Raw genomic sequence first — 72,089 nt, forward strand, 5'->3', positions numbered from 1 at the left:
TTCGGAGTTCTCGAGGGATTGAGATTTCCATGGGAAGGATTTCCACGCGGACGAAGTCGCAGGTGGCCTCTAGTAGTATATATAACTAACCTAAGGGTTCCATTCCCAGCCCGTACCAATTGTTACGTTAAAAATATAATAATAATAAATGTAGTCCTGAGTATGTTTTGTACGCAACCATAGCTTAGCGACTGTAATTTATTTGTGATTGACTTCTTCCTGACTGACTTATTTTATTATCGGACAGCAATCGGGATCAATTTAAACATGTCTAGTAAAGCATAATAAGGTTCAGCTGAAAAATCACAGCTCGGATATTTTATCTACAGAATGCTTTATTTAGATCACTGATAATTTCAAGGATTTTAAATTGGGTACTATCAGTGTAGGGCGTAGTTAACTACAATTTTGTAATCTGATTACTAATTACGATTAAAAGTAGTTAACTACATGTAGTTATGATTACATGTAATCGTAACTACATGTAATTAATAAATAATTACTACAGTAATCAAACTACATTGAATAGTTGTTAATTTGATTGCTGCAATCTAGTAGTTATAATTACTGATTATTTAAGTTTTATGAACTTATATTTTGCAATTATATAAACATGTAATGTGTAAAAAGTAACATATGTTTTGGAATAGGGCTGCATAAAAAAAGCGAGAGCGTGCTATAGTGCGCTCTTGCTCTAACACACGCGACTACAACGCGATGCTCTAACTACCTACCAAACGACAAGTCGAAACACGCGCGATCGTCGTTCATGTACTTACATGAACGACTATCGCGCGTGTTTCCTTTTTTAATGACGCAAAATTATTTTAAATATGTAGTTATAAAAAGTAATCAGGTAATCGAAATTTCAACTACAATTAGTAGTTAGTAGTCAAAATTTTAACTACATTTTTCGATTTTTTTATGTAGTTTGTAGTTATGATTACTAATTACTTTATGTAGTCGTAGTTAGTAATCAGTAGTTAGATTACATTTTGCCCAATACTGGGTACTATTAAAGTTTAGCCAGAAAACTCGTAGCCACGTTAGCTCAAAACTAGGACTCTTACTAGGGTTAGAACTTATATAACTACGAATTTCTAAACTATAAATTATTAGTATCTAATTACTAGTCTCTTTAGAGAGTTAACTAGATAATAACACACAAACAAACAAACAGAGTTCGTAACACAAACGTTTGTGAACAATGCAGGGTGCTACAACGATTCGGTCCACTATTGCGATGGACTTAGAGTAGGGTTGTCACGCTTAATATAATAGTCATATAAACTTAACAATCTGCTTAAACAAAATTACAATCATTCAAAATCATATGACCAATTTGAGGTATTTAAGACGTAAAAAAATAATTAAGACGAAAATTAATTAAGATGATATTTAGTCAGCTTGCAACCCCGGACTGAGTATCCTGCGCCGAAACGTCAATTAATCCAAGTGAAACGGATTTTAGGATTAACTCTTGCGTTGTAATAAATAATAAACATTGATAGTGTTTGTGAAATTAGTAAAAGGCTAACAATTTCATCAAAAATGATTTGATTTTTAAATCAATCCATACCTTCACCGGACAAGAGACCCAATATGAAAAAGAAGCTAGACACCACGCTGGTTAATAACCTACTGTTAAGAAACCTATCAAAACTTTAAAAATTAATTAATAATAATTATCCCAATCTATTTCATTGTCCAACCCTAAATAAACGAGAGCCATTCCGCATAAGATTATTCGAGTGCAAACGGAGCGAGTTGGACAATTAACAAACAGTGGCCGTTGATTTAATGGATTAACTATTTAACCTGCCGGAATAGAACCTTTGTACTGGCTTGAACCGTGACTCTGTTTACGAATAAAACATGACCTGTTCATTGTCTGACTCAAGTTTGTACCCGGAAATGTATTTGGGTAATGAATTTCGTTGTTTTTGATAGAAAACTAGCTGTTTATGTTAGTTATTTGAGTGTTGTACGTATATGTGCTAAAAATGGGAATTCGTGAGCTAGTTTGGTCGATCCTTGATTCGATAAATGAAGACCAAAGATGCATGTGTACAGCGCGCCATTTTATTTTGTGTGCCTGACTAAAGCAAAGAACACCACGGTCAATGTAATTCGATCGAAACGTCGGGTGAACAAATAAGGTATTCTAACCTTTAATTTCAATCGCGATTAAGACCCGTTACATTATAATATTATGTGTACCTACAAGTCGCGACAGTTTAAAATCGTTAAAGCTAAGAACTATACAGAAAATGTTAAATAAAAGATTATAGGCTAGTAAATGTTATTTAAGGCTTGCTACACAAACATTAAACGAACGTGCCTACCCGACTATGTGTGTAGCAAGCCTTACACATCAGTCAACCACCGAGAATTGAAGAACTTTGGCCTGATATAACATGTACAATTTATGTTAATGGATGACGGGCTAATATTTAAGGCTTAACCCACCTTCATCCTCTCAAAGCTAAAACTGGCTTTAGAACTGCTCTTGTTAATAATTCAATATCTCAAGAATAAATCATACGAAGGCTGCCTGACCAAATAAAGCTTCAGACGTTCGGTCAATCACTTTTAAATTTCCACGAACTATTTTAAAACGCTTCACTGCTTATCCCGTCTGCATAAATACACGTATTTAAATTATGATTGAAATTCCCAAAATAATTTCCAAAACTTTCATTTAAAATAATAAAGTAAGTATGTGCTTAAATTTCGTGAAAAACACATTACCTTTTATTCATTTTATAACAGTGAAAACATTTTAAAATATTCTAAAAGTTTTTGGAATTTAAGCGGCTTTGAATATAAGTTTGAAATCAAAGTTTGCGATCACATATCAAATCCTTAGAATGGAACTGTTTAAAAACTTTAGATAGACATTGTCTGGTTTCATAGACGCTTCAAGAAGGTCAATGGCAATTTTGGGGAAATATGTTGAACTTGTCAAGGGCTCCTCTTGCTGGTACTACTTCCCACAGTGGTCTGATCGTTTCCAACATGGAACTAATTTTATATTATAACATCTACGACATGCATAAATAGTTGTTTCGGAGCTGGTTGTAATTTGTGTCATTTGTGTCTGTATGTTTTACAAATTAGTTTTGCGAGATAATACTGTATCCAGTGCAGAATTGTATTAAAAAAATATTTAAATTGGAAGAATCAATAAACAAAAATAATCTTTCAGGCATTAATTGATACCCAAGTATTAAGCCATACGTATACCAAATCACTAAAGGCCAACACTTGTTTGTCTCAAAATATTGTTTAGAATTCCAAAGAACACAGAGGTTTGTATGTATTTTGTATTTACCTGTCGACATTCTCTTATATTATGATTAATGTATTCTAGCCCAAGACCTCTAAATAAGCTTTAAACGGACCCTTAGTTGCTAATATTTAGGCCCAAAGCGACCAATTTACGATGAATATTTAAGACTCGTGAGCTATGAAAGGGACCACTGTACTGAAAACGCTTAGAATTTAAACATAACTTGTGTAGGACAATGTTTACAAAATTAAATAGCCCTTGAGACTGCGTATGCCTAAAAAAGCTCAGGTATATGTACATTGAAACCTAACTTTTGGAGAAAACTCTACCTAAATCGAAATCCTACCATGTTATAAAGAGAAACTTAGTACCAATTGTTAGGCACATATTTTAAACTCCTCAATTAATATTTTGCTTGCTTTACGAATGTAATCCAAAAATAGTAATCAGTTTCCCTGTACGGAGTCAAATAAACAACCAAACAAATTAACGACTTTGTCAGACACAATTTAAAACAACCAACAAACAGTAACGTAATATTCTGTTAGTCACTTGTTTAAAACACTAGTTGAAACTAGGCCTTAACGAGAAAGTTACGCACTAAACCCAACTCGTTAAACAAACGAACAACGCTATGTCATCCCACATTTAATAAACAGCCCACAAAACATTTAGTTTTAATTGCAATAACGAGATTACGAAGCAATGTCCGAATAGTTTCACTTTGTCTCCCCGTTACAATTGTCCCGCTGAGGGATGTAAACCCTCTCGAATAGTTCACCCATTCTTTCCCCGTTCAGGCAGAAACCACCCACCAAACTGTCTTCACCGAAAGATTTATTACCCATAACCACATTCCCAACTCTATTACCACGGGATAAAGTTGTGTTTTCAGTGTCATAAGTTTGATTTGGAATTCGCACAGGATTAGAATATTGGCTTTGATTCTGTTCCTCGATTCCGCAAGCCACTTGTAGCAGGGATTCTAGTGCTCTCTGATCTTGCATTCTTCTTTGTATTGCAGTCGCTTGGACATTCGCTACGATATCTTTGTACTTGTTCTCAAGCTTTTCTAAAGAGGCGGTGAGTTCATTTTGATTTTCATCTGTGAGTTCGCTGACCACTTGAGCCCTTTGTCTGACTAGTTGGAGTTGTACCGAACATTCTGCCAAGTGCTTCTCTCGTTGCAACAGTGCTATTTTTGCCTCGTATATCTTAGCGCACTTCACCTTTGCTTTCTCTAATTTATTGAGTCGCTTTTCTAACAACTGGTTTTTAAACTTCAAGCCTTCATTAGATGAATCTTCTGATGATTTTTCTATTAGTCTATTCAACATGGATTGTATATTCGTTTTCTGTGCTTCTATCTGGTTTTTCAGTCTTTCTATTTCTGCTTCTTTAGCTTCTAACAGCCTATTTTTCTCAAATTCTAATTGGTTTTTAGATTCTGTTATAGTAGATATCTCACTACTTGCAGATTCCTGTATCTTCTTTATAGTCTCATCATAAGTATGTTTCAGTTCCTCAAATTTAGTTTCATAAAAGCTCTTCGTTTCTTCCCTGGCATCTGTTCTGACTTTAATCAATGCCAGTTTGTGCTTAGCCTCAATTTCTTCAATCTGGTTCTTCTTTAGTTCGTTGAAATGATCTAATTGGTCTTGTAAATTGTTAATAGTCTGTATCAATGTATTCCTTGAATCTTGTATATCTTGTAGTTGATTCTTTAATGACTTTAAAGTTGCACTACTGGAGCTGCTTCGTATAAAAGGACTCGTTGAGTTGTCAACTTTTGTTACATAAACTTCGGTGAAGCCGTCAATTCCATGCGTAGATTTCGATTCTTCTTTCAAAGCTATCAGCTCTTTGTGTAAAAGCATGTTCTGCATTTTAATTTCTCTAAGTTTCTTTACGAGATTATTTGCTCGAAACTCGTAATCATCTCCTACCATTCTGTTGTCATTTTGTACAATTTCTGGGCACTGGTAGCAATACACTGTTCTCATACGAGGAGAAACTACTTCTTCTTTATTTACCAGTCTGTCACTAACGTTTGCACTCGCACTCCAGACTCTGTCATCGTCTTGGGAAAAGTAGTCTGTTTCGGAGATCGGAATTTTTTTATTATCAAATAGCACTTTTGTTTTAGGTTCTTCAGAGTCGATGACTATGTACTCGATTTCAGTTGAGGAGTCATCGCTGTTGATGTCATCGGATAAAGGTAGAAGTTTTGCAGGTGGAGTGCCGAGGAATGGTCTGTCTAATACTCCTCTGGCCAGTTGGTAACATAGGACAAATACATACTTGTTTCTTAGTACTTTTTCATTATCCTTGCAATTCGAAAGCCTCTGTATCCAGGCGTCGCAGATCCTGATCACGTCTTCGTCTACTAAATGTCCTAAATACGGTCTCAGCAGTTGCAAGTACCTCTTGAATTCCAAGTCCAAGTTAGCGACCTCATTATCATCCATTGTTGTAATTTTAGATGTGATTTTTCGAATTTTGCGTGGCCAAAAAATGTCAACGATGGAAGTTTGGCAAAGGTTTTCAATCGATGACAGTAAACATTCGTTATAAAATCCATAGAGATTGTATCGTGGATATTTTGAATAAGGATTTACTAGAATACTTTTTGGCATCGGTCTGAATTTGGCCTCATATTAAACCCAGTGTTTGACGATTAGTATGAATATTAGCTACTTTGATTTAAGGCAGATACACTTTTACGCATTTACATGTTCACATAGTTTTTTTTTAAGTACCTGAAATTATAATACCTAATGATGGTAGTTAAACATTTTTTTCTAAATCGATGTAAGGTATACAATGAACGACAAGGCTTCTTTCTATAAAGATTTTCTTCACTATCACAAATTTCAATTTCTATAAGAAGCTTACAGGCCCATGGCAGGTTTAAATAGCCATAAGCCGATGCAGGCTGGTTAAATCGCATTAAATTTTAAATGCATATCATTTGCATTCAGCCGTAAATAATAGATGAGGACTCTTTGTTGAATCATTTAACTGAATAAATGTATTCAATTAATTTAGCGTTCATTATAAGTGAATAATTTTGACACAGAATATTCCCATACAAAAGTTGAACCTTTGTTTGAAAATAGCCAGGGCTTTGTTAGTTTGATAATGACCGATTTCAGAACTTCTGAATAAGAATTGCATTATTGATGGAATAATGATAGATTTTTTCACATACTTACTGTCCCTTTACCTATCGGATATGCTGTCTGACATTGTTGTTAAGCTGAAAAGCTAACCGTAAACGTTATGTATTACCGCTGCTGAGCTTTGATTATAGTTTAATAATAGTTCCTGCGACGCCTGATGGAGAGACTGATCAGATTTTTATACAAAATTTCTACATAGCTAGCCGGTTGTCGGTAGTCGGTAGTGGCAGAGAATCGAGCTTCTGGTTATAGGTACATGTTAAAATAACCAATGATACTCCTTTAAACGGGCATGCTTACTCTCTTTTAGATCGCATACAGACAGCATGCATATTATTATCATTAATGAAATTAAAAGTATAAAAGCACAGTTGCAAACCACCCAGAGATAAAGTCATGATATTATTATACTAGTCTTAAAAATTCACCTCTCTCTACAATTTCGTAGACCAATATAATCTTAACCCGAATCGAACCTGACACTTCTTCGCATTAAGAATACGACCGTCGTCAACTCGTCCATAAAGATAGTATTACTTCAAATCTCTTTCTTCATACATCATATAAAAATAATATGAGATCTTTAAGGCCGACAGACAATTAAAAATGGACTTTATTTTCTACGCAATTGGGTGCATTTTTGTTCGTGTGTGATTATGAACATATTTTCTGATGGGAAAGGTTGTTTCAAAGCGATACGCTTTTTCTTAAGGCTCTTAAAAGTAAGGTGTATGATATTTTATATCAATAGAGAATAAATGCCTAAGTAGAACTTAGTACGACATCTCTACAATTTGCAAAGTTGCAGTCTTGTTTTGTATGGAATCCGAACTTTGGAATTCAATAAACATACATACATATATAGTACTAGCTTTTACCCGCGACTTCGTCCGCCACCTGAATTTTCCCATGGGAATGAGTCATTTTCCCGAGGTAAAAAGTAGCCTATGTCCTTTCTCGGGTATCAAAATATCTCCATATCAAATTGCATGCAAATTGGTTCAGTAGTTTAGGCGCGATTAAGTAGCAGACAGACAGACAGAGTTACTTTCGCATTTATAATATTAGTATGGATATACATACACAATATCACGCCTTTCTCCATAGGGGTAAGCAGAGACCAAAGAACGCCATTTAGTACAATCCTTTCATACTTCCCTTGCCTTATTCATATCCATACATCTTGTCATACAAAAATCCAATTTACTTAACAAAATAATGATCCTAAGGTGTGTCTTTATTGACAATCGATGTTTGAACATTCATCTCCTAATATGTCTATAGTAATTAAAATCTATCAGTGCTTCAGACAAGCTCCGTGTTTTTGTAGTACTGTAGCGGTATTTTCCAGTATTTTATCGTCGCTAGATAAATGTTTGGTCATTTCACTGATTGTCCACTTAGGTACCTAATTACTAGGCATTTAGGAAATAGGGAACCTTGAGGATCTTGACTTCTTTAATTATATGAGATTAAGTAACTGTAGTAGTTTCTGGAAATTACCCTCCGTTTTCTGTTCAAACTGATTTTGAGCTAAATAAGTATTTTTGTGTTGTCATCTGCTACAAAAAGCTCAGGTGCGTAGTATCTACTGGTCGCTGGCAGTCCTGTGTGATTAGAAGTATTAATGTAAATGAAACAAAGAAAGGTTAGTAAAGAATTAAAGATCATATTAAGTCCTTTGGTCTAGCTACCCTATTCTTTCCAAAGTATAGCAGTATCTAATTTTTATTATAATGATTGGGTGTTTGTAACTCAATCACGCCAAAACTACTGAACGAATTTCGATGAAATTGGAAGACAGATGTTGCAAATTTGTTTAAAATTCTTTCAGTTTATAGTTTTTGTCACCACGTAGGACTTTTTTACCCCAGGACTTATTTGCACAACGACTAAGTACACAACACAATTATTCAAAAAGCTTTTTGCACTGCAATCCATAATTAGCTCTCCTCGATTTAATTACTCAATCCTTATCTATCTCCTGTATAATAACCATAATGCTCATCACACAAGGCTAATCCATGAGTCTATAATCTAATTGCAGGCATAATCACATCGTATCAAAGCGAGCACTCTGTAATCACCGTGTTGGTACATTATAATGATCTAACAACTGTATTGATTGTGACAAGATAACATAAATACAACATTATGACGTCATAAATGCTGAAGCACGTGTTTAATGAGCTTATGGAATAGTGTAGTTTGTAAGTGAATTAAATCTATTATTGCTAGGCAATAGACTCTCGAAATGATAGTGTGAAGCAATGATACCACTAGGCCAGAGACCAGACTGGTTGAACGCGGGCTGAAATCACCCTTTAAGAACTGAAAACTCTGAAAAAGTGAAATATCTGAGTTTGCAAGTTGGTGATAAGTAAATATTTTAGTTTGGTTTGTTGGTTAGATTTTATACATTCACAATTTGCAAAGGTAAGAGCTTACGGTAGATCGCTTAGCTTCTACCGGAGTTTTTGACATAAGTAGTAGATAAAATTATACCGTGATTGATGTGTTTCAAAACAAATGATGTAAGTTTATTGAAAATCACTTTTTCCTATATTAGCCAAAAGCTTATAACATAGTTATATTTTACCTATTGAGACTATTGTAAACATGGCATTGACAAACATGTACGCACATAATATAATTACAATAGATGGATATGAATAATGATATGAAGATATGTCGATAACTTTAGCTCTGACTGAACATTTATTGTTTTCAATAAATTCGTCTGTTACGATACTGTTATACAATTTTCTTTATTGATTCAGATCAATATTATTATATGGGTCGTGTTCGGATTAAGTTGTAGTATTCAGGATTAAATGTTGATTGGAATAGATTAGTAGTATAAGCTTACTTATACATGTACAGTATTGCACAGCTTCTTTAACTTTGCGACAAACATTTTGCCGTGTACCCAGCAGTTTAACCTACGTGCCGGGACAGACAAACTGACAATTGATGTCTCAACGCATTGCGCTGTCGTAAAACGGCTACGAGTATGACATATATTTGAGGAATAAAATATATTGTGCGGAGGCTTCGCGGGACCACAGTAAATATAAGGTATCCAGCAGTAAGGAAACTTCGAACAAGATTCTGCTTGCTTGACCGCTCGCGTAAATAAAGCTTTTAGTAGGCGTGTGCCGGGGGTAATTCGGACATTTCTCAAGCATAGATAACACATGAGTTGAGTGTTGTTCTGGCTTGAGTCATATGACATGCCTGTTAGCCGCCAGTACAAAGAAAGTTTCAGTGCATTTTACAACTATTGCTGCAGGTGTTAAAGAACGACGGTGAGGCGCCCGTAGCCAGTTGCGCTCACCGGTCGGTAAACGATCTGTGGGTTAAGCGTCTCCGTGCTTCGGAGGGCACGTAAAAGGTCGGTCCCGGTTGTTGTCAATAAGATAACAGTCGTTAAGCCACGTCAAAGGCCTTCGGGCGGCTTGAACAACTTTGACACTAGGTTGGCCACTAACCATACGACAAGAAGAAGAAGCGCTTCAAACATTAAAATTTGTTCGGAGTTTTCTTACTGTTTGTAACTTTGTGGTGTGCTATGCGGTATGACGTTTTGATGTCACCAGGTCTGACGCAGGAACTAAATTAAGCATGAAAGTATGGAGATAGAAGGTTAGCATGTGCGTACATATAAATTGCTGGACAATAACCGTTGGAGACAATGCTTTTTGTGAAACTACTTGAATAAGGAATTGTGGTATATAAGCGTAGTTTTTGTATTCTCTCTACATGTCTACCGGAATTATATACTTACGAGCTAAGTATTAACTAAGGAAGTTTTCCTCAGTCAGTCATACCCTTGGAAATGATATGAAAAATGCACATTTTTTTTATTGATTCATATCTAAAACTACTTATTTCAGACGTCCGGACTTAAAATAGAACTATTTTAAATCAGAGTTTAAAATAGTTATATTTTAAGACTTTAAAGTACCATATTTCGAAAACTTTGAGTCATAATTTAAGTAGAGTGATACTAACATATCGGCAGTCCAAACCAAATGCCTATATCGTTTCGACAACCGTTTGTCCAACACCCTGTAAGTAAAAACCTCCATTAAAAAGCCCGTCCATTTTCCCGTAATTACAAAAAATACCCTAAAGTCACTGATATTTTTTTACAAAGGACTTCGCAAAGCCTATTACTGCGTAGCGTAGGCCCAAAGTTTTCAGTACAACGGCTAGGTACAAAGAGTCTTTGTACTGCAGAGTACAGATAGGATCAGCTTTTTGTACCCGTATTGTCTAGATATGGGATGGCACATGTCTGAAACTCTCCGAATACCAGACTTTTTGTAATCTAATTACTTGAAAATCTTACCCTTGAATATTTCGGTCTAAATGTAACAAAAGCAATGATGTAGCCAGATTAGGTACTTTAACCAAGAGTCGATGCCTGAAATCTATTGAAACTTTTACAATCTGAAAAAATACATAATAAATGTTCTCGTTATTCAGTACATTTTAAAAAAAATCTTTATAACACTTAGTGTCATAATGTAAGTACGTCGTGTATAAGTTGTATGACGGCATAGGCTAGGTTTTTTCGTAATTCTTTTTATTCCAACCCTCTGAAAGACATTTAAAAAAGCTAGCATTTAGAATAAACCTTATGAAAGACATTTAACAAAGCTTAAGCTTAGAATATCTCTATGTTTCTCTATGAATTACCTAGACAAGTTTTTTTTTTTAGAAGCTAGTCAAATACCATAATGTACTAAATATTATGCTACTAAAACCAGCTTAAAAATATATTAACGGCATTAAAACCCAATACATATACACACATAGACCGTTAACCGATAGACCCACTTCACCTGCCGAACTAGGACAGAGGGGTAGCAATGCAATAACACCGGCATTCCCGCCGACCCCCTACCATTGTAAAGGACCCGAATATTGAATCAAGCGTTCATTAAACACCTTTCGTTATCAGTGTTTGTGCAACGAGTGATGGACTTACAAATTATCGTAATAAATCTAATTACTGCAGTAGAAAATACCTTGATATTTACAAGGTCATATGGATAGGTCTATGGAATATTTTACTTTCTAGGGAGTTTTCTCTGAGTTTTCTTTTTCAATTTCTAGGGAGAAAAAAATGTAATGTAGGTCCAAATATTTGCAGTTTTTTATAAAACTTCATCGCACGTAAGATATCACTGTCAACTATCGCCAAGAACTGCAGGGTTATCCGACAACAATATCAATATAAAAATGTATTCAACGCTCCTAACCTATTTCGTAACAACTATTTTCCTCAAGTCAAAAAGACTTTTAGTAGTAAAAGTACTTTGCCCGACCGAGGAATCGAACCCGAGACGGCAGACGCCTACATTACCCATTGCACCTAAAGGACTGTAATTTATTAAACGAAATTAAATATATTTACGAAATCCAGACAGCGACGTATCAATATAATATATATTTATTTTCAACGAATCATAATTTAAATCACACAATACCGACACATTTTCTCCGAACACCCCTTCACTCTACAAGGGAGCAACAGGACATAGTTCAAACCAGTACCCACAGCCGCATCTCTTCGGGCAGCCGAGGTGTAAGTACATGTACTCCGCATGGTTATCCCAAGGACTGCACGAACACACTATCAGACGGCCTGTGAACGCTGATGGGATCAGGTTTGGACGCTCGAAGGTGCCTGGGCCTGGAAACATACGATAGTTAAAACACTGCTTTCACATTATATATCAGTTTTGTCTCAGGGGGCCTCTTACAACCAATACACTCAAAAACCTTAGTACCGTAGTAGATCCGTAGCAACTATTTGGGAGCCAAAAAAAATATTTGTTTCGTGCGGGAATTGAATCGACACAGTTAAGTAGCGCATCTTATCTTAAATACCACGACAGGTGTCATCATCATTATTATGTATCTGACAAATCCGATGATTGCAGCGATAGGTTATTGATTATAATATGTGGATATGAAAACTGTAAGAAACTACCCAAGAAATGTAGGCTAGGAGGTTGGAGGTATGGTTAATGAAGACGATACCATGACGACACACAAATATAAGTCGCTCCTACCTTTTTTGATAGCAATTATGCGGAAAGGATCGCAGTCTCCAGCGAGGTGAGCGAGTAATTCCCGCTTCTCTATGCCTGTGACGTGGTCAAGCGGGTCGTGCATCGTCGAGCGCATGTTCACACGCCGCATGAAACGTATTGGTCGTAGCCACCACATTGTACTCCCTGGAGAAAGTTATTCAATTTTTATTATTAAAAATAAATGACTGTTGACTCGTAACTGTTAATTTATTTGCAAGGGTCTTTTCCGGGAATGATGAAATAATAGGTAGGCAATAAAACATCGCGCTGTCTATGTGGGAATCGGGTACTTTGCATCCCAGTGAACTGCTTTTGCAAGCCGAAGGTGCCTTAAGGAATATTACTCGATCGAGAATCACGCCAAATAAAACCACGGCTTGATCGACTACAACTGTGTGAACTGTGGTATCAGGGAAAAAGAGATATTATTATGTACAAATAAAATTCAAGTTATTAATAGAAGAAAAGAGAGTGTTTAAGTAAGTGGGTTCTAAAAACCTTCACGGGATTAATTAAAAATATGGAAATAATTATATTGACTTTCTTACGTTAAAACTTACCACTAAAATAGTATTTTCACACGATTTAATGTTAATAAAATAATTCACTTGATTAACCTCTCCAAAATCAATTTTGCACAATTTCGTTATTGTCAATGTGGAATATTTTTTTTAAACTATCGAATGTCACATTTTTATTGGCCGTTAAGATGATAAAGGAGGTTTCAACTTTCAACAATATTTTTGGAAAATCATATTGCTTGGAAACTTAAAACAGATTTTGCTGCCTTATAAAGCTCTAATGGTTGGAAAAGTCGTAATTTTCATGAAATTTTACAACATATTCATATTCATATTATGACCTATTATTCTAGTAAATAAACCCCGAAAATATCAAGTTTAATGTAGTCTTATATAGCAGCTAGTTATTTTTTATTAACGGACAAACATTACAGAATGTACGAAGGGAACGAACAAAAGTTTCTCTTTACATTCCATTGAACAGTAACTACGACTTCATTAGTGAAAGTCATCGCAATGGTTATTGGAAAAACGCAATGGAATATGAAATCGAATGTCCATTGTTAATCAGTTCGAGGCTTTTCTGTTGAGGAAAACAAGTTTCGGGGCTTGAAAATAAATGTTTTTGCTGGTGTGGTACGCGAAAATAAAATTTTAAGGAAAATATTGGTGCATTGTTTTTCATAATTTTCGATAGCGTTAATGAATTAATTAAGAAATGTATTTTTTACATAATATATTACGTCAAGGCTCTGAAATTATGGTCAGTATAATTAAGTATTGTGTGATTTTTGGAAGAACGGTTGAATACTTTTTTAACGTTGCAACAATAAGGTGCAAGTTAATTATCAGGCACATAATGTGACATCAAATGTATAAAAACATCTGCCAAAATTCCATCTAATAAACTAATTTATACTTATTTAGGAGTGGTGATTATTATCGATCATCTTTTAAATATACGATGATGTTTTAAATCATAAATATCATGAACAATCTTGAAGCAAAAACAAATACCATTATTTTGTATGCAAATTAACATCTAACATTTTTTTTGCAATTTCGATTTGTAAATAGTATTATAATTAAGTAAATAATTCAGCTATTTAATCTTTGATGTGTTTTCAATTACTTTCGAGATCAAAGCGAGTATATAAAGGGGTAATACAAATTTACTTTGAATATTTGAAAAAAACCTTTTATTTGATATAATTAATTGAAGTAATTGATCCTCTGTACGCTTGAGAGATATGTGTAATGTGTGTGGCACAAGATATAAGCGATAGTACCATAGTACATCTATTTTTGTATATAAGGCCTCATCTGAAGCTCAGATTCAGGGCTCAAAAAAGGCTTCGCGATTGTAATTTTTGTTTGAAAATATTTATCTAATTAATACGTATAAAATATCCCTCTTATTCATAAAAATATATGAAGTTATGAAATGCTTATAAAGAGTTTTGTTTCTTTCTCTCCTTAGCGAAAGGAAAAACAGAAAACATATTATAGTAGTTGTTTGACTAAAATAGGTTTATAGTGGGTTTATGAATAAGATGGTAAGTAGCCAGGAAGATTATATGCAGTAGTAGTTTTGATATTCTCTTTGATACATTTAGCTGAACGTGTGTTAAGTGCGAATGAGGCCTAAGAGCTTCATGCTTATGTGCTATTGAAAATGTTTTACAAGATTTTATATCACTTTCTATATTTGTTTGTTTGAATCAAATCTAATACGCTAAATTATGACATTTGAAGTTGGCACGAACAAGGCAAAACTAACATCACCACCAAACACTCTTGTCAAATATTAATCTGTGATTAGAATTTTTACTAATCTGTCCATTACATTGATCAGTGCCAATGATTTATCAATTATTGAGCAAAGTTTTTTATGAATCAGACCATCTGCTCTAGCCTTTGGTCGAGAGCGGTTTGATTGATATTTACAGGCGTTGATAACAACTTTTATGTAGGTAGGTAATTATTTTCCGAGTACCTACATCATAGTCGATTCGGTTGATTGTTTAGTAGTGTAGTGAAAACATCCGCAGGAAAAAGTTTTATTTGGAATCCTTCAATCGCTAAGCAGGTATGTAATTTCCGTTATTTACTAACTTAATAACAAAATCATTTAGAGCTACAAAACATAACCAAATGTAGGGATAGGAATTTATACCACTGTAGTCTAACAACTTACGAGAGACCCTCAAGACAACATTTAGGATTTGTTTCATAGGATTTCGGATGTCTGTTTCATGCAGCTAACTTACTTTGGAAATACACAGAATTTTTAATAATAATCGAGATAATTCGTGCGGTAAAAGGCTCTTCACTAAATTGTTAGACTATTGCGTTTCATCAAACTTAGTTGTTACTTGACCGGGAGACACACAAATAAACTTCAAAACTACTCTAGAACTCATATATTTTTAACAAATTCTAGACTGCAAAGGTGAGATAGCACTCTAAACAAACCCGCAACATTCGCCACCAACAACCAACAACTATCAACAGCCGACAACACTAAAAGACAACAAAAGGCTAAGCTTAACTGAAAATGCAAATGTAACCGAACAATCTTCTGAACTAAATCCGTTCGCAAGGAACATTGCAAACATAGTTTCAACTGAGCATTATGCAGGAAAGAACGTTGCTAGCAATATTTTAGCAGGCGCTTTTTTATTTTACCGATTTCAGTTTAAAATGTTCCGGTTGGCTATTAAGATTAGAAACGTTTTTCTTGTGGTTCACTAAGTTAGAATGGTCTAAGTAATGGTTTTATGTGTTTAGTTGGATCTTTTTGCTTTCGAAATCAATGGCATTGATAAAAAAATAGGATGATATAAATTACCTTTTAAATAATAATGGTAAAACTATTTGATATCATGAATATTTGAAACAATGCCGTAAGTGAAAAAAACATAAACAATAATATTACCCCACGCTAAATTATGGAGTTTATGAAAATAGTGAAAAAACGAACTTGTTGAATTTTAAATGGTCGTCAGATTATTTGCTAAACAAATCTATTTATTCGAACGAAGGATTTTGTTACCTAGCTGCCTGAGTACCTATTGTAAAGAAGTCTCTTATTTAGCTACCTAGTTACCAACTGCTATTCACATAATTAAATTACTACTTGCAAAAAGAAATCCAACATTTTCTTTCAACAAAACTGGTTCAAAAGCTCAAAATTTCCAACAAGCCTGGATTAATGGTAGAATTAAATACAATAAGATTAATTGTATTCTCAGGTAGCTAGTTGGGCGAGTCGTCGTCGAATTGGCGACCTCCCAAATTGAAGGCCATTTGTCAACGGTACCTTTGTGCTAGACTAATTATGAACGTATCGGCGAACTGACATGGAGATTTAAGGCAAAGGTTTTACTTCTAAAAAGGTTTTTTAAATGTTGAAAATGTGCTACTTTACTTATTTTGATAAAATTATAAGCAATAGGCAATTATTACTGGGCTCTCAGCCACTTATGTTTGCTTCAAAAATCGAAAAGTGTCACATACTTTTTTTGTAAATTTTGAAACCCGGGGTTTGATTCTGAATTCACCCCTCATTACATATAACTGAAATCTTAAATATACATACCTATGTACATTGTACATTTGTGTACGCCAGGTTTGAAAGGGTTAAGTAAACAAAGGCAATTTCTGCACATACGTGTAAATTGTAATTACTGACTCACTCTACATAACATACCTACTACACAGTATTTTAACACTAGATAGTTAGTAACGTCTAAACAGAGCACCAGCGGCAATCTCGTCAATTCAAAGTGTCCACCATGTACCTACAAAATTGGTCGGAGATCATAATATAATGAAAATACGTATATTTTTATACATTAATAAACCTTTTAATAATATAATTTATCAACATAATAAAAACCGTAACCACGTATATTCAATTACGTTTTCAAATCACAAAAACCAGGATAAACCGGGAAATCTTTATTCTCCTTCCAAATTAGCAGCGGAATTATTTTCTTCTACACTACGGGTTTATTTTTTGTAAAAAAGACGAGCAAACGTACCATTTGTATGGGCCTTAACTGGAACGAATCCAAATTAGCACGGAGCCACGGCTTTCCAGCTTAAGGTATCGTTAGGCCGTACTCACAATGTACGAATGTCGACGAAAATACCTGAAGAAAAAATATTATTGCCATTTTTTTCTTAGCCCATTATTGTCCCACTGCTGGGTCTCCTCCCAATCAAGGGAGATTAGATGGAGAGAGAAAAAATATAATTAATGTAAAGAAACGTTTTCTAAAACTACAGTTGCGAATTAAAGCTGTTTTTTTATGATTAAATTCTTTACACACATTACGATGTTAAAATTGAGAATTCAATATATCTGTACCGCAAATTGTTGTTCCGAAAATGTTCTAAAAATCACATTTTTAACAAAAACTAATCGATAAGGAGCGTCAAAAGATACGTTCAGCCTTTGAAAACAGCCACAATTTCACAAGTAATATTACTATCCACTATTCATCTAGCGTATAAACCAAACCTAGTCTTAGCATACATTTCCTTAGGCATATTCAGATTGTCTTCTATTACCTTTCATTGTACAAAACGTGTACTTTCTAAACACATCATCATCAAACTCGTTCATTAATCAGTCACATTTCACTTCAGAACAAATTGTAGAGAGTAGGCTTTCTGATAAATAGACTTGCGAAATTAAGTAACTGTACCTATACAAATGAAGTAATGAAGTAAGGCGTAAGTGAGTTTTGATAAAGTACTCTCGATACTTTCATGTACGAGCTAAGTGATCGATGCTCATTTCACATACATATATTATAAATAATGCCAATGTAAAAATGAAAAAAAAAAATGTGTACAAAAATAAAACCACGTTTTGCCATTTAGTATTTCAGACCCGGGGCGAGTCTATTGTTGTAAGCCACGTTACCAAACTTCGGACGACGATTATTTGTAGACTTATACTTTAACTAGCTGACCCGCGCAACTTCGCTTGCGTCACATATGAAAGAATGGGTCATAAATTTCCCCGTTTTGTAACATTTTTTACTGGTACTCTGTGCCTACTGGTCGTAGCGTGATGATATATTCCTATAGCCTTCCACGATAAATGTGCTATTTAATACTGAAAGAATTTTCTAAATCGGACCAGTAGTTCCTGGGATTAGCGCGTTCAAATAAACAAACCGAACCCAAATCTCTGCGCGGCAATCAGATTGGATCTTATTTTTTAGAAAATCACAATATTTTAAGAAAGCGGGTACGATAAACGTTATTCTGAATCTATTCTAATAACCAAATGAATTGGCGCTTTAAAATAGGCAAACAAATAAACATTTTAGTCGCACACTATGTCGCAGCCTTACGGTCGAGTAAAATTTGTAGGCCGGCATCAAACCCGCACGCGTCGCGATCACTACCTGTTAAGTTTAATGCTCCACTACCTTCCATCTTTGTTATATTGTCCAACCACTGATGCACAAGCTTCCATCACCTTCATACGAAGACTTAAAGCTGTTAGAATAGTTGATGTAGTTTAATGTTCGAATATTATTTCATAACAAATCTCTTAATTTTTTTAGCTATCCGAAAATTTGTATCCCGGTACTAACTTTATTTAGTTGTTTGTTTTCCTCATAATCAGCTAAAATTAATTATAATTATTACACTTAGCGCTTGTCAGCCAGTTGTTACTAAATGTTAGAAGGGTCCACATCTTTTTCAATATCATACAAAAACTGACCGATAGTAAAGAACTCACAAAAAAAAGAAAAAGAGCCGAAATGCTCTTCTCCTTTTTGTTTTTTTTTTCTACCACAATTGCCATTTTTCTTCAAACCTAGCATTTGCTTAAATTTTTCAAAACCAAAAAGAATTACATTACTACAGAATTTGCTATAGCTCCAAATCGTTTAACTAGTAAACATACATATTTACCCTACAAGTGTAAAAACCTACTAAAATAATATAAAATCTACATATTTACACAAGACGTAATACAAGTACGTCATGAAGTACATAATTTACGAGTGTAATTAAACGTTACGGTCCAATCTGTCCGCCATTAACAATAATTGGTAGTACATCACGGCTCAGATTACATTTTATATCGCCTACGAAAATTAATTTTGATGATATTATACGTGTGCTTGTTTACTATTGCTTAGTATCTTATGATTAAATGTTTAATAACAATATGCCTTTACTTAATTTTGTGTAAATTTCAGCCACATAATATACTGGTTTCTCACTACTTGCCCCCGGTTTCTGAGTACATTTAGCGGTAGTGTATCTATCCAATATAAATTAAACTCAAACTTATAAAAAAACGCTATTGAATAGATAAACTACCGCTACTCAGAAACCGGGCATTAGACTGTCTCTCCGTACAAAACAATAATGCACTTAAAATAATGTTTAGAAATACAAAACAATAACTAAGACAGCGATTCAAAATTATCCACTTTAATACTAACGGTGTATGAACTTGACCTCAAATGCAACATGCTGTAATTTAACAAATAACTAAATAACTTTAAATTAAGTTCTCATGTATGGAAAATGTCTCAATCACGGTACTAGGGTGCAACACCCTACGGCTAGTGTTCCACGATATAACAATTAGGGCACCTGTGTTAAGAGTAGAGCCTTTGAAAGGGCGATTTTGGAAATAGTTTAAAGAAAGCCCTTATAATGTTCAGACATCTTAGAAACAAATTGGCAGCTTTAAGTACTACTTCAAAATTATGAAATCTATAGCTTCGATAATTATATTATCTAGTACTACACCAACGCTATACATTTAACTTTATTTTTACGTTTCGGCACTGTAGTTGCAAGATTTAACAGTAGTTGTAAGACTTAACTTTCTCAAATTAACCACAAAACAGTGTTAATTAATAACATACATTTACGTAAGAAACGAAACAAAAGTAAAGTCCTTAGACAGCTAAGACAGCCAATCATAGTGCAACTAATGCCAAAACATCAAGCTTTTTTTTTACCCGTTACTGTCCCACTGCAGGCAAGGGTCTCTTCCCAAACAAGGGGAAGGGGTTAGGCCTTGTACGTTTATGATAGATAAAATTCCCTTATAATATGAGATAAAAGAGTGTTAAGATCTCCGCTATTTTTCTAGCCCAATCTAATAGAAATTATTATTCTCTCAGCAATTTTATGTAACTGTTGTTAATGCTGCACGTTCATGGCAGCACGAATTTCAATAACGGCAGCCATCTTGAAAATTACAGGCACTACAGCCGTCGTAGGTAATCTGTTGTTTAGTTGATTGTGGAGAAATTGTACTTATCACGTTTCGTACTAGGAAGCTATTACCTTTGAGAGGTTTTGAGTTATTTTAACGGAACGGTAACGTAGAAATTCCCTGTCAAGATTAAAATACAGTTCATCTGCTGTGTGAATCAATTATTATTAATTATTGAATAGATATGGAAAAGGCCTACAAACTGTCTAAATAAAGACAATTCACTAAGCATTTTTGGGATAAATATCAAGAAGAAATTCCCGACATGGTATTCGAATCTAAGACCTCTGCGTTCATATACTACCGATCGCACCATGGAGGAATTAATACGCAAACAAACCGTAGATCTACTTTCAGGGCTCGTAATCTTAAGGTGATTATAATTAGTATTGTGAGTTTTACGTCTCTATTTTTGGCCAAGGTTTCAAGTTTGTGGTAGTAGCTATGTTCTGAAGATTATCTAAAGTAAAGCTCTAAGTAATAAGATTACATATTAATTAAACATTGCTGACATGCCTATATTTCCCACCTATTTAGAATGTATGATCTCAAATCGAACCAAATTCATATTCATGTCACGAAATAATCGTCCCTCCAAACGCAAGATGACCACCTCAACAGGAAACGGGTCAAATCCCTTAAATATTTAATTGAAAAGGTCACACCTGATTACAAGCAAATAAAATATTCATCACCACTTACGAACCTCGAAAGTTAACAAACATACAAATATTGAAGAAGGTTGCAAACCCTCAGAGCTCGAGGGAACAACTTCCGGAATGCATTCGCGTCACATTAGGGCACTTCCGGTCGGATGTCGAGCTATAAAGCCTCCACATCCGGTGGGAAATGTGTCTTGTAAAAGTAATGGAGAACATCATTTTTTGTTTGTTTTATATCGTAGATGTTATCTTTTTGATACATTTTTAGATAGAGCGAGAAACGTATTTGAATCAATACCTACACATGTCTTTAGCTGTATTTAGTTGTTAGGCACTTGGGTGAGCTCTATTCCAAGACAATCCTGTAATTATCTTAGTCGATAACCTAACTTCAAGTTTCTAATACTTAAGTCATTATAAAAGATACTGATATAAATTTTATACGGCCGACATGGAAATTGAGCTGTGAAGTTCCAAGTAAATTTTAAAAAACAACACAATGTCAATTTATGCGACCCAGGAATCAAGACTCAAGATTTAACACCAAACATGTATCAAACTATTCAGAGTTCCAGCGCAGAAAGAATAAACGTTTAAAAATCATAGAAAAACGTTGTAGAGTTTAGTTGTTTTCTTAAAGTAATATTCAAGAAACAATGATGATATTTCCTTAGTACAATATAAATATCATTACGGAGGGTGTTAGGAAGGTCAGTAGAATGTCAAGTGCGGTGTTATTTTTTATTCACGTCTCTGTATCTCGGCCAGTAGAGGGTCTATTAGAACCCTAACAATATAGTTTAGAACATTGAAGTTGGAAATTGTGGAGGTGTATAATTCCGTCAGACATAAACCTTACAAAACATTATAATTTTTTTTAGTGATGTTTAAAGTGCTGTGTTTATATTCTTCTTCATACTTAGGAACCACTACTTCTTTAATCATTAATATTTGATATATTATATTCTCTGGATATTTTTCTTATTACACTTACCTTTTTCTATCTAATAAACAAGCTAATTTGCGTGTCTTCTTGGCTTCGAAATTATTTCACCCGCAAGTACGGATCCTTTTGCAGAATTAAAAAAGCTAGATTATAGCCAGAACTGAAAATTAACAAGTCCATAATAGAAAAACCAATTTTATTTTTTTGCCTTCTCTTCTACTTTCTTATTTGCTTATAATATATTCTTTTTGATAATATCATCAGTTACACAGCCTCGATTACCATCAAATGCGAGTCATCTGACGTCATCGTAAACCAAATATCTGTATCTCGCGAACGAATTACGTTTATTACTTTGACAATTATTTCTAATTGCTTCAAGGGGGCTTCTGTCTCTCCTCACCCTCTCATAGAATTTTGATTACACTCGAAATTACTTGGTCGTAATGCCATAGAATTGTATTTTCTTTTACTTTCATAATTACGTTTTAGTTTTATCAATTAAGTAAAATCTTCGTTTAGTAAGTAGTAAAGTTTTGTTATTTTACATAGTATTTTAATATCCTGTCGCCAGTAAAGCATGTACTTACGAGAATATAACACTGTTAAACAAGATTTTTAATCCAAACTGTCGCAAATTCGCTGGTCATTCGCATAATTATTAAGAAATAATGCCTTTGACAGTTGTAAGATAAGGTGGTAACCTCAGATCTACCACAGCTTGAGGATTTCGTTCTTATAGGAACCATTTATTCATAAGTTTATGTAGTAATTGTTTCGGTTGTTACTGTATTTCGTGTCCGTATGTTTGCTGAAGTCCTTACAACGCAAGATGAATTCATGAAGCGCGAGTTGTCTAGAAAGAATTTTATTTGACTACTTATTTCCAGGAACACTTTAACAGATAATGTGCGGAAAAAAAAAACTATCATTGTAATATATTGAGATAGGAAACAGACCCCAATTAACTAGGGAATAATAAGACACTCGAAGCCTGACTAAAGATGTATTACCAGAGTATCTGACAAGAGAATTAGCGATTACAATGAGACATGATTGATGGCTTGAAGCTACACAACAAATTGCCTGCCTAATGTTCATACAACGGTATTTACAGACGTTTTGATATGTTACTAACTAAATATATTCTATCTATTATATTATATCTATTTTAGATCAAAATGTAGTTAACCTTAAGTTTGGTTATGTATTTAATTTTAAACTTAAAAAGAGATCATCATTATTTAATTAATTGGATTACTGGACATATTAGCAAACTTACATTTGACTACACTGTAAAAAGTTATGCATGGTCAAAGATCATACTTAAAAAAATTATATATGCGTCGACTTGAGAACTTTCTTCTTCTAGTTTTTCGTTAGTAAAAAAACGTATGATCTCTGAAAATTATATCTATTAATCACGGTTCATAAGATACAGTCTTAGTAATAATGTCCCGTTTTACACTTTGAATACGGAAACCTTAAAACAGGCTTCCTTAGTTACGCGAAATGCCTTCAAAAACCAAGTAAAACTTAAGGTATCTTCATACATCTCATTTATAGTACTCTATCCTCTACCACATCCATGGTCTTCCACTCCAAGGCACTAGTGACACTATGATAGCGTCGTTACCGGCGCTGACCTTTCCGCGACATTTGCACCAAACACCACGACAACGGCCTCACTCTGAGGACTGTCTGCTATGACCTCCCTGACCTTACGAGAGGTACTTACTTGTACGATGGGTGTATGTGGGACTGTTTCCTGTAGGGAGTAAAGTGGTCATTGATATAGTTAACACACTAACACTTCCACTACGCTACTATCACAGCATCGAATGGAGACTCGTAAAAAGTCTCCCTATTTCAGCTGTGATTGTTTTTAAAGAAAATGTCGACTATGTTAGATCCCAGGACATAAAGAAATTTTTTAAGAAAAAAAAAAGAGTTGTCTTTTTTATTATTCTCCATTTCATAGTCTCAATTTTATCAAAATCAACTCAACAGATCAACTGTAAATGGAAAAAGGCATATTATTCATTTTTAAATCAAACTTATAATACAATAGATTATAGGACTGCACTATAATCGCAAAATATCGGTTCCGCTTTAGCAAGAAGAGAAGACAACGAAACAAAAAATCCTCCTCGATAATAAAAAAAAATTAGGTTCTACAATTATGCGGTATTAATAAACTTTCTGAAGAAGCATCGGCCAAAACCATAAATTTAAAACCTGCCAATATTAAATAGGAAATCGGAAAAAAACCCCGTAGTTATAGAAAGACATTGTGATTCCATTCCCCGTGGATCCGAGCGACGGATATTGATGCCTCCACGATCACCATCGGTCCAATACCAATGAAATTCACAATGACGAGAATAAGACAGAAGTTTCTATAGAAATTAAAGTAAAAGATTTTACATAGATATGAGACAATTACTTCACTAACATAATGCATTGACAGCCTCCGTGCGGCAGTGGTTTAGTTAGCGCCGTGGTTAGGGTTTGATTCCCACACGGAACAATTATTTGGCTGGTCTGGTTGTACTTTGTGTCCGTTGTTTGCATGTTTGTAAAAGTCCTCGCGACACAAGAGCAATCCTTAATGCGGGAGTAAATGAAAAAAAGAATATCTAGTCTTGCTTAGCTTTGCTATATTTCAATTTCTATATTTTGTGAATTAATCTTTAGGTGATAAAAGCGTTTATATAAATCATCTGGACAGGAAACACAAATATGTAGATCACATAACACCTACTTTTCTTCTGGGAATAAACGCGACGACAAAACGGTGCACTGGCCACTTCACCAGTGACTCATAAATGCTGTGTGGTTTTTCCTTGAGAGATAGTAAATGGCAAATGAACTTACTCTTAGATAGGTGAAATTATAGCGTAGCGTAGGTATATGATACAAGAAGCAGCAAAACTAACTTATACTACTGCAAATGGTCTTCGTCGTGGCTGCAATTTCAGTAAACACACAAGTAAACAACAACACGTGGCGTGGCCTGCGGTTTCGCAACATTAATTTGCATGGAACTGGAAACGTTCTTCGATTTCGTTATAAATTAAGTTTACTTCGATTTCTTGAGAAATGAAATATTTGGTGGAATATGTTGCTCATTAAGCACTAACAAAGAATTTGAACAGGAAACGAACCCAAAACTTCATGACTTATTATGACGCAAGTCAAATTAATACAGCACTGAAATTATTAAAAGAATAATACTATTTCCAGTTTGTGTATTAATAAAAAAAATAATACACGAACTGCGCAAACTTTTAATAACAGTTCGTGTATTAAAAAAGTATCAAAACTATAGACTACCTAGGTAATAACGCTGCAGCTGCTTTCATCTGCGTTCATAACATCAGCTGGTATCGAAACGATAGCTTTCACAATATTGACTTTCACATCGAAGTGACTCATAGTACTGCCGCGTGCGCCAATGTTTGAACACTCAATAATACTGAGTTTATGCAAATGTGCTCTGCTAATGGTTATTTAACTTCACTTAATAATAATCGAATATTTGGTATGTATTTTGATATGATTTTTGTGTAAGGGAAGTTTGTATTGTTGACAAAGGTTTCAGTTACTAGGATTACTTTAGAAACAGATATAATCATGTTTTCAGTTTTACTTAAAATACAATAAAATACGTAAACGTAAATTGAACATGCTAATAGTGATATTAAGAAACCTTGCGTGCCTAAAATTTGTTTAATACATTTATGAGGTTCCAAAGTTGCAAAGTCCCTAACCCGCGCATGGTCACCGTGGTGTCTACCATGATGTCCAAAGCCTAACCCCTCCTTAGTCGGGGAGGAGACCCTTGCCCTGTATTGAGAAAGTAACTGATTAAAAATAGCATCACTAAGCTTGCTATCAAGGACAATACAAAACTACCGATTCAATCTCTTTAAAACGATACTCAATTAACATTCTGAAAAAACCAAACACAGCTTTGTATACACAGTTCTATCAATATTTCTTTAACGCAATGCCTTTAAAATGATATCATGCCTTCAATTACTTTATTGTCACATTGTATTGAAAACAATCACTATTTGAAGTTATTTATTTTGAGTACTTGAATTCAAAACACGCTTGACTCACCGATTGTACTTCAACACTGGCTTTTATTACTTTTTCTCAAAAACATTTAACTACAAACGAAAGTTTACGATATTTATGTAATTGTAAAATCATGCCTATACTTAAAACTTCTTAATATTCTATTTGTATGAAGTATTTTCTGAAAACTGCATTTGAGTGCTGACCATAATAACTTGCTTTTTCTACCGATTAAAAAACCTTATGATTTTAGGAACGGTAATGGTCCATAATATTATACTAACCAATTGTCCATCTACAAGACACAACTTAGTTTTATTTCTTTGTATTTGCAAGGAAATGATTCACCCCCGGTTTCTGAAGTACATTTAGCAATAGTTTATCTATTCAATAGCGTTTAAACTCATACATAGAAACGCAATTGAATAGATAAACTATCGTTAAATGTAGGTACGCAGAAACCGGGGGTTAGTTGAATAAACCTTACAAAAGCAAGAATAGGTACTTTGCATGCATATATGTACACATATGTTATGTACATACATTATATAATCACCCCTTCTTTCCATAGGATCTGGCAGAGACCAGAGAAACTTCATAGTTTGCATGCCTTGAAAAACCATTAAAAGAACTTTAAACATGCAAGATTTCTAGAAATTGATTTCCTTTACCTTCCTTCCTTCAAAAAAGTTGAAACGAAATTCTGAAAATCCTGATTATTTCACTGGAATGTTATTGCTACCAATGTTTAAACAATTCTAAAGAAAAGTTGTACAAGTCGCGTATAATTTCAGATCAGAATCATCTTTCTATTCAACATTGTTTCATAACAAACTACCTATTACCTCCAATAAAGTGGAGTTCCTCATATTGTGCCATTGTTTAGTCTACGTATGTGTGATCTAGTAATTGTCTCGTATCGGTGTAACACCGGCGTTCTAGAAGTGATTGCAATCATTCTATTGCCTTCCCCCTGAGGTGAAAATGAGGATATGCGTTATGTAAGTCTAGAATGATACTGATTTAGATTTGTTTTGATGAAAAGTAAATTTTCCACTGCCTTAGCAGAGTGTACGTGACAACAAATTAGGTTTTAGGCATTAACATTGACAAGAACCAGATAATAAGGTTTTTCTTATTCCTTTTTTAATTTTCTCAAAGTAAGTGTGGAGTTTGATTATATACACGGTATAAAGATAAAGTTTACCCCCTATTCCATAGGGCCAGTAATATATTCGCTGAAAAACGAGTGCCTTCATTCCCACACATCTGTATGTTGAAGACGGATATGTATTTTCTTTCAGCTTAATATACGCCAGGTAGTCCAGGTACAAAAAGTAGGAGTTCTCAATTGTGAGAAATAGCCAGTATAGAGGATCAGAAACGTCTCCATCTACTATCACTGGGTTTCATATTAAAATATTTATTTAAACTGAACTTAATTTGAATCTCCAAAGCTTTGCATTTCGACCTTGATAAACCTACCGGCTCAGTGGGCTACGGGCTAGTTTCCTATGTTTATGTATAAAATTCACATACCATTAGGTTCCAGAAGCAAGCTCCACTGTTCCAATCATTCTATTGCCTCCCCTTGTAGAGGAGATTAGGGTGATTAGGTCAAATCCATATTCCTCTATAAAACTCATAAATATTAATAAATATTTAACTCCGAGATAATTAAAAGTATTAACGAAATTCCAAAATCTTTATCAAATTTTCTAAATTTGGAATAACCCTTTGATATGTAATTAAACTAAAATTATAAAGCTGAAGAGTTTGTTTGTTTGTTTGTTTGTTGGTTTGTTTGTTTGTTTGAACGCGCTAATCTCAGGAACTACTGACCCGATTTGAAAAATTCTGTGTAGGAAAGCCTATTTATTGAGGAAGGCTATAGGCTATATATCATCACGCTACGACCAATAGGAGCGGAGTAGCAACGAGAAATGTTACAAAAACGGGGAAAATTATGACGCATTCTCTTTTATGTGACGCAAGCGAAGTTGCGCGGGTCAGCTAGTTTGAATAATAAAACTTCAAATTAGTAATTATATTATTAAAATAAATTACTGAACAGCTGCTGACGGCGAAATAACAACGAAAAAGACAAAATGTGCACTAATAAAAAGCCTAATTTACTAATTACAATTCTGAACCGTTAGTTAATTACCAAGTTATAAAAATACAGATTTCAGAAGACATTAGCAAAAAAAAAACTACGTTAATTTATTTTGCAGTTTAATGATAAAAAGTGGAGCGTTAACTTTTATTTTTATAGTTTGAGGGTCAGAATTCATTATAGCAGTTGAATTAACTGAATTTTTATGCAGAATTTCTTTTGAATTTCTGCTGGCTAGTGAGAAGTAGACCGGTAATTATTATCTATGGTAATTGTGAGAATATAAAAGTAGTTTATGGGGAACTTTATTTATTAGAACATAAAAGTTTACTGCAATTGCAGTTTATATCACTACTTAGGACTTTAGATTCATTTCCCAGGTCGAGTAAAGAATAATTATTGATATTATATTTATTAAGTATTGACGACCTCCATGGCGCAATGGTTAAGGTGATGGCTTTGCCACTACATGCGTAACGGAATAATTACTTTTGCGATCCACAAATAGTTGTTTCGGTTGTACTTTGTGTCCGTTGTTTGTAAAAAGCAATTCTTAGTAAAAAAGTTTAAGATCCCAGTCGCTGTATATCTTTATCGCTAAGTACAAGTACCTGTATAAAGCGTAAAGGCACTTGTTTAAATACGTGACCTCGTATTTAAGCCGAAAACTGTGTAAATAAACGCAAATATGTATATTTTTTCTAGACTGCAAATATTGCAAGCAGCTGCTAGTAGGTCTGTATACGTGGAATAGGCCTTGATTTTAAGCACTAACTCCATATAACTGCGACGGAAACACTAACAGTCGCTAATTACAAATGCACATGTGGTTTCGGTTCAAATACCTATACAGAATAAATTTTACACGATCTGATTCGGTTGAACTAAAGTCTTTGCAAACACAAACATTACACATGATTATTTTCTTTGTACAAAAATACAAGGACTTAACTCTTTTCTCATCACAATATTGTTATTTATGGACACTAACCCACTGCTAGATTACAAGTTTACTTTCGTAATGAGGGAGGAGTGAAGCCTACTTCCACAGTTGGTCCAGTGTAAGTTAGAGTTCTATATTTCCTATTTTAACTATTAAAAGAATTCTCAGACATGCAATGATAAGACCTCCATAAGTAGGCTTGCTACATTGCTCAAATAGATAAATACTGTTAAAATGAATCACACATAGTCCTTTTTACCCCTATTGCCTCTTTAAGGTTCCCTACGCCAGACCTGTTGCATTTGTTTGTTTACAATATTACGCGAAACCGGTCGAACTATCTCGAAAACACATTATAAATATCCACCCTATATAGAAATGTATACTTTGACTAACTGCCACAAAGTCGAAAATTTAACAAGATATGAACTGCACTTACGACTATTTAGAATCAATCTATGACATGAACGTTCTAGATTCGAAAAAGACATACGACCGTCAAAAGTGACAAGAAATTTTGAATTATATCTCCCTTTATTTAAGGTATTTATTTCTTTGATTGAGTTGTGTATTTATATCACGATGTTGAAAACTAGTATTTCTGCTCACGCAACTGTAACGTCAGCATACAAAGTGTACCGGTTTGGTGACTCGTAATATTATGGCTTCGGTTTTCGTGCTTTTAATTAATTTCACGCGGTTTGCTCCACAATTGTGTTACATATATTTTTCACAAGGCTTTATTTTTGTAAAAATATGAGTGTGTTATTGCAGTCGTGATTTCAATTAAAATTAAATTATCGTAAGGAAATTGAATTATTAAGAACGCGTTAAGCACGAAGTACCTATATGAGAAACTTCTAGTAACTAACACAGTAAAGGGACAGGTGCATTTAACATATTTTAAAACGTTGTTTAATTATAATAATTAACAGACAACGATAAGGTTATCACTCAAGAAAATACTTAATTCTGATTTACTGTACAAAATCATAAAAAAAAAAAACAAAAATAAAGGTATATTTAAACAAAAAAAATTACTTATAAAAATAGTTCAACATTGAGGTTGCCGCTTGCCTAAGTCAGCAAGTAACTCATCTAATTTAAATAAGAAAACCTCTTTAACATAAGAAACTACTAAAAAACCTTAAGAATTTCTTCAAAACATTTCTAACCTTGTTAGTAAACAAACAAAGAATCGAACACCGTCCCACGCTGTAACGTAAGCCGGTAATTGAGTCATCGGTGTCAACGACCTCTATACATTGCGACATGCATTCATTTTCTCTTGCGAAGTTGACAATATTCTGTTATGGCTCTTGTCACGCTTATGGTTTTGAAAACAAGGTTTAATAATATAGAAATGATTTGGTCAAATTTGATGATCTAGTTTGGATGCCGAATTGTTCAAAGAACGATTATTGAACTACTAGCTAAGCCACGCTTTCGTTCACGTAGAAATTTGTTCAGGGATTAAAATTGAACAAAAAATATTCTATGTTTGTCCCGAGATCTCTAGCTCCAACCATCCCATATTTTATCTAATTGGGCTCAGTGTTATAGCCTTGAAAGCGCAACAGACAAACAGATAGACAAACAAACAGACACACCATGCTATGCTTTTTAAAACCATACTTTTACTTTCAAAACAGTTCAATTGTTACGTAAACCACCATAAATGAGGTGCAATGTTAACAATAGACACCACACATAACCACAATACAAAAAATAATGCTAACTGGCGGTAACCTCGTGACTCCAGTCACAGACTTACTTTTATCCTCTAATTTGACAATTTAATATTGTTTTGATGAAAATGAATAGCAGGTCTTCAATGATCTCTATACTATTATTAATATTGAAAATCGATTTTGTAATTTAGTCTCGAAAGCATATTAGATAGACAAACTTTTGAATTTATAATATTTCTAGCTTTTGTCCACGACTTGGGCTTCGTGAAAAGATTTACCAGAGCCTTAAGTATACTGTACATTAGTTCAGGTTATAAACTATCTGTATTTCAAATTTCATCAAAATCCGTTCAATAGCTATAGTTTTTGCTTATAAGAGTAACGAAGATAAAGTCAAACCTTTGCATTTATAATAGGCAGGAAGTATGGATGTCATTTCAAAGCGCTGCTACTAAAACCAGGAAAAATACTTTCCACAAAATATAATACTGCTAGCATCTTAGAATTCACTGTAAATATTTGATACGCCAATTTTCCTGATGCCACTCGTAATAGGAATTTCTGAAAACGCTTTTAAAGGCACCTCTTATATTTACGGACGGTGAATTTGTGACGAGGCTCTGCTGCACGTGGATTTAAACCTACAATGTTTTATCGTAGACATTGTTTTCGAACAAATTTGTTTTTCTACAAAATGATCTGCGTATCGGATATAACATAGATATGATGTTACAATTAATCTAAAATTAGACAGGTTGTTAAGGTTTATTGCGTTATTGTAATTGGCTTATAATTTCACGATAATTACTTATCTATTTTTTAAAGTCTTACCTCCAGAACAACTGAAGAAATCTTCTCTTTCACTTCAACTTAGTCAAATATGATTTTAATATAACTTTCAAAACGAATATAGGGTAGACTGATTAACTAGTGATTAGACTGTTTATATACGTACTTACAAGTTTTGTTTCTACATCAAAACAACAGCTGCAGCTTATTCAATGTCATTGCCAAAGATCTCTCTATATCTTTCATCAGCAGTAAACTCGTGAAGACAGCATTAAGTACAGTTAACTTTAATGGAGGTTTCTTGTCTCCGAATACCGTCGTTAAGTGACGTCACCCGGAAGTGGCAGCTTTACTCGGAACACATTAACCTATGCACAAGGAAAAAACCAAATACACAAAGAAGAAATCACGAAATCTTCAAAACAAAATTTCACCGTGACGAAATAATGTATGAAAAATCTAAATGACGAATTAACTGCAAGCAATTTTCTACAAATTATAGGTAATTTAACACTAAACTAGGTAACACACTTTGGTGAAAATAAATTCGTAATTACTTTGTAGAGATAGCAAAAAGCTTGGAGAAGCTTTTTGTTAGATTGGAAAGGTTATTGCTACTGTTACAAATAATATAACAAATGTAGGAAAGTGTTATTGTTGTGTATTAAGAGTAAAAGTTGACCCACAAATAAATGCATCAACTTGTGGTAACGGTACGGCGCACACAGACGCGGTCATTGCCCGCAGCGTGCGCGCGCATGTGTGTGTGTGATCTAAACAAGTTGCGCAGGAGTCACCAACTCGTGCGTGGAAGTGATAATTGCAAAGACAAATGGTGTTGTTGTGGTTTTAGAGAAATTTTGTTATAAGAATTATGTAACAGATATTAGAAATAGATATGCAAGATCTTATCTTTGGTTAAGTAACTCGATGCACAAAAATATATGCAAAAATTGCTTCAATGTGCCTGCTAACTTACATCTTGCTTGAACTTAAGCCATTATGAGGTATCCTTACCAAAACAAAATGAAAAATTGAATAACAACATAAATGAGACATGAATATTCTATCACAGCAAAAGTTTCTACAAACCTCTCTTTAGTTTTGAACCAAATAAACGATAACAACAAGTTATTTAACAGTAAGCAAACACGCCAACGTGACCCGCGTACTATAAACTAGATCTCAATTTCTAATAATTAAAACTTGTGTTCAAGGTGATCCCAATTATTTCATATAAAATAAAGCTATAAAGGTCAGACAACACTCTCGTGTTCCCAATAACATGATACGTTCAACCTCTGTAATTAAAACAACATAATATTGACTCAGACATAACGACGCAAAAATTCATAGAAAAGCAATAAATCGGAACTAATTTCGTGTCATCCGATTACAAAATACACATATGAATCACAGTGACATTCACGCAGCTGAATAAACTTTCCAAATGTTTACAACTACTGGATTTTACCGCTGCGGTTATCAATGGGCGTTCGTACATTCTCGAAAGACGACCAAGCCTATATAAGCCTCGAGGTTGGCTCAGCCGTCATAGTAATACGAAGCGAAAGCAACGCGAACGATGCAGAAATATTTGATTTTCCTTGCGTTTTTAACCACCGTGGCCTGCCATGAGAGCCGGCGGCACCGGGTGGAGGATCCCTTTACCATGATTGACAAACACCTGACCCACACGCTTGCCTACCATTATATGTGGCCTTGGAGTCAACTCATCAGGGCTGCAGCAGCTTTGGAAGTCGAAGACGCACTGGAAGAGCCCCAGATCGTGTCAGATGACGAAAAGTTCCAGGTTAATTTGAATGTCAAGAGGTTCAAGCCTGACGAGTTGAGAATCAAAGTTAAGAACCGATACATCATCGTGGAAGGAAAGCACAAGGATAAGAATGAGAATCAGCAGTTCCTCGCCAACCACTTTGTGCAGAGATTCGTGATGCCGCCTGGAAGTAAACAGGAGGAAGTAAAAGCTGTCCTTAAGGAGAACGGTGTGCTTTGTGTGTCGGTGCCTAAGCATGAGCTGCCTCCACCACCTCCGGAAATTGAAGTGCCCATAGAAGTGAGACTACCTGTGAAAGTTCCAGAAAAAACTGAGAAACCAGAAGAAAAACCAGAGACAGAAGAAAAAATTGAGACCAGCACAGCTAAGAAGGAAGAACCAGTTGCCCCAGTACAAGCATCATCAGCTACACCTCTAGAACAGCTAGATTTAGTCGAAGCAACAACACACGTCGGCAAAATAAGGAAGAAGGAATTGAAGACCACAACAAAAACAGCAAAGGATAACGAAGTTACCAAAGGACTCGAGACCAACGGCCTGGACTACGCACTTGTTGAACAAGAAGAGTGAAAACAAAATAGTATAAGTGAATTAAGACTGACTAAGCTTTAACACGGCTGAAAGTCGTTGAAGCAATATTTCGGACGCTAAACAACGAAGATTTATGACAGCCAAAGTACTATTTATTGCAACGTCATAATTTAGGTAATAAACGTTCGAATATTTGGGTGATGGAGTTATAAGATCTATTGTATTTGAAAGTTTCGCGCCATGAAATAAATGTGTTATTTATTAAGCGGTTGTGTTTCCATTTCGTTAGGCTCCTTGAGGTAATATTTCTGTTTTATAAGACTGTTCTTTATGTTAATGTTGTGTGTAAATCTGTGTAACACACTGCGAAGGGATGAGATTCTGCCGTAATGTCTTTTAAGGCCTCATTTGCATAGGCGTGGAAGTTCCACGTGAATTATTCCGTAAGCCTGATGGATGGTCATTCCTGTTGATTACAGGATCAACACAAATTAAAAAAGGAATTTACTTTTTTGCTAATAGATAAGCGAAGCTTTTAGCGTTATTTTGACGATGAATGAACCTATACTATAACGATTATTTTAAAGTAGGGGAAGTAGGTAAAAACTTAAATATAATTTCTACATACAAGTAAATACGAACTAGTATTTTCTACATGATAACTGCTACACATCACGCTCAACACGTTATTTTGATTCATACTTAAGGTCTAAACTCCTCGACACACTAGATTCATCAAGAAAGATAATAAAGTGCTCAATAACTAAAAAACAAAACTAACCAACCACTTCTTCCAATGAAAAATGCAAATGACTAAACATGAACCTCTCCTTAAAGCCGGGTAAGTTATTCTCATATCTCATTTTCTTTCTGCTTAACTCTATATATCTGTGCCCTTATATTTCCAAATATTTAGAATCGTATATAACGTCATTGTCGGTATTTTTTCATATCCGTCAGTGTGCAATGTTTTGGTGTAGAGTGCAGAGGATATCCCGATATGATGACAGAGCGGAACTATTTGTTAGTCAGCTATTAAATGAATTAGGTCAGTGCAAAACGTAGGTGGAGTTTCACGAATAATGTTCTAGAATTATAAATCTCGTATTGTTTTGAGACTATTAAAGGCTGGAAAGATCTTAAGTATCAGTAGTTAATTGGGATGTAGTGAAATAAAAACAATGGCTACTTTCTTTTGATTTTGGTATGTCCCATTTGTCTATAAATTTCTCCTTTATTAAGTTTTTTATAGTAGTGTTAGTATTTGGTTTAATAATAATGACAAATAAAAAAAAACTGAGCACAAATTAGCATTCTACCTTAGATTCATTTCGATAGCTTAAGAATTGGCATTCAATTTAAGATACTGTAGAAAAAATCTGTCAAAACTTCCAAAATTTTTCCTCAATTTAAGTTATCTGATGATGTAAAAATCTAACCTCAGTGGATTATTACATCTTAAACTGATATTCTACTTTTGGTGGAAGAAAGAGAATTGTTATAAACCAATTATTAGTAGGAAATTAACGTGATGTACTATTTTTACTTGCAAAGAAACCAAATAGGTACTATAGAGCAACTAGGACCGACACAAAAGCCTGTTTTCATAAATATTTTGAGAAACAAATTCTACAAAGCAATCACCAAAACAAATAATGAAAAATTACTCCGGTCAATTTAGACATTTGACCCACGACAAATTCAGGGGAAGCTGAAAATTCTTAAAATTGTTTAAATTATAATTATAAACATTGTCTTAAAAGTCCCAACCGATCCCATGTAAGGAAAAAAATTTAGCGGGGTAATAAGGTCCAAAAAATGAGTTTTTCGCGATTTTCTTGAAAACGGTAAGTTTTATCGCAAAATTACCCCGACATAATTTGTAGATCAGGGAATTTCCTATAAAAAAGGTATCAATAATTTTTTCCCTAAAAGCCACCGCTTTTGAGATATAACGATGCAAAACCTCTGGAAAAGGATTATGTATTGAGAACCATTCCAAAAGTTTTCGTAAGTCTTTAGCATCTTTTTCTACTCGTGAATCACTTGCATCAACATGCTGCTCGGTCGTATCCATCCTAACATTAGCCAGATCTTCTAATTTTTCACAAACTGTATTCATTGCATGCATACTATAAACCCATTTACTTATGACACTCTGTTTTGTGCTTCTTCCTCGAGCAATACCTCCATCTGTCTTCATAGCTTTCATCATAGACTGCTCAATTACCATGTCCGTTGAAGTGCCACAGCTTAATTTGTCTGAACGTCTCACAGTGAAGAATCCTTCTGAAAAATTTTTATAGACTTCAGGATCTATGAAATTCTCTAATTGTAGCATATCCTGCAAGTATTAGGTGTGCAGACTTAGCATACGGAAAATGTTAAGACGCGTGAAAGTAAGGAAGCATTTCTTTGACGCAGTTTAAATGAGCTTTCCAATCCCCCGTACGTTCAGCTCTTAAAAACTCTTTAAGAATTGAAACCATATAAAAATATTGAATCCAAAGTTTCGCTGTTGGTCCTCGTTCCTCATAATCCTTAAGTTTTTGATTCAGTTTATTAAGTAAAGCTCCAGATATTTCATCATTTTCAATATCATTGTATGAAAAAATTTTATCTTCTATATTTTCGATATTAATTATTAAATCAGCATCCATGATGTCATCGATTTCAACTTCTTTTAATATTATAATTGCTAAAGCAAGTTGAATTAGTGTATGAGTGTATTATGACGCTCGCAATTTTTTGCATCGTTATATCTCAGAAGCGGTGGCTTTTAGGGAAAAAATTATTGATACCTTTTTTATAGGAAATTCCCTGATCTACAAATTATGTCTGGGGTAATTTTGCGATAAAACTTACCGTTTTCAAGAAAATCGCGAAAATCTAATTTTTTGGACCTTATTACCCCGCTAAAATTTTTTCCTTACATGGGATCGGTTGGGACTTTTAAGACAATGTTTATAATTATAATTTAAACAATTTTAAGAATTTTCAGCTTCCCCTGAATTTGTCGTGGGTTTACTGATTTTTTGGTCTAATTTGACCGGACTAAATAATATATTTAGACGCATTGAAACTACTTTTCTTGTTTCAATTAAAAAATATATTATTACTAACCAATATTTGTCCGTAGTTTCACATACATTTTTCGTTCGGAATCCAAATTAGCGCCTTAAGAGAAACGCCTAATAAAACTGCACTGTTAATTTGTTTAAGCATGCTAATCCCAAAAACCACTGATCTTATTTTGAAAAGTCTTTTTCTCATACAAAACTACACGATCTCCAAATCACTTAAGTCTCTTTTTACGAAACATTTTACATTTCACGCAAGCGAAGTCACGAGTATCAACTAATAGTTCACGAGTCCAAGAATTTAATTAACTTAGTTCTCAAACGAACTGTTTGAAGAAATTTCTTTTGTAAACTTTCTCAGTTATTATTAATATTCTGTTACAAATAATTATTAAATATTCATTAGAACTAGTCAAAGCAGGTACTGGCTGTGAGAAGTTTGTTTTAATAGGATTTTTTTTTTGTTAGAAGAGGACAACTCCCGCACTTAGAATTGCTTTTGTGTCGCGGGGACTTTTACAAACATACAAACGACGGACACAAAGCACAACCAGACCCGAAAATATTATTAATTGTGAAATGCACTAAATTGTTCCGTATGGGAATCGAACCCCCGAGCTACCGTCACAATGGTAGCGGCGTGGCGACCTAAACCACTGCGGAGGTAGTCAAATTTATACAAATAGAATTACATTTTAACTTTTGCCTTATTTAGTAAATATGCAATAGAATGTCCTAATGGTGTGAGGTTTCCGAAGACGATATCCAGGACAAAGCAGACAATGGATGTGCGATCAGAAAAGCTGATCGCACATCCATTGGGGAGTCATAGCATGGAAGAGAGAGAGAGAGAGAGAGAATGTTCCGCCTAAATTCTACTTACGTGTTACACTACTTGCCAGACAAGTACTAGGTTGGTTTTACGCCAACTATTACTCAATTAAAGATTGTAGTTCTTGTATTATATATATACGGTTCTAATATTTGCCAATCATTACTTGGTTTAACTTCAACAGTTATTTGGTTAGCTAATTCACTTACTTATCTGCTCTTTCATTTTCTTAAGTAGTGGTTGACAAACTAAGTAGATTTTAATCCCAGATCTACAAATATCTCCATTATTATCCATGTCATTTCATCACAACCAGTACAATGCTTTAAACCAATTTACCAATGAACCAATGAGCAAATCCAGACCAACTTTCGTTAATATGGATATGGAATCGTAATCGTAATATGGATGTGTAAATATTGAAAGGAACTGATCCATATTACGTGTTTGTACATATCGAACTAACCTAAGCCATATAAGGTCAATCGTTGAATTTAAAAGTTCCCAACTGAGTGCTGCATTGAAGTACTAAAGCACTACAAGTGGCACAATCATAAAAGAACCAGTATCTTTTCAGTTTTATTGTGAAGATTTGTTGAGCCATTTGACCGCTGGCTATAAAAGTGTCCAGACTACGATATCGCGAGTCGCGTTATGGCTCAAGTAAAACGTTACGACGAGAATATCATACCAGATACTGTCTCGAATGTACAGTGTATGTAGATTATATAATTTTTTGAGCCAATATATGACTGCTATGATAAAAACTGATATGGAACTCGATAGTAGCTCAGTCGTCACGGTACTCTCATCTTAGTCCTCGGACCACATAGGTAACTTATATAAATTATATGGAAAAGAACATCAACAGAACCTTTAACCGCAATCTATATAAATAAAAAAATGTCAGTGCCACATTTGTTTTTTAGCGCAGTATCGGAAGAGCATGCCATATTTTTGAACCATAGTTCGACCGACATTTTATAACGGATAGCATTCTGATAAAAATCAAACGAAATTTTCACAAATATTCGATTTCGTTGATTATAGGCCTCAGCTCTTCGCAAAATCGATTCTTCGGCAAATACTTTCCGTTCAAACCGTATCATTTAAAATCACGTTTGAACAATAAAACAACACTGTGTGCTGCGACAGTTACATTTGCCGTCAAACTCTTCACAATGATCGTTAGCACACGATTTATAACTGTACACTCATTGTAGCTCGTTGACAAATTGTACTAACTTTACGGCCATTTTATTGGTTATTAAAACGCTTGATTTGTGACTACAGTTATAGAGTAACTTGCTGTTACCCGTGACTTTGATGGGTGAAAGAAAAATTGTGTCTCCCTCTAAAATATTTAGCTCATGTTATTTTTCAAGGCTACAACTCTCTACCTGAAATATCAAGTCATTTAACAAACGAATGCGAATCGAACTCATTACGTGATGTCAGTAAGTATGAAGTAGCGACTGCATCATGGTGTCAGTGACTCATTGATGGTGTATGTCACATACCATACAGATGTCTCTGGTCCTCGCTTAGATCAAAAAGTAATCCTTGACTTTGTTTTGTACACGACAATCCATTTTATACTTAACCTTTGTAACGCTACTTAACTACGATACACACTGATATTTGTCTCCGACTCTCGCTATAGACACATACATCTAGAAATACTTAAATAATTTTGTTCTCAACAATATAAAATCTGGTCACTTCACCTATTATTCTTTTAGACAAAGAGTTGTTAGAGTCCCCCTCGGCCAATCTGCTACGTTTACTTCGAGTCGAGAGCTCCATTACAAGCGCCGAATTTAGATGCCCTTGCGAGCCATCTAACACCCCCCTGTCCCAACGGATATGGAAATATTGTAGGGCTTTCACACATTTACTAATATTAATTTAAGAAAACATATTACTAAGTCTACAACCCATATTTGAACAGCTTGATGGTTTCAAAGCCTCCCTCCTTTTCAGGAGCTGGTCCAGTAGTAAATTGATTAAATTTATTTTATTCTTACAAAACATGAAACTCTGCCTATTACGCTTTCATGGCTAAACCGTTGAACTGATTTTGATAAAAAAATGGTATGGAGATAGCATTAACCTGAGGATCAAACGAAGGCTTTTTTTACACACGCGTTAAGTCATGCTAGCTAGCTGTTTTGATCTTTCACAGCTGTTGACTAATCTAAAAGTTTTCATAAAAAATAATAGTTACTAACATTCGCTCTAATAATATTTTCTTTTCACAAAAACAATTCACAGGTTCTTTGAGATAGTAAAATTATAATGAAACGAAATAAAATCTACTCAATAGACTTAGTTCGTATTATGTTCAACAGGTGGCGTGGTCGTCTAGTTTTACTGCTAAAGATATAACAATTAGTTTTTATATAACATCTACGAGTTGTGTGAACTCTGATAATGAAGTCTGGATATAAAAGAGTGTATTTTAATAATATACTAGCTGTTACTTACAATTTAGATTATCTCGGGCATTTCTATGAAAAATACTGACAAAGATTTCTTACCTAGTTTTACTATTGCAGGTTTAGTAGTTTTCCGAAAAACCATTTAGGCTATTTTTATTGAAAGCTATAAGACGCTCATAACCCGTTGCGCTCACCGATCGGTAAACGATCTGTGGATTTAAGCAACCGTTGGCACGGGAATTCTATAGATGGGTGACCGCATAGTGGTATTTGAGCTGGGCGTCTTCGTGCTTCGGAGGGCACCTAAAAAAAGTCGGTCCCAGTTGTTGTCTACTAAGATAACAGTCGTTAAGCCATGTCGAAGGCCTTCTAGCGGCTTGAACAACTTTGACACTAGGGTGACCACTAACCATACGACAAAACAAAACAAAAACAAAGCTATGTACTTGAAGGGAGTTTCTTGCCAGTTCTTCTTATTTCTACCTTGCGAACTGACTCTAAAGCCAACTATTTTTACAATCATAACTGTTATAAATCAATCAACCTAGCCTTTCTTCCAACTATGGTGGAGTGAGTTTAACTATACACATTTTTCGCCATTTTTGAAGTATTAGTCCTATGTAATGGGGAGCAAGCTTATTGCCTCGGACTCTTTATCAATCAAAACTCGACCTTAATAAGTAAACTATTTGATTAAGATTTTAACTTGTAAAATATTGAGTGTATATCTATACCCAGCCCTTTGTAGAGAGGCAACATTATGTTATGTTAAATAGAAAGTGCAGAGAGAGTAGGTTTTCTCGTCACAACACTGCTCAGTTTGCGAAATACAAGCTTTTACCTTTCCAAACGTTGCTAGGTTTTCCCCAGTTCTCAGTAATTATAGTTTAGTTTACCAGCACGTACATATATTTGTTTATAATAACTATGGGAAATAATAATAGTAATGGGAATAATATTATTATAGTATACATTAAATTCACAGTGTTTTTTGCAATATTTTTAAATTTTGTTCTGGTTAATTTCGCTTCATCATTCATAATATCTAGCCAAACTATTTTCTTACACACTCATTACAACATCCGAAAGTGCAGGCAGAGGCGTATAATACATCCAATTTTTGAGCACTTTTGCCACCTTAGTTAAATGTAATAGCGAGCCCACTGCCATGTATCGAGCACCTTACAAAGTATTAATACTCCGTATGGGAATCGAACCCACAACCTCAATCAGCAGTAGCGGCATGGTGACCATCCTATAACTGAACTTCTAAGGTCATTGATGTTCTAAAACAAAGCGGGGGCAGCCCTACACAGACATTAAGTATTTGATAGATTGATTGCCTCTCCGCAGAATACGGTAATGAATGTAAGGAGCTTGTGTAATACGCAAAGATGTGTAGTGAGAGGACTCTGGATATACTACTAGTTTACTTCTAATAAGGACCTATTATGAAACTAGGACCTATCTATATGGACATGCTAAATGTGTAAAGACTTTAAAACGCATATTTATTTAAGTGAAAACTTCACAAAAGTGAAATCTTGTCACTTTAGAATGATCATTCAATGAATGTTTTGTTGAAGTAAAACTTCTACAATGTTGATCGCATGCAACAGGAATCGAGCTTATTGCTAAATAGGAGTGTAAACAAACTCGGTACTACTGTTTATTTAGCTAGATTTTGGAAAATCCCCACTGCAAATTTCTCGTGTCTATAATGTAACCTAAAACCGGTATCAGTAGTGCGATAATGTACTTCTATAGACTATCGATAACCAGCTAGCTATCGCAGTACATTTAAAGTTTTAAACTTTCGATACTCAATAGTGTAGCTGTATAGAATTGCGCTACTGTGATGAGCACGAGTATATATTCTTAGCCTGGATGTTAATCTATACTAATATTATAAAGCTGAAGAGTTTGTTTGTTTGTTTGATTGTTTGTTTGTTTGTTTGAACGCGCTAATCTCAGGAACTACAGGTCCGATTTGAAAAAATCTTTCAGTATTAGATAACCCATTTATTGAGGAAGGCTATATATCATCACGCTACGACCAATAGGAGCAGAGTACCAGTAAACAATGTTACAAAAACGGGGAAAATTATGACCCATTCTCTCTTAAATGACGCAAGCGAAGTTGCGCGGGTCAGCTAGTTTATCTATATAAGTATGTATTTAGAACTATTAGTTATTATTTATTATTTTTAATTCGAACTGAATATATTTTTTCTATTGGTCCTAATAGAAAAACACAAAGATAAATTAAAATTAACACAGGCACTGCCCAAGTAAGTTAACAAATTAGCAGCGAAAATGTTAAAGGCTCTCTGTCTCGAAAAAATAATTTATTTGAATTATATCATACTCTTAACAACTTGCAAGGATTTTCATTGATAAATAAGACAAAATAAACAACAATACATTTCAATTTTATTTACAAACTTACATTTACAATAAATAAATAACTTAATATAAAATTTAATTTATAAAATGGCACTATTATTATAAACTACAGTTATTATTTTAATTTTCGTCCACCATCTTGCTAAAATGGAAAATCATTTCTAAATTAATTGAGCAATCTATCTATACTAATATAATAAAGCTGAAGAGTTTGTTTGTTTGTTTGTTTGAACGCGCTTATCTCAGGAACTACTGGTCCGATTTGAAAAATTCTTTCAGTGTTAGATAGCCCATTTATCGAGGAAGGCTATAGGCGTATTTAACATAACATAACGGCGTATATAATATAACACGCGCTACGGTCATTAGGAGCGGAGTAGGAACGAAAAATGTTACAAAAACGGGGAAAATTTTGACCCATTCTCTTAGGTGACGCAAGCGAAGTTGCGCGGGTTAGCTAGTACAAAATATAATTACAAAACAAATTAAAATCTCTTCTCTCGCTCTAACATTGAACAGAAACAAAAATGATCACAATAAGACGATAATATTGCAATAAGCACAGAAATATTGATTTGTGGATGTTTTTCACAATTTATTTTTAATATAGAGATCATTATTTACTCTGCAACTGTGCGTGTTATTATTTGCGGTTCTGGTGTCTAGATCTGTATCATAAAAAAAGAATTAGCAATCGTTAGATTAAACACTTATTTCAATGACAAGATATCTTTAAATACTATGATTTCATGCTGTGCAACTCTTGCATGGAGATATAGTTATCAGACAACTGTTAAACGTATATACAATATACATAACAATATATTTAGTATCTAAATTGTTATATTCATATTTACAACGTAATATGGCCACTAAAAACTGATTTAAATAAATTAATTATCTACTGATGGCGATGAATACACATGGCATATCAAAAAGTACTAAAATTTTCTAAATTAAAAACTAATAAAAACTCAATCAACTAGATTTAACAGCGTAAGATCCATCGGCGTCATAAATCCTCTTTTTATAATCGCTTCCGTATCCGTACTTATCATAATTGTACGGCTGCGGATCATAGCTATAACTGCCGTAATCGTGATCATGATTATGATCATGATCGAAATGCCCATGATCATGATCATGATCGAAGTGACCATGATCAAAGTGATCAAAGGAATGATCTTCGATATACGCGTGTCGTTGTTCCCTTTCCTTCAAGTAATGAATGAACCAAAGCATGAAGTTCCATCCTTTGTATATTAGAGCGAAGAATAGACCTCCGTAGACGATTTTCAGGACAATTATTTTGGTTGCAACTACGTAGAAGAAATGACCTGTTGACAAAAGAAAAACTAAGTTAAAATACACTTTCACGAAGCTTATAAAAGGGTTTTATTTTGGAAGAATAGTGCTTAAAATAAATAATTTGTTTCGTGAGTGATTTAACAAAAGGTTAAGATGGAACTAAACTTGAAATTGACTTATGTTTTGCCACTAAAAGTAAGAGTAGAACAAGGTGACCAATATACCAACTGATTACATAAAATCAAACAAACAATAAGTTACCATTCACAATATTACCTATATCTCATAATAAATTGCCAATTTCATAAGTAAATATATTAATTACACTTTGTTTTTTTGCAATTAACTGCGTGGAATACAGCGTTAATCATCTCACAAAAGAAAAGTTCAGTGCATTTATTAACATTTTCTTTGAATAAAATATTGTAGTTCATAATCTTTTCTACTCATCTACGCTTAAAGTAAGCTGTTGTGTAATTTTTACAAGTTATTATGATTGCCTTCTCGCTCGCTGGCGGAGTGCCTGCCAAGTAATTATAGCACGCCGCTCCCGAGAGTTCTTTAACTAAACTTCGTTTTTCACAACTACTCAAGTTGTACGATAAAGTTATTGTAAAGCTGTACTTAAAACAGATTTAAAGCTCTATTATTAACGCTGAACCTTGAAAAGATGTATTTATCAATATGTTAATGAATAAACTCAAAGCGATTGGATTTGATTTACATTTTTTTTAATTCCGCATTAAGGATTATTTTTCTTGGGATTGTTAAGACTACAACTATAACGAGGTAATTATCTGGTCTAGTCAACATCAATCTGATTTTAAAAATAATTAAACTACATTCTCTTTAGAATCAGATTCCTAAAGCACAAAAGATGAACATTATATTAAAGTGAGAGAAGAAATACTATTAACTACTGATTCCTTCAGCGACATGTCTTCCTATAAGCGTTTATAAAAGCACAAAGCGTTTCCTAGTTTAAAGACCCAATACCTCCCAGAATACGGGAGGAGATCCATGACCAGCATTGAGACAGTAATGGATTAAAAAAGGAGTTTCTATGTGTAAAAAAAATAAATGAATGCCGATAAAATACACACCTATTTCAACGTCTATGATGATGTTTAGTAATAAAATCAGCAATGAAATCCAGAGTCTCATATCCTGACTTGATTTTATGATCATATTGATCACGATATGGATCAAATCCCTGACCGTAATGACCGAAGTGATTATGTTCAGTGTGTTTATAATGTATGTACGGGTCGGGAACGTGTTTGTACACTTTAAGTACCCAAGCTAGTATAAGAAACAGTTTGATGGTAGCTGCTAGTAAGGCTACGCTTAGTATAATCTTGTACAGGCCGATTTTCCCTGCAGTTATGATCGCGAGGTGGGCTGTAACAAAGAGAAAAGCTTTGATAGTTACTAGTTTTTTTATAGAAATTGACTAATTGAGTAAAAGAAGGATTGGTGTATTCTACTATGCCCGAGGCAAATATTGATTAGCGACCCGTATTTCAAAACTCTTAACACTTTATTTGGAAAAATGATGAGATACGCTAGCATATAAAATACAAATAAAAGCGCTACTAATCTATTTCTAATAACTCGTTTCTTATCTACATCTATCTGAACATCCAATTTGTATTATTGGTTAAAATTACATATCACTGGGTATTACACCAATGCTGTAGAGTCTACACTCTCATGCTCTATAGTAATTCACAAGATACTAAACAGTAAACACAAATCTTTGTTCTATTACTTCTGTAACAAAAAGCGGTAACTTTTCATTCCTTTTCCTCCCAATAATCAAATACAAGTCAAATGAAAACCCAGAAACACAAAACCACTGCAAAAACTGCTTGAATACAGAAAAAGAACTCAATATCTTATTTAATCCATCGTCTTTAAATCAACTTGGTAACCACAGACCGCCTTCTGTATAACTTAATATATTCAATAATAGTTCTTTCTTCGCTAGAATTTCAATTTGTCTCCGATTCACATTTAAATACTGGCTACTTGAAGAATTTTCTGCGGCGCACTCTTCCGATGCAGCGGGAATAAGACCCAGTTTTAGTTCTTGTATTACTGATAGAATGGATGAAGAAAAGGAATATAAGAAAGTAGTTTAAAAATAAACTTAATTATAGTGGTCGGTGATTCGGTGATTTTGTTCGGTTGTTATTCAATAATGAATGCCCGGCTTCTGAGGTACATGTAGCGGCAGTTGATTTATTCAATAGCGGTTTTTTTTGTATGAGTTTAAACGCTATTGAATATATAAACTGTCGCTAAATGTACCTCAGAAAATAGGGGTTAGAGAACCTCGTTGACAATGTGATTGTTCAGTAAAATAGGAGGCTTCTAGAATTCAGTAACGTTCGTATGAAAGTTTTAGTGTATAATAAACACATGTCATTGTGACAATCCATTTACACTTTCGATGCGTAAACTATTGCGCAATATTTATCACCATACATACACCTATTGTTTTGAAATTCACGAATAATATTTTCACGCAATCATTATCACTTCACTGTGACTGTTAAATAATATTCCTTACATTATGATGAATACTGAAAAACGCGGAATTTCTTTTGTACTTTCTTCCATTCTATTAGCTCCTACTGAGTAAGGTTGCAAAATCATGGCTTTTCAGGACTCACAACCTCCGATTGCCTCCGTGGCGCGGTGGTTTGGGTCGCCACACCGCTACCATTGCGACGGGAGGTCGTGAGTTCAATTCCCACACGGAACAATTATATGAAATATTTTTTTCGGGTCTGGTTGTACTTTGTGGCCGTTATTTGTATGTTTGTAAAAGTCCCCGCGACTCAAAAGCAACTTTTAGAATTGTCTTAAAAAAAACAATATAAAAAACGTAACCAATTAAAATCTCACGTTTTCTTTGCTACTTTGATGCAAATTAAAATAAAATAAATTCCTAAGAAAAATCTATTTCAACCACGTACCTTTATCTTTTGAGAAACAACTTACTTTTCTATTAAAATACTAATTACATACACTTTGAAATCAAAAAACGATATTAGTTATTCTTTCACAGTACGCAATATTTAAGTGAGTTTTTTAATTAAAAGCCTCATTCGAGTGTTTCTTTTATTCCAGCCGTTTCAATCTAAAATGCTGGTTTCAAAATTATATTCTCTTTCTTTTAATGTTTTTATAAACCTAATGAATACGTCGTTAGTTTCATTACTGAGTCTGAATTTTTATTTTAATTTTGGTTATTGTTTAATTTAGCGTTAGCCCTGTGGTTATTTTTAACGTGTTGCTATTACTAACGGATGTCGTAGTTTCGATTCCCATATGTTTATTTCATATCTTCCGTAATTTAATTGATGTTTAATTGTTTTAAAGGTTCCTGGCAAATCATTAGTTTATTAGCACAATCGTTATCTGCAGCACAATTTCTACGCTCGCTACAATCGAGTACCGAGAGTTTGACATATTATTCAATATTATTTAAAAGTTCTTGCCGACAATGCCGGGGCACTTAGAAAATCGACCTTCTGGTCTATCGATATGATAGTAAACCGTGGTAATATTTGTAAGACACAAACAAGACATTACTTAACTTGTTTACTAACTATTGGTATTTGGTAAGTGACAACTTCGTAGATTAATCGTAAGATTCTTGAATAGTTATTTTTCCTTAAAAAATAACACTACAGTAATAGTTTATTTCTTTGATGCCAGATAAAATAAAGAAGAAACTGAGAAAAAGATCTGCATTTACAACCGTTTCTTAATGAATCTAAACTACTTTTGTAGTAAACACGCAAACCTGTAAATAAGCATCGTAAACAATGAGTGCATAAAAGTGAAGTTGATCTGTTGAACAAAACATTGCTCTAAGTTTGTTAAGTCGATAGGCGAACTTTTTAAAATTAACTTTAACGACTTGCAATAAAATATTTAAAAAAATTGTTTAACGGAAATCATTTATCAGTGTTCGTAGACTATGAGAATTACATATAAAAATAAAATATTTTGATATTCGTAAGTCTTGAAAAGTGTTATTCTTTTAATTTAAGTACATGACTATTCTATCGTGATTAATGAACCTGTGTATGCAGACAGAAATGTTTTGTAACAGGTACTCGCGTTCACAAATGCTAGGTAATATGTATGTTCCACAACATCTAATAGACAATTACTGATAAAATGTAGGGAGACTAACAATCGCAAGAGCTTTTTAAAATTCCGGGTATTAAGTTATTCTAGTGTGATCGGCTCACCCCCGGTTTCTGAGGTATATTTAGCGGTAGTTTATCTATTCAATAGCGTTAAAACTCATATTAAAAACGCTATTGAACAGATAAACTATCGCTAAATGTATCTCAGAAACTGGGCATTAACCATATATCTTTAAGAGTAGTATGATACAAATTAACTAGCCTATATAGTATCTCATTAGTAATATTATGCTAGATAGTTTTCTTTCAAGTTAATTTAAGATTATAATAAGCCACGCTCGTAGACGGGTTAACAAACTTCACACGCTTGCAAACTTTCAGCGCGAATTTAAAGCGGATAGTTTGCCAAGTTTCATCAACTTGATTTATAATTACCGCACTTGATATTTTATTGAATCTTTTAAGTTTTTTTTTTACTATTAGAGAGTAATAATTTTAACGTGTTTTCAATTTTGAAACTTAAGGCAATGTGTATGAGCGAAATGCTTCCTTAAAATGGAACCCTTACATTTTAAGTCAGTTCTAGATTACATGAACTTAATTTAAGTACCTACAGTTATAGAAAATCAAACCATGTATACTTTTTTGGTGGTTGGTACATTGGTCATTACCAATCATTGGCCAAAAGTACATAAAGCCTAGTTATCAAAACAAGTCGGATTAAGTCAGTGCAATTATTGTGGAGACCACTAAATGTTATAGTCCTAATTTTTACTAGAGATGTTACGTCAATTATTTACTACCTACCATAATATACTAGAGATTAAATTTAAATATTATCTTTCTTCTTTATCTTATGACTAAAAGAGAAATTATAGCAAACACTTACTCAACAACGCGAAAGCCACTCCTTTCCCTCTAGGCTCCACTTCGTTTTCTTTTTCAGCACCTTCCACAGTCCAAGTATACATCATAACCAGTACTAAAACTAACGCCTTCATATTTGAAAACATCCAAAAAGGTTTAGTTTCAAAACAAATCACAACTTAAAAAAATAAGTGTTCGAAATATAATTTATAATTATTTGAACTTTGACAGTAAAAAAACGTATTTAAAAAATGTATCTGTCAAAACATATGATTTTTTGAAATGATACGTTTTTTTTTTCAGTGCAACAGTTCACTACAGTGTCGTATTTTAAAATGACATTTCGCGTTAACAGCCAGCTCTCATAGTTAGGTGCTAATGGTTACAATAAACAGTGTTGATGTGAAAGCGTAGAATTATATTACAATATATTAACACTATTTTCATGTAATATGAGGCGAGAGTGTTTTTCTCATGATGTAATGTTTGTTCTCGCTTTTTACGGACCTTTTTGGTATGGAAGATTATTTGTGAAATGCTTGGGATAATCAAATAGAACTGACTAGACGGAAATTACGTGCTAATAAGATTTAGAATAAAGATTATGTTTATTATTATAGCACTTCAAATAATTTTATATTTTCAGTCTTTTCCTAATCAAAGTCAACTTACAGGGAAAGATATTCTATTTCTCTAACTAAAAATGTTACTTGTCTTCGGATTTATAGTCATAAATATAATTCAAATCCTATTCTTCCGGAGATTAATAAATACACATCCTCCTGCACAGGTAGTTAACGCATTTTCTTCAAAGTTTTTTTGTTACAAAAACATTAGCCTTATTTGTAGCCTAACAAATGCTGTCGACATTTGCCAATTTGACCATTTTATATTGTCTTAAAACAACCTTCTCAAAAGGCCAAATTATTCAGATCCGAAAATTTGTAAAAAATGTTCCTCCGTAACTCTTCTTACATCAAATATTTAATTTTAAACCTCATAAACAACTATGATACTGCTGAAAAATAACTTTGAAACGACTTTCATTTATAGGTCAACTGTGGACTATAACTTTTTTAAATTACTTGAACATTTTATGCGGCTATTTGAACTTTTTCAATTAGTTTGGGTGTAAACAATGACATGTCACGGCTAAAATTATGACGTCACAAAAACTAGTTTTAACTAGTTTGTAAACAGATTTAACTAGTTTTTGTGTGACGTCATAATTTTTTACGATTAAATGCTTTTTTATTCCCAAGTGTTTTATTGTGTGAGACTATGAAATGGAAATTAAATAGTTTGTAAAATTAAAACTTGGTTATGATTTGTTTAATGTAAGAAAATTCAAAATAGTGTATTTTGTGATATGATTGTTTTATATAGGCTGCCTCCGTGGCGTAGTGGTTTAGGTCGCAACGCCGCTACCATTGCGTCAGGAGGACGTGGGTTCGATTCCCACACGGGACAATTATTTGTGCGATCCACAAATAATTGTTTCGGGTCTGGTCGTGCTTTGTGTCCGTTGTTTGTATGTTTGTAAAAGTCCACGCGACGCAAGAGCAATTTTTAGTGGGAGAGTTGTCTTAAAAAAAAATAAAGTTAAGCTTTTCATTACGCTTAGAGCAACTGAATGTTACTATAATGTTAAAACCTAATGATAGAGTTGTTCAAGCCGCCACAAAACATGACTTGAAATACAAGTTCACTCGAGAACCCGCATAAAATTGCAACATCCTTACATAAACATACATTATACCTGTTATACCCAAAGGCATTGTCAAAAGTGTATTTAAAACGCTTAAAAAGTAATAAATAAAATTAAAGCTTTGAAGTCTGTTAGTCAAAAACAATAATAGCGCATGAATTTTTAACGTAAATAAACCCGTGTTTCTGATAGCCTATAAAACACAAATAAATGTAAAAAACAAAAATATTACAATTCCTACCGGATATTTCTACAGTGATATCCGAACACGGGCAAAAATAATAAATATTTTACCTCCAGCATTGCGTTTCAAATGCAAGGGCGGGTACACATCTGACGGAAGATGCGTCGGGCGTAGATTCAAATGGACTTCGTCCCGACGCATCATCGGTTGAGTGTGAACGCTCGAGTGTTTTTCTATACATTTGTCTGTTATGGCCAATAATACGCAACGTATTATCGGTCAGATATGAACCGACCCTAAAAGATAAAAACAGTGCATTATTAAAACGCAATCATAAAAACTATGAAACGAGAGCTATATTGTTACTTGTGATGGACGGGAATATGATATCAGAACTTCGCACAGCATTTTATTATTTTGCTGTACATTATACCTACTACAACCTTTGTTTCTTTGTTTGTTTATAACCTATTACTGAGCAAGGTTCTTCTTCCAGAATGAGAGTGAGGTAAGCTTTGAGTCCACCACGCTGATCACGTGCGGGTTGAGTGGTTGGCAAATGCATCATTGATTTAATTCTTTGATGACTAGATTGCTCGGCTTACAAACATCTATGATTTGTACTAAAAAAAAAATACAAAAATCTATTAGGCGATAAAAAATATTAGCCATTTCGAAGTTTCTTGCCAGCTGTAGTTCTCATTGGCCCTATCTAACTAGCGGTAAAATCACTTGTGTCGTGTCGATACTCGACCGAAATGAATAATGATTTTGATTTTGCAATGGTTTTAGCATATCTTCACTTTTAAAAAACACAAAAAATATCACGAGAATAAAGCTCTATTGCTTTGAAATAAAACGACCTATTTTCATCGTAACTTTAAAATCGATATGTAATAACTTCCATTACAAGATCGTTGTCTCAAGGCTGTGAAGGGCAAAGTTGTTGATCGCCTACTTCAGAGGGATGGCAACGAAATTGTTCCGTACGTGTGTGCAATCATCGTTACGTTTGAAAATAATGAGCAGTTCGCGTTTATGACTGCGACGATGGGAGGTAGTGGTGTGATAAGGTAATATCGATAAAATAATATAAAAAACCACTGGAAAAGTGTGTAAACTTACTTTTTTGATATTGGTAAATATATATCTAATTTTTATCGAATATAATCGAAATCGATAATAATCGAAATAGGATAGAACGAAATGCGAGATTTCTCTGCCAATGTTTGTTATCCCGTTTGGCAAAAGACAAGCCTGTAACGATATAGTTTGTTTGGATTGATAAAAAACACTGATGCTACTATAATTTAATTTTCCCCCAGATTCAAATTCGGTCTCAACTTGATCAACAGACCAATACCTATTTGTAATAACTTACGGGTCTTAAAGACATTTAATGCCTGATTATTTAGTAGCTTTTTCATCTTTACTTATGACGAGCTTACAATATTCCGTAAAAAATCAATAGCAAGGATATTTAAGGTCAATTTTCATACCAAAAGAAAATCCAATACCGATAAACTATGTCCCATCTCTATGAGACTGTAAACGTAAGTATAACTCATGTTTCATTTGACGATCGAAACTAATCGCTTTGGCCGTGATTAGCTTCACTTTTACGTGTATTAATATAGTCATCATGGTTACTACGTCATCGCTATTAGGAAGAGTTGCCCCTACTATAGCTTTTATTTTGTATCATTAAGCGGGTCCTTTGTAGCCTTTGTAGCCTTGAAAAGGAAAGTGTTTTGATTGTAACCAAGAACTGAGATTCTGTATCAAATAGCAGAAGTGTTTATTCGCGTTCAATCGCAATAAACTCCCTCACGGGACGGTTTTACCCTCGTGGGGACAACAAAAAAAAAACCAAGAACTGAGTGATAATAATTATGATTTCGTAAACAGATCCAGGTATGGAAATCGATAAATTGGAAACTATAGGGTTTTGTTCTGTATAGGGTTAGTCCAAAGCAGGGTAGGTTTGTAATTTAAGAATGTGTCTTTATTTTTCAAAAATCATTTTGTTTTGATACTCTTTTTGTTAATTTTAGACCTATAACTTACAACAATCTAGTGGAAAATTTAGTCATTAAACATAATTTGACAATAATGGGTCTACGTTCTCTTTACACCACAACAAAAGAATATTATTGAACAAAAACCTTCAATATTTCTTTAACAACTTTAGTGTCCGAACAAAACCCATCTTTGCGGTAAAACTATCGTAATTTTCAACTCGGTAATTTTCCAATTTCACCGACCAGCAGTCGACAAGTTTCGGCGACTTTAAAACTACCAACTTTAAACTGAGTTTAAAGTCGGATTTTCTGAGAATAATTCTTCGCCCGGTTAAAGTTGGTCTTTTTTCGGAAATTCGATAGACTTATTAAGTTCTCTTTGTTATATGAGATAGTAGGGAATTGGAACATATTTTACAGCTTTTGTAACGGGTATTGGCAGATGCTCAAGAATTTAATTAGTATTAATTAGTATCTGTGATCGAGCCAATTTTTAGAGCAGTCTTAAATAGCCTTATTCAGACCGTTCTTAGAGTAATGACAAAAATAAGAATTTTAGTCATTATTCTTTTTAACGAAACACCGGTCCGGTATTTTGGTCGTAAAAGTACTTTATTCGATAAAAAGTAGTGACATATAATGTACGAAAATATTATACACATACTTATAAAAAAAATACATCAAAAGTTATCTCTGAAAACTCTTTATTTTAAAATTTACATCAAATAAAACAGACAGAATCGGTATTTTCCACTAAATACCTACCACAAACTAGTTACTAATTTCAAACCTAGATCAAAATTCGGCTATCAATAACCTATAATGGACCTAAGGTTTCATACAGAACCTCTCGATGTCCCAAGTAATCCATCATTACTTAACGACGTAGTCCATCCGACTTTAATTACCAAGGTTCGATACCCATTAGAGGCAAATTTATTGCCCCAATATGTAACATGTACTATTTGTTGACCGTTGTTGAGTTTACAAGTAATTTAGTAGCCATTTATCTTATAGTGAGGTTTTATTTAAAATTAAGGCTGAGATTCTGAAATTGTGTAAAATTGTATTACTTTTTTTTATACAAATATAGAACATTTTGATCTATAATATTGAGAGGGGAATTTTATTTAAACACCATGACGGCCTTCACACGAGTTTTAGTTTTTTTTTTTTAATTTAATTAAAATTATTTCTTTTCTAAAATATTTTTTCGACATGTATAGGTTTTGATATGTAGAGTCTTGAAACATAAATTACATTTAAAGCAGCCGTCACATAATTATTTGTTAATTTAAGAAGTCATATATCACCTTTGACGCTCTCCCTTCTTGTATCTTTAAACAATAAAATCGCTTACATTAAGCGATAAAGCTTCTACCGAAATTAGCCTCACTATCCACCCTAGCAACACAACCCAACAACAACACATCAATAACGAAATATTCTGTACAGTACGCCTTTCAATAAACACGACGTGCCTCCCGGCCACAAAAACTAATTTAGTTCTAAACAAATGAGTACTGTAGTGATGTGCTGAAATCAGTTTATTTAAGTCGGAGTCGGCTGTTATAACTTATTTTTTTGGGGAGTAGAAGTCCAAGGGGTAAAATCTAACGTGAAGCAGAAGCCCAGAACATATTATATTATAGTTTTCAATGCCTTAGCTGCGCCCTTAATTAACAAACAACATGAGTGCAAGGGTACTACCGCTTATGCCAGCTGCAGCGAAGGCTACAAATTAGTAAATAGAAGTTTTGTGCGTGGTTACGTCCATACAATTACGATCCGTCACGATATTGAGATCCGTCTTTCTTCTGCACTCATCTCGACACCGCACTTTGTCTGGCGAATTTTAATCGGTGTAAGTTCAGACGTATGAATTGGATTCGATGCCGTTTACTGTCCTAAGAAGGACTGACTTTCTAATCACTGTGATTCAATCATCGAATAGCGATTCACTATTGTAACAGCAGTCGTGAAAATATTTTTTTAGTTCTATGTTTTTGAAGTCGGGTCAAAGCTTCGTAACATCACTATCAATGTTCGTCTAGACACAAGTTTGTTGCTAAATGAAACATCACCTGCCAACTCAATTGTTTGTTTGTATGTTCTGAACAACTAACTAGTTGTTCTCAAATGAGTTTTAGCATGTTCCAGTCATTATTTTGATGAAACGTGGGTTCGTACAGATATTGTTTTGATTTTGTATTAAGTGGCAGTGGAGTAAATATTACCTATTGTCCCATTGCTGGACACGGATCTCCTTTTAGAATTACCGCGCTAAGGGTTGCTTAATCTACTGATCGTTTACTGACCGGTGAGCGCAACTGTAGGTACTGTAAAGGTACAAAAAAAGTCGAGATTAGATCCCACGACAACCATAATAAATCACTCCTATGAAAAAAGCCCTTCACATAAAATTTAAAGCCTTTATTTCCCAATTTCCCTTCAATTCCATGAGCATGAAACTCATAGCGATATTTAATCATAGCGGTGACCGATATTTCATTTTATTAATGGTGTGTGACAAGGCTCGTCATGGCGTCCATCAATTCGTACAAGCGTTCAAGCAAAAAAGCCTGCCCTAATGCGCGGGACGACGTGTCACTTTATGGGGTAAGGGGTGGGAATACAAATATGTGTGTTATAGTCAGTTTGGCGGTCAGGAACTTGCTTGGCTTGGTTTAGTTTTTGTTCCTGTTATTTTAACAGCTGATTTGGGTCTAAACCGAAATCTAAATGTGTGTTTTGTTTAAGTACAGACTAGTTCTCAAAGCTAAAATACCTAGCGATAGTTAATTATATTACTATTTTGCCAATAGGTTATTAAAAGCAGTGACGGATACTCAATTTGGCTAGAATGACAGGTTCCTACTAACTTCCTGTTAACTATTATCGTGCTTTAGACTTCACATATTAACATGATATGGGCTGCCCCATGTGATATTCATAAACACTGATGCATTTGAGCCTCCTAACCAACAAGCTCCGATTGTACAAAGATTGTAGTAGATAGCAACATATTCCTGTAAGTATTTCACAACAACATTGTTTTATACCTATCGTATCCTAAAACTCTTTGATCATTTATCTCTAAAGGGCTTGATTGATGATAATACTGGGAGGAGTAGATTAATGCTGAATGTTGGGTATTTTATCGAGCACTCCTTATCTGCTCAGATGATACTTCACTTTTTATTTTGATGGACGCGGCGACGCTTGACCGACGTCTCTACAAGGTCAGAGCGATTCCATCAATCTGCTTCTTGATGACAAAAGTAAAATTATGAGATAAAGTTTGGTAAGTTCGAGAACGAAGTAGTGATTAAGAATATCGTTTGATTTTATAGGTGACTTGACCACTAAATGGCTTCAGCTACATATGTGGTTAAAGAACTAAGATTTATATTATCTAATTACGTATTCTTCGGATACATGGAGGTTTCAAGAACCCCATAATTACATTAATTTTAATTTAAATATGTTTTTATTTTCAAGCACTTACATCTCGCTATGTAGATAGACAATTACCCAACACTAAGGTCACAATCGAGCTTTTTAGCTAAAACTAGTATATTCATTTATTATAAGGGTTACTGGTGTAATTAAAAAAATAGAGTCAAAATATTTTCAACATCAAATACTCGTATGAAGGCAACACAATCACACCGACAGAAGATAAATACGGTACAGCAATTACCATCTCAAAATCCCCTTAACAAACAAAACACACTCGCAAAATAAGAACAAATTCAAACCTCAACAAGCCATTCATGCAACGTCGCAATGTCTGTATTGCAACAGCAAACAGTGTCAATTTCAGCAAGGAACGTAGAATTTCATTGTAGAACATCATCTTGCAAGCTGAAGTGAGCTAGAACGGACCCTAGGGGACTATTCTAGGAACATTAGACAAAGTTATCACCTTTTAGTACCTACTTAAACTTAGGTGTTCTTTCCAACAGATGCTAAGGTTTTAGTAATATGTCTTTTGGGATCTGCTGAGTTGATTTTTGTTTGAAATAAATGTATTTTTATGTGAGGTGTACGCAATTTGTGTTTTTACTGATAAATGTACCTGTTATTTAATATTTTAAAAAGACAGCTCGCGCATTATTAATGTTCTTGTGTCGCGGGGACTTTTACAAACATAGAGAAAAACGGACACAAAGTAAAAACAGTACCTCTTGTCCTATCTAGCGTCGTAATCAACATAAGTTATTAAGATCTGTACCACTCTTCCCCGGCTATCTTGACAAACTCACATCGTAATCTATCCTATTTAAACCAAAAACTAGTTTGTAGCTTTTTATAAGTTGCAGTTACTCATTAATTTGTTTAGAAGAAATACTTTTTACCAGCTTAAACTCCACAAAAACACTATACTTCTGCTACTAAAATAAAAAATAACAATCTATTGGTTTCACGATCACAAGATCAAAAAGACATTATAAATGAAGAGTCCTTTCCCAAACGAACTTAACACTTTAACCTCTCAAACCAAAAGGATCTTCCTGGAATTGACCGCGTACCTTCACAAAATAAACCTTCTAACAAAATCAAATTACCTCCTACAGTCCCTCAAGTGGACCTTGAGACAATAATCGCATTTTGGAAATCAATTATACAGGCTTCCCTTAAATTGGGACGTACTTACTTTAACCTGATTCAATGAAACTGAACTAGACCGCAAGTGAACTACTTTTATATAGTAGTCTTTTTTTAAAAGAGTATTGATATAATATTACTACTACGTACCGTAGAAATGGTCTTATCATAGTTCAGTAACATGTTATACGAGTTACGACTGAATTACCAAGGTACTCTAGACACACAGCGGCGAGCCAAAATTCTTGTTCTTCCAAAATGTATTTACTTCTTCACCCTTATCACCTATCTTCTTAACTTAGTTAAGACCCAGTTAACCACTCGATCAAGAGATTCGACTCAAATAATAATTGTGTAATCAACTTATCTTTGTTTCACATCTAGCTGTCTGTTGTTGTAGGTATATATAAGTCCCCACGAGGCAAGACTAGTTTATAGAACAGATCTGGTGTAGTCGCTAAAGAGTTTATAAAAACAATATTTTCCATTTTTTGAGTCATACCATCCAGAATTTATGTCCTAACATACATCAAGAAACGCAGATATAAATACACAAATATCCCATTCACGAACTCAAAGCAAACTTTCAAACAATGTGCCAAAAATATCCTCCCGTTCATTCGCATTGTCTAAAATACTTAAATATTTCGGGACTTTTATTCAATTCAAAGGTCACACTGAATATAGGCTGGAACCCGCGGATGTCGTGAATAATAAGGGAGTGTAGCCGTACACTTTCTAACACAATTACAATACAAATTAACGAAGTTTATTTCATACATTATTTATTGTGATTGTTGAATTTCTAATTGAAAAACGTGGGTTGCTTTTTGAAGTTTTTTAATTCCGATTTGAATGCAAACATGCATTTTACCTGAAGTTTCAGGGAAAATTAATTTTAAAGTTATGATTGATTTTACGAGTTCATATTATGTAAATAGGATTCTAGGTTCTCCATATGTCCACGTGCATAAAGCCGCGAGACAGACGGCGGAGGCTTAGTAATAGGGTTCCGTTTTTACCCTTTGAGTACGGAACCCTAAAAAAATTAAGAAGAATAGCAAAGCATTAATTTTCTTCTACCACATTTAATACATAAGCTTCCGACTCGTCTCAAATGGCATGTTGGTAGTTCGTTAGATAATTTAATCTTATATTCTTCCTAGTCAATTCATTGAACTAAGACCTTACTTACAAATGAACAGAACTACATTCGCATACAAATTGCAGCTCCGATTTCTTTAAAATACGTTTTCAGCGGAGTACAGTCGCAATTTCCCGTATTTTATTGCATAGGTATATTTGTGAGTAATTGGCTTCATTATGGGAAAACGTTGCGCTTGCCGAGACGGATTGTACGAGGAAGGAACCTTGTCATTCTCATGGAAATTGTATAAAATATGGAGAACTTGATACTATTGTACTTATATAGAAATCAGCTCGTGCATATTTTATTATTAAGAGAGAACTCCCAAACATGTGTGAACTAAAAACCTACAGTCGATTGAAAAGTTGACGAACTTTTCAATTCAGTAACCATACTACATATTATATCCCAAATTCAATCATGGGTTTCGATTTAAATATGCTTAGGAGAATTTTGGAACATCTACTTTTATAAAACCCTCTCATAGTGTAGGACACAAAACGAGTTTTATACTATGAACGCTAAAATTACTACTTTGTTGGTCTAGACTTCAATTAGAGCTAGAGAAATTGACGCTATTTCATATAACATAATGTAAATATCGCGGAGAATCATACTCGTATATTATATTTTACCAAATTTTCTTTACACCAAAGTAACTGATTTTAAGTTAATTTTAAACTAGCTGATAAACTTTAACCCAAACATCTTACTTAAAATTAGTTTAAGCACAAAGTAATTAGTTGAACTAATTAACATTTTAACTTGAAAGTGTAGCTATACTACTTACAAAACCACTTTTAAAGGTTTTATTTTTAGTGTTATATGTAGTTTTAACTTATAACAAAATATGTTAACAGAAGCGAGATTTTCTGTAGTCGGTGCTATCAAGTATCGAGAATTTGTCATTTAAAATGATCTGCAAAAATAGTTCCTACGGCACCCGCTAGAGGCGCTGATCAGATTTTCATAGTAAGGTTTTCAAAGCTCGCCGGTTGCTGGTAGTCAATAATAGTAGAAAATCATCCCTCAGTTCTGTCTTCTGAACGGTGATGTATATGACTGTCATTCATAAGAGTTCGATTCCTGAATCTGGCAAATACACGATCTCAAAGATTTATGGAGACTTGAAAATATGCCTGGTATATAATAATATAATTTAAAAAAACATGGGATTATTTTATGTACATACCTCTTTCTACATCTCCGGATGTCACACCTGTTTTATATACATGTAAATGATAATGTTTGTCTGAGTTATGTGGGTTGATTACCTACTAAGTAAATCTACTGCTAGAAAGAAACTTATAGCGGAGAAGTTTCTTATACCAGCTATTTTGTTCACTCCTTTTATTTGAAAACATACAGAATGTACGCACACGCAAGTATGATGAGATTATGTACGGACTAAAATTACTTTTTTTAAGCCTTAACTGTCCTCCTGCTAGGCAATTGTCTACTCATGAATGAGGAAGGGGTTAAGCTCTGAGTTCACTAAATTGGCTATATGCGAGTTGGGGACTTTACATCCTTTCAATAATGTGTCAAAGAACTTTTAGGCATGCAATTATTCTTTATACATTAGAGCAAATGATAATTATTATTTATATACATAACTTCGAAAAGTCATGGGTGAGTCAGATTAAAACTATCAATAACTTGCTTTGGGAGGTGCAAGCTTAGACCTGCTTGCCATGCCTTCGGCTATAATTGCTGTTTTATATCAAAGAGCAATTAGGGAGTGAAGCAAATGCTAACATGTAAATGGCAGTTACTCGGCGTGCCCGTCTACTTTAAAGTTCCGAATGTTATAATCTTAAGTAGAAGCTTTGTTTTGCTTACCGCTTCTGAGTAAAACACTGGGTGGACGGCTAATTTATTAACCCATTTGTACCAGAGGACGGCGCACCATGATTCTTACTACTTGTGGGATTCTAGACTTTCTTTTACAATTAGATTTCTTACCAGTTGAGAGCTTAGAGAATGCGGTGTTAGAAAAGTGGTAGTTAGTCTGCCATGAGTAAGATTCAAATTGATTTGAAGTAGACTAGTGACTTTTGTAGCACCATCCTTAAATATATTGCTAAACGTATTAATTTAAAAGAATAAAAATACATAGAAGTAAAAAAATGTCGATAGAGGATTCTAAAAAGAGCTAGGATAGATATGGTTGAATTCTATATACCTATCATTGTGAAATTACTACTGAAAGGGTTAAAACAGGATTATCACAAGTTATAATAATTATTAATTAAAGTTTATGATTTTAAATCATAAATATAATAAGTTAAATAACTACATTAAATACCCTATTTGAGCACTTCGATTCGAGTCTTATTTAAAATTAAATATGTCATATAATTTGTATCACAAAATATTCTAACTCCATGGTCACCATAAACAGTATGCAAACTACGTCACCGTTCAGTTTTTTACAGTGGCACCTGCTTGGCGCCTTGATGATGGAAAAAACATTGATTTGAACTGAGCCGCGACTACAGAAGGTCCAACTGTATACTTAGCTTGAAATTATGATTAAACTGTGATTTATATACAAGTGTAAGTTCACGATTGCCCTGTCTCTCAGTAATAGTTACTTCAGCTTTCTGCAATTTTTGACAATATTTATTTTTAGTCGTCGCTGATTTTGTATATTTACAAAAACCAAAGTGTTAACAATACCTTTGTTTAGTCAGATTGGCGTTGACAGTAAAGGTAGAAATAGCTAACTTTTATTTGACAAGGAAATTCGAAATATGAATAATTGTTAAACGCTCTGCTAAAGTAAGAAATATTGAACTGAAATTAAAATACATTCTTAAGTGCAATCGCTTTCAGGCCTATAAGTCTTTTCCCAAAATGAAAGTTGAGTCATAACTTAAGGCAACCATTCTAGTCAAATTCGGATTGAAACATCGCATCCTATACTTTCAAAAACTGTTTCAATAACTTTTAGACGTGTTCAAATTCACCGCAGTTAAAGATACAAGAAGTCGATTTACAAGGTAGAGTTTTCTCACTTCTACTTAACCTACTGCACATATCTTAAGTGTGTCACTCAACACGTACCGTACAAACAATAGCCATACACTGGTGCTTATGAAAATACATGAGCATGCTAATCTTATGCGACGAGCGTTGTACTACAACGGTGACGATTTTGACGAACCTCGTGTTTCTGTGAAAGAATGTACTGTAATGTTACGTTTTTACTGTTTAAGAATTTCGTTATGTTTGTTTCGTGAGCAATATAAAAGTTCCGCAATTAATGTGCTGTTCGTCATTCCATATATCCACGGCGAACATTAATCCTCTACAGCAGTGCTAGGGCCGAAATTTGACTCGTTGGCTAAAGGCCGATTCTAGAACGAAATTAAGGTTTTTTTTAAAAACAAATCATTTTAACAATCGCTTTGCATCTTTTTTATATTACTTGGAATGTCTGACGTATGGACACAGGTAAACCTGGTTGTGATCGCTGACTGACTAAAATATACTGCTGGAAGCATTTCAGATCTCTTAAGTATATCACATAACAGTCCTACGGCTAGGGCAGTGACGTACCTAAACCATCTTCTACAACATAGTCCAGATACAGACATATTCTTTGATAAACCAGGCGTCATTTTCACGAGTATTATACGACATATCAATTCCGCTTGACATTAAATTTTATTGAATAATCTATGTATAAAGAATTTTATGTTAATAATTATAATAATTTTACTAAACAAATGTATTAATAGTGTGTAATTCTAAACTATGAAATGTAGCTAAATTTTATTGTTATGTTCACTATCTTATTTCAATATTTAATCTTGTGAGAAACTTTATTTGAATAAGTAATTTATATAAAAGTATGCATGCAAACGATTTGGTGATTCCACTGTAAGTTTGTTTTTTGCTTAATAAATGAATTGAATTGAATCACAGGAAGTTATTAATATTTAATTAGGAGTAATATTCTCAACCACCACTATTAACTGAATCCTGCTTAATTAGCTAGTCTAATTCCACCCACTACAGCCCACCAATCAAAACACATATAACAGTTGCATCAACAATAGCTACTCGTAAACCGCACTGCACTACGACAATAACCGGGCATTATGTAGTAATAACCGGACATTATGTAGTAATAACCGGACATTATCTAGTAATAACCGGTTATAACAATAAAAGCGTATTGTACATAACAGTCTGTTAGCGTCATCGAACTGCGATGTGTAGTTTCGCTGTTCTAGCCCGGATTACTGTTATTATGGATTATTGAACACAGGAAGAGAAAAATAATATGTTTTTTGTTTTTAGTATGAAATATTTAAATTACTTTACTAACTATACTATAAATGCAAACCTCAGATATGTCTAAATAGCTAATTGCACAAAAATATCTTCGGTGCATGGATAACGACCTCACGACATTTATTTACGAATAGTCAAGCAGAGGATAGTCAAGACTTTAAATGGCTATTAATTGTAACCGCATATATGTTCAACTATTGTCGGAAGTTCGCCATTGCAGATAAAATATTCGGTCTATGAAATTAAATACTTTTTTGTATATGAGCCACTATTGGTCTTGTGCTTGTAACGCTATAAAATTACGTAAGAGCTAAAGTAAATTAATTCGTCTTGATTTATTATTTTCTTCAAACTAAATGCAATTGTTACCAACTCGAGTACTATTTAATACTTCCAATAACTTGTTCAATAAAGGATTATTGTAGCATACTGTTCAATAAAACTTAGTTTTCATTCCAATAACGAAAGTAGCGGCGGCTCTTGCAGCTTTGCTTCAAAACTTCTTCTTGTATCGGACCGACAATTCTCTTTACAACTAAAATAAACTTGGCGAATTGTTTAACGGCAGTTCGTAAAGTTGATGAACATAAAAGTAATATTTTTTAGTTCTGAAGCCATTTTTTGCTGTCCTAGTTTGTTTGCTGCAGAATTGTTTTATTTTTCTTTGAAATTTCTTTTTTAATGTTACTTTATAAGCATATAACTATTTTTGTTGCTTGGGTCGAGTCCTAGGTAGATAATATTGTTAACTAATATAATAAGGGGCCGTTTTTCCTTGATCAACAAAAAAGTATTTAAACTTACCATAATTATTACCATAAAATAAAGTGTTAAAAATAATAATAATAATAAGTGTTAAGTAGTGTTTAAGACATGCAAAATAGGAAAGAAAAGCTTTATTTTTACAAAGAAGGTAAAACCGCGAATTTATCTGGTACAAAAACCATTAAAAGTTTTGATAAAGTACACATTACGCACATCTTTCAAGAAAAAAATTTAAAAATCTATATTGAAACTTATATTTACATTTCTTATCCTACCAGCTTAATTCCGTGGATCTCTATACAAAATGGAGCAATAGATATTTAGTGTCGAACCCGTTTGCACATAGTTTTGTAATACAAACTTTGTAACGTCATATCTGACAACTGTAATACTTTTAATTAAGCCTTTTGTTTCAGTGTTACTGAAACAATAATGAGCTTGATACTGTGTTATCACTGAAGCTATAATTATTATGTGTTGTACACTGTATTGAACGCGCATTAAAATTTGGTATTTTAAGCACCAGGTTCAATAGAGATGTCTCTAATTTAGTATCATGCTTTTTGTAACCTTTTATATAGTTGTTTGTTTGTCGTATGGTTAGTGGCCAACCTGGTGTTGAAGTTGTTCAAGCCGCCCGAGAGGCCTTTAACATGGCTTAACGACTGTTATCTTAGTAGACAACAGCCGGGACCGACTTTTTACGTGCCCTCCGAAGCACGGAGACGCCCAGCTCAAATACCACTATGCGGTCACCCATCTATAGAATGACCGCGCCAAGGGTTGCTTAACCCACAGATCGTTTACCGACTGGTGAGCGTAACTGGCTTTGGGCGCCTTTTATATGTATAATTTTACTTCTTAATCTCTTTCAGTCTATCTATCAGAGGCCTTTAGTCAATGTGATTCAAATCCATTAATGCTGATTATAACAAGTATTTTCTTTTAATATTATTATGTAGTGAGATACTATGGCGCGATACTTTTTCAAATTGCTAGTTTGTCGACTGCTTTGCTGTGAGAAATTTTCTGTCATGATCATGTTCATTACACCTTTCAGCTCCATCAGGGTAGTAGTTTAATCGTTAAAATGGGATTAAGCTACTTCTATCTTAACGATATTAGTAAAGATTGTTCTCAGCAGTTGAAGTATTCTTTATCTTGGTATAATAATGAATAACATCAATTTATTAAAACATTCTACTTCCCTCAAAGCATGTATACAAATAACACAATCTCTACAAAGCTTCCCTATAACCTACAAATTTAATATTCAGTAAAATAATACCCTAAAGTATTAAAATAGAAATCCTAACTAATTCTCAGAGTAAGGTCTTTTTGAAAATAATGAATTGACAGTTTTCCGTAGTACTCCGAAATCGTCCCTTTAAAACTATTATTGGCTCTATTAACCTTTTACAAAAAGTTTCAGTACAGAAGTCAAGTATCATGTTAAGGAAATATAAATAAATAGACCTGTTAATGGCTGTCAAATAAAATAAACAAAGATTTATTCGTATTTATTTTTCGGTATTTAAGTTCACCTTAAGCTAATGTCTGCGGCTACAGCGTGCGACTGCGCGGCAGTAAGTATTCCGGGTTTAAGTTTATTAAGGTTTAAATCTTCATGTTTATAAAATCTTTAAAGTTTACCTTAAAGCAGGAAAAAAGTAAAATTAACGTCCTTGTAATTAATAATGTAGGCACAACTGACCAAATATGATTTCAGTACAATACAAAAACCATCCAAACCTTCTGTTTTAAGTGATTTTGTGTTCCACATTCAACAGTATTCTAGTCAATTGTGAGGAAACAATTGTAATTAACATTTAGACTGAATTTACTTTACTACATAATAACTTTGAATTACAGTAATTGGGTTAACTCTTTCGTGAAATTCACTTCGTACTTTAAATTGTGGACTCCTTTTATTAGAAGTTCGAATAAAGTTATTGTTACTCACTTGGATATTTTCGTACTGGTGAAGATATTGAAAACTGTTTTAGGTATATCGAATTATTAAATTAATGGCTTTGATTTTATGTTCTGGGTGTTTTGTGTAAAGACATGGTGCAAGAAAGCAAGTTTAAAAAAAAGTTTGAAGTAAGATCTGTAAGTCTTTTAAGTGGGAATAGATCCAGTAATTGTGAGTTTGGAAACCATATCTGGCAACATTAATGGATGTTATATTGTATATCTGCGATTTTCTCATAATTCTCTGATCCAAAATTGATCAGATATTTTTTAATGATAACGACAAGAATATGTAAATTCTCAAATTTTAATTTTTCTTAATAAGTATTATAGTTTATTGCACCAATAACAAACAGTTGATTAAAAAAAACACTTACTTAGTATCAAAGTAGTATTCAAGTAAGTTGATAACTTATTAATTTGTTTTCATAATAACAAATTAGGACGTATTCCATCAAATCAGAACAAGGACTCAACAAAAAGTAATTACGCTTGCACGTGTAACAAATTCAAACAACGGGAGACAAAATAAATAATTTATTAAATAATCTTAAATACAAAACTGGCACTGATTAAAATTAAATTACATTCAGTCCGTGGATTCATTAACAGGTCAGAGAGGAAGTCGTTTAGATGCGAAAGAAATATACGAGGAAAATCTCTTACTGTTAATTATTAAGATAGTAGCGACAAAGAAACATTACTACGAAAACTTATTATTAAGGATAGCTAAGTAATAATTTACAGGATAAGTATCATAGTATTTTTGATATTATAAAATCATGTTACTCATAAAAAAAAATACAGTAACATGAGCTAACATGTAATACATTTTTGTTATCAGATGATGCCCAAAAGCATAAAACTATTATTTTACAAGAAACAACTTTTCTCACCAGTAAAAGTACCATAGAAAACAGAAGAATAAAACATTTCGTAACACAAATAAATAATAGACTAATCCAAATCTTTAGTACAGGAATCACTGTACTAAATAGTACCACCACCATTTCCAATCCCCACTTTTTCAGAACTTCCTTAAACATACATCATAACCATTCAAAACCCATTCATACAAAACACTCCATTCACGCTCACCCATCATTACTGTTGCTTATTAAACAGCCACTTCACCCCGTTGCTAAAGTCAGCTATGCTCGGCAATTCTGGTGCTTGGAACGGCTCATGGTCAGGAGCCTCATAGCTGTACCCCACAGTATTATACTCCTGAGGGGTTCCGTACATCGTTTGAGGGGGGGCAGCAGGTGGACCCTGGTTCTTCAAGAAGGAGTTGAGGAGTATACCGCCGAGGTAGAACAGCTTTTGAAAGAAGGCCACGAAGAAGAAGAATGATGCAACTTTTGCTACTGCTATTTTTGTTAGCACTACTAATGCTGCAATGGCTGGAACAAAAGAAAGATATTATTAGTTTTAGTCGGCAGTCATTTCCTGAAATAGAGTCGAGAAATATGGTTGTGTGATAGTCAGCCCGCCGATACTGAATAGTCACTACTAGTCTTGTTCGGTTGTTTGTCTAGTCCCTTTTATACAGAATGCATTGATGGACAACTCAAAAAATAAAGACAAGTATGGCAAAACCCTATCAAATTAAAAGTAAGATTGTGTTAGTGCTATGATAGGAAACAGGAAGCTAAATTGAATATCTACTGTATAAACCACGGCATCTCCTTATATATTTTCTACAGTAACAAAGCAAGCAATTAAGTTCATAGTACATTGTCATCAGAAAACATGGTAAGACTATAAAAATATTATCAAATTACTTCAACTATAAAATGTAATCATATCAAAAATATGTTCACAGAATTAATATACTAAAACTTTGAAACTAAACAGACACGAAACTATATAGAAATTTAACAAATTAGTTTCCTAAACTGTCTGAAAGTAACAAAGAACTATGAGCGGTCCTAACAAATTTGTTTTATAGTACAACAACTTAGTAGAGAGCCTGGTAACTATGCCAGTTGCGCGGAGGTAAACGAAATTAAGAGCCAGTTTCCCGTTCAAAAAAAGTTCAAATGAAAAGTTGTTGGATAGTTCACCAGGATCATGTTTTGTATTAGTACTACAAATCATTATCACTCGATCCAATGGTGAAGGAAAACATTGGTATAAAAACTTGCACTCCTAAAAAAAATTCACCCAATTTCTTGAGGGCATGGCCATGGCCAACCTGGTGTAAAAAGTAAAAAAAAGTAAAGTTCCTCAATTCGGGAGGAGGCTCTTGTCCAGCAATGGGACAGTAATGGTTTAAAATATGCTCTACATACCTTGCTCTACATACCATGGCGCAGTGGTTTTAGTCACCAAGCCTCTACCATTGAACAACAAAAACCTGCATGCTAAGGCTCTATACAAAGTTATCGGCGTATAATAGTTTTACTTAATAAGTGATGTCGGAAAATTGAAATTATTTTAAGTTACGTGGTCTGCTAGTTTTGTTCATTAATATTGTTTTAGACAACAAGCCTGGAGTGGCTGACGCTGAAGATATTAGAACTCGTGTTTTGAATTTAATCTAGCTTTTAGTGGTGTTATTTTTGCCTAAGACGTCTAAGGTATCAGAAATAAATGATCACTTGCTGCAAAGGTGACACAGAAGGTAAATAAGTTTAAAAATATTTAGAATATATTCATTTTAGTTTTAGTTTTACATAATGTTTAATGCCTAATATTTGCATGTCTTAATGACAAAATATGTGATACTGTATTGTTTTGATAATCAACTTTTGTACCATATTTTCTGCGAATAAAAATAATTAGTTGTTCCGCAGGCGGTTCGTGCCTTGTAGTAGAGAAACAAAGCTGATGATGATATAACGATAAAGGAAAACATTTACATTTTAGTTAATGAAGAAAGCCTCAGTCTCAATGTCACTTGATAAGAGTGGTGGACTTAAGTTGGCAAAGATACCCGTGTTTAGACGTTGGAATGATATTGTGTAAATTTTACATTGATTATCATGGTTTAAACAATTATTGAAGTCGTATACAACTAAAGCAAAGCACTAGTACACATATTATGAAATACTAATTGTGGATCACGCTATATTTTATCCATGGTACTTACTAAAAACAATAAAAAAATGTTCTTTTTTTGTTATGGCAATCTTAATCACATTTTTCAAACCAGCTTTTCAACTTCATTTTTAATTTCCTTTCATAATCAGGTACATAAACTGCCTGTACTATTCATTGAGTACATGCAACTTTTCAGCCGAACTTGTTTTACTAAGCGGGTGCTTAAAACAACCAACTACGAGCAATCTATAGTTTTCCAATACTCGTAATACAATGGAAAACAATAGTGCACAACTGCAGTGGAGATTCAACCTTAAGGCCATTAGCAAGAGGTAATTTTTCATTGGCAATGATTTCGGGAAGTACACCGAATACTAAAGACTAAATATCAAGTCGTGTATAGTTAACTAGCTTTTGCCCGCGACTTCTTTCGCATAAAAATCAGTCTTGGCGTCAATAAGATTATATCCTAATCTAGTCTAGTATCGGTGTAAGAAATCTCATAAAATTCCATTCGGTACTGATGAATACAGGTAATAGTGCGAATGTATATGCATGCTTTGCACCATGCAATATAAACAAAAATACATAGTTCATGTTATGTCAAAATATATCTAACAGTATTTCAACGGTATGCAGTGCCGGTCCCTAATAGAAGCGCAATTTTTTCACGTAACTGGTGGCAACTCTAACGTGGCTTTTAATCTAGTCGCCTAGTCGGTACTATCGGCTAACGAAAGTTTGAATTTAAAATGACATAAAGAAAATAGTTCATGAAAAATTCGCTAGAGGCGCTGATTAATTTTTTATTAAAAAATATCCTAGTCTAGTAGACAAAATTCCCCACTATCTAGGCGCAATTTAAGAAACATTGCCATACATACTTGTACTTCTACTAGAATTGTATGTACTTATAAACATACAATACATACATACATACTAAACTATCTGGTTCATAATACGAGTAGTAGTAGGATTTCCATTAGTTAAATTGTATCTGTGAGTAGTAATATCGTTTTAGATAAGCTCCAGTTAATCTTAATTAACGGGAATAGTTATTTGTTATTGGCACGAGGGTTTGACGTTCACATTGGGTTAAGTACAGTCGCGAGCAGAGTGTTACAATACTCTGAAACATTGGAAAACGAACAATGATACTTTACACTATTTAAAATAAAATAAAATAAAATAAATAAATATATTGATGAAATTATTGTTGTGTTTTTCAAACTGAAAAAGTATAGTGATTGTAAGGCTATATTTAATTGAATTATCCCCAGATATGTCAATATTTGTTGTGACTTGCAACCAATGACTATAACAGTAGTTTTAATTGAACAGCAAAGTGGGAGTGTTTAAAAACCTATGATATTTTACAAAACCTATGTCAATTGCTGCAGACCCAGTCAAAAAGGAAAATACATAGACTTTATTACACCGGCGTTTTATGCAGCAGATTTTTTCTTGTTTTGTATACTATAAATATTTAAGTACAAAGTATTATAAAACAAAGATTTATGAATGAACGACATAATACAGGATGACTTAAAATGTAAACTACTTTACCCACTATATACAACATTATATATATTTAGGCTCCCAACTGTAGAACAGAGTGAATCGGGATGTTTGTTCGTGTATTAATAGATGACGTAATCAGGCTCAGTAAACTGACTAGGCTCTATTGGTTCATTATGGAACTCGTGATTATACGGTTTAATTCTTTGCCCTGTTCGTCTATGTGTTCTGTATATCCAAAATAGAATTGAGGTTTCAATTAAATTAACCTAAATTGGAACGTACAGTGTAGATATATTCATAGGCAGTTTAATTTGTATATATAAGTTTCGTTTCCTAGTGTATAGGTTCGCCCCCTATTACATAAAACTGACGGAGATTGAAGACAGCCTTCCGCAGGGAGTATTTCATACACCCAGTTAGTAAAGATAATCGAGAGAAAGAAGGCAACAATAGCTCGTGGAGGATAAATACAAGCCATCTGTGAATTTTTGGTAGTTAACTCTCCTTTTTCTCTACTTTTAAAGTTAAAATTCTCCTTAGCTTCTATCACTGTTAACTTAATTAGTTCAGTTAAAATGTACTGGTAAGAAAGATCTGGCGGACGTTAATAGTATTCCCTTGTGTATGTAGGTAGTTAACTAAGCAAAGGCTAGAACCTAGATCCTAGTAGAAACTTATTTTCAATACTGAGGGACCAAACTGATAAAATCTAGGAAGAATTTATTCAAGACAAAAACTCAAAAAACAATAGCAATTTTTGTAAGTATATGTTTTTTTATAGAGCATCATTACGCGTTTTCTTATTTCATCTGTAATGAAATCTTTCTCCTTTTATTATACAAGAGCCCGCCCGCAAGAAAGTATTAAGTTCAAATATTACTTCTCTGCATTTCGTTCAAGGACTAACATTGAGGTTTACTATATAATATATAGATACCGGCGCACTTCGCTATCGAACCACTAAGATAAACACCAGCCAAGATGCCTACCTACCGATTACCTATCTGGGACTGAAACAACACTGAATGCTATCACAGTTGTACCAATTAATTCCCACCCTTACCAAGCTAAATTTCATAGCAATCCGGGTATTCTGTCCTCCGAAATACATCATTTTCCCATTTCCGAGACCCTTTCTTGGTTCGTAAAAATACATCAATTAAATAAACTACTCACCCAAAAGTCTTAAGTTAGATTTTTTCTTCTTCGCCCTCCCTTCCTCTGGTAATTGTTCGTTATTCTCCAAACAATAACAGCACACCAATAACGATAAAATAACAATCATTTTCTTCATCATTTTAGCGGGAATCTATTTATTTTTAATCTGTGCGATCTGACATTCGACAAATCTATTATCTGTGAAAACTTCCCGCGATTTTTTGATAGCTGTCACGTTTTTTACAGAAATTCAGTCGAAAAAGTTTTGTTCAATAAGCCGCGGGTATGAGCACTGTTTGACTTTTCAACTTTACGGCGAGTTTGAAATATATTTGATATTTTCCCGGACACCGAACTGTGCGGTCCGCGCTCCTTTTAATAAATAAGTATGGGTTTGCTTTGTGGCATTAGTAAATTCTTTCCTCGAAGAAAGTTCGTTCATTGTTTTCATAAGTTAAAGGAAACCGTGTCGAGTTTTCCTTTTCTGTGACTAATTTACGTGTTAGGAAATAATTATTATGTTCTTTTGTGTAACTTTCGAGTTTCTTACGTTTTGCTTGTATTTAAATTTTTACGCTTGTTAGAAAAAATTTCACCGCCATTTGCATTTGAA

General features: G+C 33.8%; 5 protein-coding genes across 5 annotated transcripts; 1 reads left to right on the top strand and 4 right to left on the bottom strand.

The window, feature by feature from the left end:
* Nucleotides 1-3,924: 3,924 nt before the first annotated feature.
* LOC142981346 (uncharacterized) lies at nucleotides 3,925-5,831 on the bottom strand. The gene has a single exon (XM_076127243.1). The coding sequence runs from the start codon at nucleotides 5,758-5,760 to the stop codon at nucleotides 4,012-4,014; it is 1,749 nt and encodes a 582-aa protein (XP_075983358.1). The 5' UTR covers nucleotides 5,761-5,831; the 3' UTR covers nucleotides 3,925-4,011.
* Nucleotides 5,832-11,943: 6,112 nt separating this feature from the next.
* Nucleotides 11,944-13,228, bottom strand: LOC142981419 (cytochrome c oxidase subunit 5B, mitochondrial-like). Its single transcript, XM_076127371.1, has 3 exons — nucleotides 13,142-13,228; nucleotides 12,561-12,725; nucleotides 11,944-12,178 (listed from the first exon to the last, which is right to left on the bottom strand). The coding sequence occupies exons 2-3, from the start codon at nucleotides 12,715-12,717 to the stop codon at nucleotides 12,003-12,005; spliced, it is 333 nt and encodes a 110-aa protein (XP_075983486.1). The 5' UTR covers nucleotides 12,718-12,725; nucleotides 13,142-13,228; the 3' UTR covers nucleotides 11,944-12,002.
* A 19,921-nt stretch (nucleotides 13,229-33,149) lies between these two features.
* LOC142977507 (uncharacterized) lies at nucleotides 33,150-34,199 on the top strand. The gene has a single exon (XM_076121426.1). It carries the CDS (start codon nucleotides 33,191-33,193, stop codon nucleotides 33,971-33,973), a length of 783 nt encoding a protein of 260 aa, XP_075977541.1. The 5' UTR covers nucleotides 33,150-33,190; the 3' UTR covers nucleotides 33,974-34,199.
* Nucleotides 34,200-43,671: 9,472 nt separating this feature from the next.
* On the bottom strand, nucleotides 43,672-49,171 carry LOC142982648 (uncharacterized). Its single transcript, XM_076129304.1, has 2 exons — nucleotides 49,060-49,171; nucleotides 43,672-44,030 (listed from the first exon to the last, which is right to left on the bottom strand). The coding sequence occupies exons 1-2, from the start codon at nucleotides 49,169-49,171 to the stop codon at nucleotides 43,672-43,674; spliced, it is 471 nt and encodes a 156-aa protein (XP_075985419.1).
* A 17,149-nt stretch (nucleotides 49,172-66,320) lies between these two features.
* On the bottom strand, nucleotides 66,321-71,814 carry LOC142981575 (uncharacterized). The gene is made up of 2 exons (XM_076127619.1): nucleotides 71,495-71,814; nucleotides 66,321-67,155 (listed from the first exon to the last, which is right to left on the bottom strand). The coding sequence occupies exons 1-2, from the start codon at nucleotides 71,613-71,615 to the stop codon at nucleotides 66,857-66,859; spliced, it is 420 nt and encodes a 139-aa protein (XP_075983734.1). The 5' UTR covers nucleotides 71,616-71,814; the 3' UTR covers nucleotides 66,321-66,856.
* Nucleotides 71,815-72,089: the final 275 nt, after the last annotated feature.

This window comes from Anticarsia gemmatalis, chromosome 1, assembly GCF_050436995.1.
Source record: "Anticarsia gemmatalis isolate Benzon Research Colony breed Stoneville strain chromosome 1, ilAntGemm2 primary, whole genome shotgun sequence".
Classification (NCBI taxonomy): domain Eukaryota; kingdom Metazoa; phylum Arthropoda; class Insecta; order Lepidoptera; family Erebidae; genus Anticarsia; species Anticarsia gemmatalis.

Bases quoted from the DNA above. Each gene is read 5' to 3' on its own strand.
- LOC142981346 (XM_076127243.1), bottom strand. From the start codon at position 5,760: ATGGATGATAATGAGGTCGCTAACTTGGACTTGGAATTCAAGAGGTAC.
- LOC142981419 (XM_076127371.1), bottom strand. From the start codon at position 12,717: ATGTGGTGGCTACGACCAATACGTTTCATGCGGCGTGTGAACATGCGC. The intron at 12,179-12,560 runs GTAGGAGCGACT...GTATGTTTCCAG, and splicing joins CATAATTGCTATCAAAAAAG to GCCCAGGCACCTTCGAGCGT.
- LOC142977507 (XM_076121426.1), top strand. From the start codon at position 33,191: ATGCAGAAATATTTGATTTTCCTTGCGTTTTTAACCACCGTGGCCTGC.
- LOC142982648 (XM_076129304.1), bottom strand. From the start codon at position 49,171: ATGAAGGCGTTAGTTTTAGTACTGGTTATGATGTATACTTGGACTGTG. The intron at 44,031-49,059 runs GTAAGTGTTTGC...TTTTGTCAACAG, and splicing joins AGTGGCTTTCGCGTTGTTGA to GTCATTTCTTCTACGTAGTT.
- LOC142981575 (XM_076127619.1), bottom strand. From the start codon at position 71,615: ATGATGAAGAAAATGATTGTTATTTTATCGTTATTGGTGTGCTGTTAT. The intron at 67,156-71,494 runs GTGAGTAGTTTA...CTTTTGTTCCAG, and splicing joins ATCTAACTTAAGACTTTTGG to CCATTGCAGCATTAGTAGTG.